Here is a 70,871-nt window from a genome sequence, read left to right as displayed (position 1 = left end):
GGGATCCCACTGTTTAATATGCAGGAAGCCAGAAACCATAGACCGTGCTTTTTTACGCTATTGGGAAGGAGTATATTTTTGGGATGTATTGCAAAGAACGCTAATGAAAGATTTTCCGCTATACCCGCATATATGGCATTCGGTACTTATTCATAGAAAGTGAGAATGGGGTACCATTTGATTTAATTATGCTCATGGGCCTCCACTGTATATGACGCTCAAGAATGGCGGGTTACCATAGCGATAAAGATGCACGGCCTGCCAGAATTTATTTTCAAATCGTGCAATAGCGTGACCTTCAAGAATGCTGCAGTAGAGATCACGCTCTAAAACTTGAAGACAACTCTGCTTCACACACGGTGATAGGATCATAAAACGGAGCGGCCCTACGCTGACCTACGTCGCTACAGGGCTGCACTGTTCGAGGAACACGTAGGTCATCGCCTCCTCTAGAGGTCTAGAGGAGGCATTGCGTAGGTACATAGAGCGCCGAGGAAGAGCTCTCGAGCTAACGTGCTTCCACTGACAATGCTTTTCAACTTTCCAGCCAGTAAACTGCCTGCCACGTAGCTGTGTATAGTCACGTGATAATAATATAATTGGTTCACAGGAAGGGAAAGCCGCAGTATCTGTCACACTTGTTTCTGTGGACACCTGAACCGCGCCGTAAGGAAGGAAGGTGGGAGCGAAAGTGGAAAGAGAGAAAGAGGAGCCGTAGTGGAAGGCTGAGGACTAATTTCGACCATCTGGGGATCTTTAACGTGCACTGACATCGCACAGCACACGGACGCCTCTCCGTGATAAGATTATGAACCATGTGGCCCTTTAAGTGGGAGGATGTTCCCTTTTAATGCGCTAGCGTTATAACACCCATCATCGAAAAAAGCACTAGTGAAGCACCAGTGAAGCCTAGGTGGCGAGGTTACACAACGGTTAAAAGAAAATCCCCAGTCCCCTTTCGAAGAGAGGTAGAAGTGAGTTAGGTACGAGGACAGAATTCTGCCAATCAGAGCCGAGGTGCGGAGGAGTGCGGCATGTCGCACGTACGTTGATTGACGGACTGCGTCACGCCACGAACTCTGAACCAGGCAGGGGCTAGTGTATTCAGGAACACCATTTAGGCAGAAAGTCTAATGTGCCCCATGAATCGCGCATTTAACCATGTGCGGGTATTTTTACAACGACAGCTGTAGCTTCATTACGCCATGCACATCAGGAGGCGGACAGGACGTCATCACTTTCCAATTCGTTCCCGGGGTTTGGCAATATCACCAGTGAATCGCATATTACTGGGGTATTTTCCGCCAACCCTTGGCTCTAACTGTTCTCTATCCAGGGATCCGAAAATTCTCATAAGCAGGTGGTGAATAGCATTGGAGATTGTGTCTCCTGGCCGAACGCCTTTCTTATTTGTAATTTGTTACTTTACGCGGGACAATTATTGTTTGTCTTCCGGTACTTTCACAAATCTCTCTACACCTTGCTATTTCAATGTTTGTATAACTGAGGTTTTGACTCAATGGAATGCTTTGTCGTAATATGAGGCTATATATAGGGGTTGGATGCATATTCTACGCGTTTCTCCATCACCCGGATAATCATGCATATCTGTCTAGTCATCTTGGCAACGTCGTCACAAATTCCCTGAAAGAAGCCTGACTTTGCGGCTTAACCACCGAAAACTTTTCCGAGAGCACTGCGTTCCTCCAAGGGACAGTTGGAAACACCAAGTGGACACTTACCTCGCGGCAGAACCTGGATAATCCGGCGTCGACGGCTGGTCGCTGCCGGGCTCCCGAGCCTCTTCGGCTGTCGAGTGGTCCGATTTACGATCGAGGCTGGGTCCTCCGTAGCTGTGACCCTCAGAAGAATCATAGCCATGCGGTCCCGCTTCAGGGAAGGAAACGCTCCGCTCCTCGTTCTCAAGGTCTTTGGTCCGCTGATCCCCACGGGCATTTGACCTGGCTGTCCCAGTGTCCCTACTGAGTCTGGGGCTGCCGCGGTGTATTGGCGAAGGAGCTTGAGCCTATAAGTTTCAGCAGGTCGTGTTACTGTCCACGCGACCATATAGGACAAGTCGCAGTATAGCACGCGGAAAAGAGTGCGTAATGTGGAGCTTTTCCCCGCTTCTGAATCGGAGCACTTGTGAACGAAGCTTAGTCGCTGAGTTGGAAGGGAACGAGACAGCTGACGGTCTATAGTTCGAGGTAACGCGGCCGAGCAGATCAAAATACAATATCTTCCGGCAACTCACTATTTCAACCAATGTCAGCTGTCTACAATATTAGGCTCCATCACCAACGCCTCATACGCCAGTTCTTATACCATGCACCAACATTATGCACAGGAAGCCCGCGACTGCAGACAACTTTGACGTTTTCCCCAACCTGCATAATTATATATTTCCAAAACGCTACGGACCCCGTTGATGGTGCGACGGTAGCCCTACCGCCGTTCATGTTACACGGAGTGTGCAAAGGAAGCAATCGCATACACACAAAAGAACACTTAAAACGAAGGAGCCGTGGGAGGCCTCTGTCCGGAACTGGCCTGATGACCCAGCGCAGGCTCAAGAACAGCAGCACTGGCCACAGGGATTCTGCACTGAGTACTCTACCCGCCACCATGTCTTCGACACCTCCTTATTCAAAACAAATATATGTTTCTAATACTAATATTGAGGGAAAACCACTGAGGACTATAGATATACCATGACCACCTTATTGATGGTCATCAAGCTAAAGCGAAGCCTAACTGCGTGACGTACTCCGCTCTAGGAATTGAGATACCTACCATCAAACAATCTTACCAGTTATAACCTAAATGTTGAATGCAAAACTCTTGTCAACGTTGTGTCAAGCTACAATTTCAAAAACTTCTCGAATGGTATGAAAATTGATCCTAGGTGCGATGGATTACGTCCATCCCCTCAGGTCGTCCTCAGTCGTTGTTGAAGGCCACCGCCTATGCCCTTACTGCGACCCGGACTTCATAGTTAGAGCTGGTCAGCGGGGTATCCCACTTTAGTGAGCCTAAAATGCTAGACTTCAAATGATAGGTCTGCGGAACAGTCTCCGGCTACATATTCAGAAATCGGGTTTGCATTCGTCTTAGCTGATGTGATGCATTCTTACTGCTGTTATGGGATAGTATTGGTTTGTAGTTAACTCCATCTAATATCTTCAGTTTTGGTACGACTCAGTTTGGAACACGGTCGTAGCCTTTAGCTAGATAATTTATAGTATTGAGCGATTTCTTGGTATCTCAGTTCCCTCAAGTGCCCCGGGCTTCTTTGCTCCCTTGCCTTGTCAGATGGAAGGAAGGATGCACTAGGTGCGATCCTCCTGTGAGGGTACAGACCTCAACCTGCGACCATCATCATCCTACGGCTACCCCAGGCAAGGCCTCCCGCACCATAAGGTTTGGGGTTTTTTTTTTTTTTTCGGGAGCGGGCTTTTCCCAGCCAAGGGGCTCATGCAATCCGGCCTGTTCCCACCGGGGCGGGGTCGCAGTGCATATGCACCACGTCCGCACCACCCCAGTGGGTCGAAGCCTGACGCGAGCAAGTCTTCTAATATCTCACTTCGAGTGTTCCGTTTTCTTCTTTGAAGATCACCATGGGGTGTCCCCATTCTTCAAAAAACTTATTTCTCCCTAAGTGGCGTCTCTCTCTCTCTAGGCGGAACCATAGTTCTTTTCTGATTTTGGCCTTCACTTCATGGAGGCTCGGAGTTTTGTTCGAGTAGGCCGCTTTGCAGCGGGCCAACCACACCTGATAGTTGACCTCTGCCAGTGTCAAAACAAACTGTTTGCGCCCTTCCTTTGGAAGTGGGTTGAAGTAGCGCACGGTGGGGTATGGGATCCCGGGGAGGCCGGACATATCTCTCAGACGCTCTAGGAGTGCTGCGGGAATTAGGCAGTCAAGAAAGATGTGCTCCGCTGTCTCTCGGGCAAAGCAGAAGGAACACAGGTCAATCATTCCTGACGTCGCAGGGACGAAGGCACGCCTTCTGATAGGTAAGATGCCTCTTGTGAACCTCCACATCAGGGAGGTTCGGCGTGCATCGAGGAAGTGGGCGGTTATGTACTGCCAACTGGGTCTTTCTGCACATAGCATGTAGCTTGATAGGCGGGCAGGGAGCGGAGGGGTGATCATATTGATAATATCTTTCAGGTGCATGGTTCGTGGGTCAACGTCAGACGAGTTTTCTTTCAGGTACTCTAAGTCTCTGGCTGCGGTTCGGTAAAATGATAGGCGGGGTGTTGTGGTGTAGGGCCTTCTCAGTGAATGTTCGCAGCCGTGTCGACAGATAGTACGAAGCTATCGTTTTTTTTAGCAGCATGTCGCATTCGACGGCTCTGAATGTCCATTTGATGTGCAGAGCCCTTGCGAGAATATCCAGATCGGGCAGCCCCAGGCCACCTTTGAATCTGGGCAGGCAGACAATGGCTCGTTTTGCCTTATCGGGGGCTCCCTGCCACAAAAAGCGGTATATGTGTTTCTGGAGCTGTTTTTTCTTGTCTGGGGGGATGTCAAGAATACTGGCCACAAAGCTGAGGGTAGAAATCAGCATTGTCTTGATGATGGTGGCCTGCGCAGTCAGGGGACATTTTAGAGCACCAAGGTTGTGGGTTTCGATGCTTAGTTGCTCTTCAGCCCTATTCCAATTTCTAGGCGCTGGCCCAGCCGAATCGAAGAAATATCCGAGGATTCGTGTCTCGCGAGTAACAGAGATCGATTGGATAGTGGTAGGGGAGGGGGTCGCGTTCAAGGCCATAACAGTGGATTTCTTGTGATTGAGACGAGCTCCACTCGCTTGGCAGTACTCCGTAGTTAATTCAAGTATAGTCTCTCCAGCGATGTTGTGTCTGGCACCACCACAGAAACGTCATCCGCGTAGGCGAACACTGGAGTGCAGGGAGGGCCGGCTGGCAAAGGTGTTTTGTGGATGCCGCCATCTCTAACAATCTTTTGCAGGAGGGGTTCAATCGCTATGACATAGAGCAACGGGGAGAGGGGGCAACCTTGACGGACACCCCTTTCCACGGGGAATGGCATTGAGATGCGCCCCTGTACAATGACTGCTGCTTGTGGTGCGGCATAAAGCGCCTTGCACATATTTATGTATTGTACGGGAATGCGCGCGAGCTCAAGTGTCCTAAACAGGTACTCGTGACTCAGGCGGTCGAATGCCTTCTCTTGGTCCAGGGAGCAAAGAAAGCCATTGAGGCTGTGCGATTCCATCCATGTCAAAAGGTCTCTCAGAGCCATGCCATGGAGTTCTACCGAGCGGCCTGGAACACAGCAAGCCTGTTGCGGGCCTACTATTGACGATAGAGCAGGCGTCAGGCGTAAGGAGAGACATTTGGCAATTACCTTGTAGTCCGTATTTATAAGGGTTATTGGCCTCCAAGCTTTAAGGTCGCTGCTCCTGGAAATGTCCTTGCACAGGAGTGTGATGAGGCCTTCGTTCATACGTCATCCGCGTAGGCGAACACTGGAGTGCAGGGAGGGCCGGCTGGCAAAGGCGTCGTTTGCTAAGTTGGTGAAAGCGGTCTTTAGCGACGGCCAAAACTTTACGTAAAAAGCTGGCGGGAGTCCATCCATACCCGGGCTTCTGTTTGGCTTCATCTGTTTTAGGGCTGTGTGTAGTTATTCAGACGACAGCCATGTGTCGTCTAGGTTAGGTGCGTCAGTTGCTACCTCCAGCTGGAACGATGTGGGGGTGCAGGGCTCAGCAGCATAAAGTTCGATGTAGAAATCGCGTGCTAAACTCAATACCTGCTCAGGGTTCTAACAATATGGCCGGTGAGTGGATCTTCGACTGCAGAGAGGGTTTCGTTCTTTCTGGCAAGGCGACGGCGTAGCAGATGACGCGAACACCATGCCTCGGTTTCCCATCGTTCAGCGCGTGCTGTTGCGCGAAGTCTGTCCCAGCGCCGATTTAGAAGACGATGGAACTCCTTACGCAGGGTGGCCAACGCCGCGGGGATGCTTGGTCCCTGAGAAAATGGGGCCGATAGCGCGATGATGGCATCCGAGACTATTCGGATTTCTTCTCTCTCTTCCCGCGCCATCTTCTTCCCGCACTCTTGGAGGCAAATCTTGATGGAGGTTTTCATATTATCCCAGCTTTGTGCATCCATGTTAGGGGAGACATAACGCTTTATAACTTTGACGACTTCCTGCTGGACACGCTCGTCATCCAGAAGTCGCGTAATTAATTTCCAGCAACCCTTTTCTCGTGGAGAAATAGCCGCACACAAGCGCGTGATAAGCAGCTTGTGATCACTTAGGGCATTGGGGAATACCCACACAGAGTGCAGGGAATCAGCTACGCTAGCAGAGACATAGACGCGGTCAATACGGCTTTCGAGACCACGGCCAGACCAGGTCATGCCGGCGCGACCAGGTTGGAGTGCGCGCCAAGCATCGGTTAAGTCTAACTCCTCCACCAGATCACGCAAGGCCTGTGCGCCATTGTGGTCTCGTCTAAGCCGCCGCGGTGTACCCCGAAGAGAGCGGCGGTCTTCTTTGAAGAGGGCACAGTTAAAATCGCCCAATAACACTATTTTGGCTGGGCCAATAAATCTCTCTTCTAGCCCCTCAAAAAATTCTCGCTGTCCAAAACGGCATGGGGCATATACATTAATGATGCGCATGCCATTGTTAAGGTCAATCGAGACAAAGCGTCCTGCGTTGTCCCTATCATGGCGTAGGACTGACAGGCCGGCGTCTCTTAGGAAGATGAGCGCAACTCCCCCTGAACCCTTCCTTCCGAAACTCCAATAGGATTTTGTGCTGAAACGGAGGTCAAAATTTTCAATTTGTTCTTGCCGGTGAATATAAGTTTCTTGAAGTGCGAGGATGTCGATCTTTTTGGCGCGGGCTATGTCTATTGTTTCAGCTTGTTTCGCTGCTTTAGTAAAGCCGCGAATGTTTAGCGTTGCGAGAACGAAGGAAAAGGCCAGGATGTAGCTAAAGGAAGGAAAGGGGGGAAAGCGCGACCACCTCATGAGGAGGGAGCGGTGTCATGAGCAGTGGGAGAAGCGGAAGGTGACTCCGCTGTGGAATCGGCGTCGTAGATGTCCGAGATGTCCGAGTAGCAATCACAATTCGTTGTGCTGCAAATGTGACAGCGATGTTGGCTCGGCATTTCTGTTTCAGTGTCAGAGCTGCTCTCGCTTATTGGTGGAGGGTTTTTCAGAAACGCACGCTTCGTCAACGGCGCGGCGGCGGAAGATTCCGATGATGTTGATGGCGCTGATTTTTTGGTTTTCTTCTTTTTGGGACTGCGCTTGCGTTTGGGGCGCACTGTGGTCGTATCCATGTCCTTCTCTTCATCTTCTTCAGTTTCAACCGATCGGTCTTTTTTTGCGGCAGCGACGCCAGCTGCACACTCTTGTTCCTCTACCGTGGCGGCCACTGAAGGCACCTGGCAGTGTCCAGTTTCAGTTTTCTTTTCAGGGTTCTGTTCGGGCGCTGTAGAGGGTGCGGCAATGTCCGTAACCGCTTTCCCGGCAGCGGACGTTGGGGGCACCTCATGGTCTTCATAGACAACTTCTGCTTGTTTTTCCTCTAAATCTTCAGATGGCGCGGCCGCAGCCGTCGCCTCCATGCTATCTTCCTCGGTGACGGCGTTTGTAGACGCATCACCCTTCGTCTCGGTATCTTTCGGGTTCTCAGGAGTTGCCAGCACAAGTGCTGGTGCGGGCTGCTCCCAATAATCGGCTGGCTGTTCATTCACGTCTTCATTCCCTAACACAGACGCAAATGTCCTCTTCTTACATGTCTTTACAGCGTGGTCCTCACCACACTTAGGGCACACGGCATTACACACTTCATGCCCATACGCGCCGCAACGCTCGCACTGTGGCGTGTTGCAGCTCGCGCCCATGTGGCCTTCATATCCGCACTTGCGGCATACCCTCTTGACTCCTTCATACTCGCACTGGATGGTTGTATCAATCACATCCAGGAAGTTCGGAATCTCAGACTTCATCTCTATCTTTATCCGTCGGATCCCCGTGGTGACGAACGGGAAACCGGGGACGGTCTAGCGAGCAACGCTGACAATTTTTCCATAGGCAACCTGCAATGGAGTTTGCTGAGACATGTGGCGCTACCTGGCGGCCGACGGGAGCTAATACTGAGTCGGCGCAGAAGCTGACGCCGTATATGTTGCGGCCGCTGTGTTCCTTCTGCGTTCGCGTTTTGTTATCCCAGTGAGTGTGATTTACTCATTTAGTGACTTCAGTGGTCTCGTGCGATGCTTCGACTACTACGGATGTGAACAAGAATAAAAATAAGCGCAAGGGCGGCGAGAAAGACTACCACAATCACGAAGGAGACCTAAGCGTACCGCTTGCTGGGAGAATGATGAGAGAAGGAATTATTGGCTGCGAGAGAGTAATGTAACTGAAATTTGTTTTGTTATGGGGCCATTGGCGTACAGACGCCAAAAAGCTGAAATAAGACGATTGCCCGTGAGCGGAGGAAACGGTATAAACTTCTGACTCGGGGAGTCGCACGCTGGTTGGGGCACACTATTCATTACGCGCTGTAAAATTTGGCGTGTACTGGTATATGCTGTGCAAGATCGAGTGGCATACGTCCCGAAAATCAACAAAGCCGTGCAGCCGCAGCATCGTATTCCAGCCGCATTACAACGGAGGCGAAATAAAAAAAAAAAAAAAAATGTTCGTGGATCTGTGAACCGGATTTCTAATGCGGTGTCTATTCGGAACCACAAAGCCAAAATATCTTCAAAACTTCCAATTACAGATTTCAATAAGCATATTTATCTGTAAATTAGTTCTTAAGGTGCTGAAAAAGTTGAAGTGGCGGAGTGTATAGAGGCCCGTGATACAGTCGCTGAGAATGGAACTTCATTCTATTGTTCCGCGCCAAATATTTCTTTCACCGACTGCTCAAGCTACTCAAGAGTCTCTTGTCTCAGACGATAGAATATTTCATCATTAGTAACAACAGTAAAAAATTCTAACTCTTAACGACCTCCGTTACGAAAGCTTTGCCGTTGAGTGCCAGCATTTCCCGCCGGCTTTCCCCAAGCTTGAGGTACGGAGATACAAAATGCATGCCAGTTATTGTTGTTGTTAAGGGCTTTATTTTTCCAACGGTGTAGGAGGCCCCCTACTCCCCGCCCCCGGCACGCACAGTTTTCGTTGATGACGCACGCTACAACCGCACAGTGCTTGCAATCGCCACGACATCCGTAGCGGGTACCGCACCATGCCTCCTGTAACTTCCGCGGCCCTGTCGAAAGGTGCACCACGAACAAAAGTGTTCGTCATGGTATTAAACTTTAAAGCAAAACCGCGAGGAAATTATTATGCTGCTGTAATCAAACAGCAAGAACAAAAAAAAAAAAAGAAGAAACGGCGATCAATCTCTTCTCAGGTTCTCTCTGCACTTTCAATGTTTGGGTATGAGGTGTGAACGCAATAGGTGAATGAAAAGCTACGTTTACAACATTTTTCATTCATTTAATTATTTCTTAATTCATCATCACATATCCGACTAATGCCCTGAGAGAATAAATTTCGTTAAAAAAAATTCCGTCTACTCACGCGACATTCAAAGCTGTGCGCGCGGGTGTTCCGTCGCGAGCTGCGCGCACTTCGCGGTGACGTCGACACCGTTCACGTTTTAAACATGAGCATTCTCGAACAGGCGGTGTCCTTTCGTCAGTATTGGTTTTCGGAAGTAGCTCTCAAGACATTCGATTGCCTTAAAACTGCAGAAAATGAGAGCCGAGATGCTTCTAGCCGTACAACGCGAACGCAACCCGACCGCGCCAGCCTACTCAGATTACTCGGCGCCGCCGTTGGCGGCGCTGAACGCTGCGCTCCACTAGCGCCGCCTGGCCACTGCAGGTTGCCTATAGGGCTGAAGTGCATTTGCCAACTCTACGTCATGGTGCTCCGATGAGTAGCCAAAGACGCGCACCAGCTTCCACCGCAGTTCCCTTAACATCTACGACGGGATCCTTCAGGAATCTCTCAACAGCAGCCCTAGTCTTCAGGAAAATCTCGAACTTCCCGCCTGTGAAATCTTGAACGCCACCAAGTTCCGTTTTCGAAAAGCGTTTCACTAGGATCTTCGTCAGTTCTAGCGTTGTGGTGCCTTGCGGCACACGGCCGAAAAACGTAAAAGGCTTCAGCCGCTTGGCTCCTGGCATTGCAAGAACGCGCCGGCGAGCGCCGGACGCGCAAGTGTCCTCTCAGCGACGCGAGGCAAGAATGGCGGCGTGGACGCACAATAATCAAATCACAGGGCCAGCTGGCCAAATCACCCCTTTAGGTAACGTATCCGTCCTTGCGTCGCCTTCCTTATCGCGCAGCACGAGCGTTGTTGTCCTTGCACATCATTCACGCTGGCGGCCACGCACTAATAAAGACCTTTGTCACGTTACTGCCACGCACTAATAATTAATAATTTTTAAATAATCCTTCAAACGTGCGTTACATGTTCGGTAAGGTTTTATTAAGTGCAAAAGGGCACACATGGAGATGATGGGGCTGATCACATTTTTTTTTAGCAGCTTTTATATTACGATAAATAACCTATTTCATGCAAACTAGGATCATTTCGTTCACACTTAAGCTATATCCTATTTATTTTGCTTCTTGCGTACTAATCAATTCGAGCCACCTCAACCGCTGCTTACCGAGAATTCGGATTCCGATACCAACAAAATGGCCGAAGGAGGGGTGCCAAACTCAAGAGCTGCCGTTCCAAGGCCGTCAAGATCATCGTCCGGGCCAGAAGGAAGCCCTCCCTGGACACCTGTAGATCCGCCTACATCAGTTCGCGGTATACTTTCACATTTGGTAAGCAGCGCGGCCGACGTGGCACATGTGGGCCTGTTCAGTTTATGCGAAGCTTCTTCAGCATCGCTGTGAACTGGCCCCGGACCACCATTCTGATCCTGTTAAATAGAAGGCAAGGAGTGCGCTGCACGCCTCAAGAGAGGCGAAGAAGCCCTTTTTAAACCAGAGGCGCTTTCTTCTCCCGCAGACTCCATCCTATTTGCAGGAACGCCTACATGGGCGGGTAGGTAAGAACTCGGCCTCTTTGATGTGTCGTTGATGGCCACTTCGCCAGTCGGCTCCTTCGTGGTAAGCTTACCGGGGCGTGGTTAGGAGAAATGGGACAGGAGTTGTCCGCACCGCGGTGCTTCTTTGGGAAAGGACAGCAGCACCTTTCGCGCTCTCTTCTTCCTTGAACGATGAGTGCCTGTCGTATACCCGTAGCCTTAGAAACAAGCCATGTCGGGAACAAGTAGTAGCCACGCAAAACCTTCCAGCATCTTCTTCTTCTTCTTCCTTGATATTTGGCACATACCCACGAAGGGGGATTGGCCAGGGTTCAGTGTGGGCTGCCAAATGTCCGACACAAACTGAATTAGTGCATTAAAGTAATTGACATCTAAACAAAAACATAAGATTTAAGATCACAAAATTGATTGAAAGAAAAATACGAAGCAAAAATTTGGAAGTTGTTAGGGCGCCGAGATGGCAAACCATGTTCTTCTTCTTCAATGGTATTCGGTTTACCTGTGCGGACCGTCCCGTTACCAACATATACGACGGATTCCTTATTTGAGTACAACACGCTCCTGAGGTGCACATATGGTTTGACATGAGTTCTTGAATTAAATTGGAAATCGCTGTCTGTTTCAGGTATGATCGGTTTTCTGTGACAGAAATTTACTAATCAGTGATCATTACATATGCATGCATGATGCATTCGAGCTGAGTTTATTACGTTCGTAGTACAAAGTAATAAAACTATGTTTTCTAATTGTTCTCTACCAACACACTGAAAGGTCAGTATAAAGCTCACGCAAAGTTTCATGAGGGAAAGAGAGTAGAAGAGGAGGAAGACAAAACATCTTTATTTATTTAGTCAGCGGGTGGGGGGACCCTCAGTCCAGGGTCCCGTTGGCCGTGGCTGTAGTAACAGCGCGGCGAGCCAGCTATTGCTGGCGCTCCGCTCTTCTTCATTCACTCTCTTAAAGTAGGCTAGGTTTAGCGTTTTTGATAATTAAAACAACGAAGGAGCGACGTTATCAGCTTTCTTTTTTTTTTTTTTTTTTCGTCTGAGAGGATTTGAAAAGGGTGCACTCGAGGCATGTTACCTGACCTGACCTATGTTGACATTTCATGACATGGTCATCATCCGCTGTCCACCTGGTAAAAAAGGGAAGCCTCAGTACCAATCCAATCCAAAAAATGAAAATCTAAATAACTGTGAGAATAAATTGATCTAAAAAGCAGTTAAAATCTGACATTGTCAGTTCCACGTGGTGTTCCACGTACACTGTAAGCGACCGCTTCGAGAAACGCCTTAACTCCATAACCTTCCTGGCAGTTTGCGCGCGATCCGCAGAACAGCGATGATGATAATGAGCATATACAGGTGGAAGAGGTGAAAGTTTCTCCACCGCGCACACACACTAGGAAGGAAAGAAAAACTTTATTTGGCTGTTATGTTTTTCCCTTACGGCGCGGGTCAGGTGTCCACAGCGCGTGTGACAGATGCTGCGCCTTCCCCTTCCTGTGAACCAATTATTATTATTATTATTATTATTATTATTATTATTAAAGTTAAGTTCTCAGTAGAAAAAAGAATTGTCGCAGGTTTACCTAAGCTAGCCTAGATGCAATGAATGCGCGCTAGCACATCACGTTTTAGTTCGCTTTCGGTTTCAGGATAGGGTTTCAAGGTCAGGCTTTAGTCAAAACATTGGCGAAATCGGTGTCTGAAGAACTTAGTGGTAGCGCAGCCGCAGAGGCGCGATGCCAAGGCCATGCGCCACTGCCGCTCGACACTGCGTTCCGTACGCGATTCGAACACCACGTATTACCGAGTATCGCGATCACCACCCGATTTTTCAGCTGTTAATACGAAAGCCTCATATGCCTCACGAGAAGCAACAGCCGTCGCCGGAAGTTGTGCGCAAAATGCTTCCGCAGAATGTGTCCCCCGAAGTCTTGGTCCTCAAAGGCCATGTGGCATTTCTCTTTCCACTTTCACTTTTGCATTCCTCGCTTCCCTAACGGCGCGGTTCAGGTGTCCACAGAAACAAGTGTGACAGATATTGCGCCTTTCACTTCCTGTGAACCAATTATTATTTATTATTATATTATGAAGGCATGTTGCCTCATCAGGTACAATCTTTGGTAGTGTAACGCTAAGTGATATAGCGCAATACTCAGCAATATAACGTTATAACAAGCCGTGTTATCATGACTGATCATGTGATGTTATGTCATGAGACACAAAAATAAAGGTGAAAAATGGTTTATGTAGCATCATGCACCATATGTAGCCACATGCTAATCATGTGACGTCATGAATAAGTCATAAGTACCACGTCGTTAGGATGACAGTGTCATGTTATTGAGGATGACTTATGTCACACTGCAGTCGTGAAAAAGTGCCACGTGATTCTGGATGACTTTAAAAAGGTCAGTACGTTACACCGGAGTCACGTGATTCGGAATGACTTGCAAAATGTGATGAGGTCCACTGGAGTCACGTGACAGTGCCACATAATTTTCAGTATGACTGACAAAGTGGTGACAATATATACCATAGTTATGTGACAAAGAGTATCATGTGATTTAAGACGGCTTGCAAGAAGTATTGACCTTACATCGGAGTCACGCGAAAGTGTCACGGGATTCAAAATGACTTATAACACCATAGTCACGTGACAAAGTATCGTGCAATTCAGGATTACAAAATGACAACTCTGGGGTCCCGTGACGCAGAAGTCGGGCGTGATTCATGATGACTTCAAAAAGTGATGATATAACAATGGAGTCGCGCGATTAAGGTCAGCAGCAGCATTAAATGTTAATGCTTTCACATTTCACCACTGAAGCTAATTCAGTGCCCTCGAAAATGTTTAATCTTCTTTGCAATTATTTGTATTTAAATACAGGTTAACTTAATGTGATATTTGTATTTCACCTGCGCTTTAAAATAATTCACTAATGAAATTTTAATTGCTTGTTGCAAGTTTTACCGTTTTACGTCTGATGATGTAGCCATGTACCTTCCACAGCAAAACAAAGGGCTACGTGACTGACCCAAAGATATATCATGATTTTGCTGTAAAAGATTGCTCGCCCTAGATCCATGCTCTGCACACAATACGGGTTAGTGCGAGGAGAGATGTGTCAGTCCTGTCCATTGTATATTTTTCAAAATTATAGTTTCAACCTCTGAAATCGTGAACGTTTCTATTTTATATTGCAGAAGTTAAACATATAAAAATATAAATAAGTTTAGAATTTAAAGCTTAAAATTTGAAATGAATAATAAATCAAATTTGCATAAATTGAGAGGTCAACATTTTCTGAAAATTTTTATTCAAAATGTACTAATGCAAAATCACCAAAAAACAGCTGCTGCTGGTCACCTGAAACCTGGTTTAGTGAAAAGCGCTTAATTTGCAGGCACTTCTGAAGAATTTTTACTGCGCATTTGCAAGAAGTGAATGATGAAGTAACCGTGATCATAGTGCCGTGATGCACAAGATTCATAACAATGGTGGACAACAGCAGTAGGTCGTGGACAGCAGATTCACAGATTCAGTCGTGATATATGTATACTAAACGAAAAACAAGCAAACAAGACGACAAAGCACACATTTGAGTTCATTGCAGTCTGCATTATTTTCTTAAGCTTCCATACATTTTGCTTAGTTAAATATCACTAGCTTTCGTGAGATAAGCATCGAACAAATAACCCAACCACCGTATGTTGTCCTCTCGCCTCCGTCCTGTTGCTTCCGCGGTTTTACTTTACTATGTCCCATCAACTGGCCTACAGCCAAGCTCTTTTAAATTAAATTCGTATTCGGTCATTTGATGCAGTGTGAGAGCTGTTGACAAAGCGTCATCATCATCATCATCATCAGCCTGATTATACCCACTGCAGGGCGAAGGCCTCTCCCATATTTCTCCACTTAACCCGGTTCTGTGCTAGCTGCATCCACTTGACCCCTGCGAACTTCTTAATCTCATCCGCCCACCTAACTTTCTGCCTCCCCCTGCTACGCTTTCCTTCCCTTGGAATCCAGTTTGTTACCCTAAGCGACCATCAGTTATCCTCTCTTCGCACTACATGTCCTGCCCATGTCCATTTCTTCTTCTTAATTTCCACTAGAATGTCGGTAACTTGAGTTATTTCTCTGACCCACTCTGCACGCTTTCTATCTCGTAATGTTACCCCTACCATTTTTCGTTCCATAGCCCTCTGGGTTGTCCTCAACTTAAGTAGAACTCTCTTGGTTAGCCTCCACGTTTCAGCCCCATAGGTGAGTACAGGCAAGATGCAACTGTTGTATACTTTCCTCTTGAGCGATACCGGTAAGCTGCTAGTCATAATCTGCGAGTGCTTGCCAAATGCGCTCCATCCCAATCTTATTCTTCTTGATATTTCCTTTTCATGGTCCGGATCTGCGGTTACTATCTGTCCTAAGTAGACATATTCGCCTACTATTTCCAGTATTTCGCTACCTAATGTAAACTGCTGTCCCTTCCCGAGACTGTTGAACATTACCTTAGTCTTCTGCATATTGATTTTCAAGCCTACCTTTCTACTTTTTCTGTCTAGGTAATAACGGTTAATGCTTTCGACAACTTTCACCCAGTCCATTATGGCGGACGCTGGCAATTTATTATTATTCAAGCCCCTGGTAAAAGTCAATATCACTACCTTAGAAGAAAACAAAATTATTCACTCTGCCGACATCTGACCTGTACTTAGGCGTTCCTATAATATTCAGATGAATTCGCGTTCATCTGCGTTTCCTGTTATCTTGGAAAACACCTGGGCGATCTTTTTGCCATAATTTATTTGCCCCCCTTGCAGGTCATTGCAAAACAAAGCAACAACCCCAAAATTTGCTTGGAAAACGATGCGGAATCGGACCATAAGGCTACGAACTTCAAGAACAATATGTTGCGCGGTAAGTGAAATATGCCACAGTTTATTGTAACATACTGATGATGAATAATGTGGGCATGAGGGAATATTCACAGCACTGCTCAATCTTCGGCCTTCTCGGGTGGCGGTCCGCACGGCTGCAGCATTTTCTCCATGATGTTGAAGCGGACGCGGGCCTTGGTCTCGTTCTCAACGACCGCGAAGTAGTTGAGGACGTCGAAGTGGCCCAGGTACGAAGCGTAGCTGTCGCGGTGCTGATTCACCAGCCACTCGTATCGGGCCGTGTCCGCGTGGCCCGTGCCGATATACTTTGACTGCAGGTGCTCCAGCTGGCTGTGGATGTTGTACCGGTCGCCCATCTTTGCTTCTCGCGCTCCTGCTGCTGACCACGAGTTTGGCACAAGTTCTGAAGGCAGCCAACGGCACACAACACTAGCCTAGCGAAGGTCACGGCGGTATGAACAGGGCAGTATAAAACGCACGAATACGCCGCAATGAACGAAACGCAGATGACTCAGATCAATCAAACCACGAAAACTGCTACCGCCGCGCTGTTCACCGCTTTCACGCTTTCATCCGACTCAGTGCATGCGATGATAATGATGATGAAAATAATATAAAAGCATTTTTTATAACGCTGATCTAAATATTTGTACATGCACAATTTCATTGAGCAAACATTATTTCACTTGATAATTATGTTAATAATCCACAATAAAACTAAATCTTTGTAGTCGAGCATCAGCCATGGTAGAAGCATCAGCTGCATTACAGTGGAGAAGCTGCATCGCCGCATCGCCCACAGCATTCATAGCAACAGTTACTAAGAACGCTGCATGGCCGCCCTGGACGGTTCGTATGGCATACCATGTTCGCGCTCACCGAAATGCTCAAGATAGAATTGATTAACCGACCGCTGGAGTTCTGAGGAGTAACGTTAAGGCAAGGCACCGAAATCAGCCGGTCGACAAATGCGGCTATGGGTTGCTGCTGCGCAGTCGGCTGCCCGAATCACAGCGGTAAAGGAACGCGTACCTTCAAGCTGCCTGATGACCCTGCGCGGCGCAGGATCTGGTGGCTGCGCGTCAACCGCGCTCACTGGGTGCCCGGTCCAAGATCACTATAACCAGAACTGTGCGAGGTACGCCTACGCCACTGCCTAGTGTAGGGAGAGCCCGGAGACAGGCTAGTTAACACTTTCGTTTTCGGGAGATGCGAGGCAGCTTGTAGTGGAGGGCCATCCGTAGCGTAGGACTCGTCGCATCACGTACTAAGGGAAATGCTCGCAATATTTCGGCCCTACGACAACTGTAGTGATGTGCACTGAGCACCATAGTGCAGTTAAATAAGGTATTGAAATAAGCAGTGGTCTTTGATTGTCAACTGTGCGACGTAGTTTTTGTTCAAATGCAAAAAAAAAAAAAAAAAATGTTTCGTTTGTCGAATTCCGCAAACACGGTGGTTCCTTTGTGATGCTGGGATACACAGTGTTGGGCTGCGTTCACTCTGCTGTAGTTCTCCTGTGTTGGCAGTCACTCAGCAGGTGACAAACATGTCAGTGCACATGACTGCCCATCATTTTGCTTCGAAATCTTATTTTGAAGGTAACGAAAGGGTAAAGTGGTGGATTTATTGCAGGTTCTTTTTTTTTTTTTTTGTTCGACACTCACCCGTTTTATTAGTTATTTATGCACCTATCTCCCCCATGGATACTGTGGTTGGTTACATACTTTTCCTTCATCATCTTCCATTGATATGCATGCAACAGACAATTGACTAGTGCTAATTCTTACTGCAATAGGACCAAGGTTTGCTTGAGTTATGCAGAATAGTTTGGAATAAGGGAAGCCATTTTGATGCTTGGTATTGATGGGACAAAAGCAGCATCAGAAGCAAATTTAGTGAATTTTAAAGCTTTCATGAGGAGACATTGTTCTTTTCACAGCAATATTTACTCTGCTTCAGTGATCAAAGGTTCACGCTTGTGTTATTCTGTGTGAGTGGCCAGTGCTTTGTTATGCTGTGTTTCGCACTAGGGAGAGTGTTCAAATGGTTCTGCCTAAATCTCTTGCATTCCAGCCAGGGCAGTGAATGAAGAATTCATTACAGCAAGAGTTTATGGAGTTTTTGCGTGCCGTTTCTAACATGGCATATCTTGCTCCATTGTTACTAAGCAACTTAGTTCGGCGGTTAGGCGGGATGTATGCCACAGTGGAATGAAGGCCCAGCTTGTGTCTTGCAAACAGCAGGAGCAGGTGTCTATGTGTGAAGCTGGTTTGTGCTGTTTTGTGCATTGTGTAATGTGCTTGGAGCAAGGCAGTTGCTTACATCTGTTTTATGGTTTGTACCTCTCCCATTTGTCTGCAAAATCAATGTCCTCTTGACTGTTATTTACAACTCCCTCTCCCCCATCCTCACTGTGCTTGGGCAGATGTACAGGCAGATGCAACCAAGCAGCTTGATGCATTATATGCCAGTCGATTGCTATGCCATACAAGCCTGCCTTTTAATAAGTTAGCTGAGCACACTAGAGGTTTTTAACTCCTCTCAAGTGCAGAATTTGCATTTGTGGTAGTTTCTGATGGAATTGGACTCAATGCAGATGGAAAGATAACCGTGTCACAAATATAAAAATGATTCAGTCAGGTTTTGACACTGGAACTTTGCACATATTCTCGTTGTTGTTGCAGGCACACTTTGAGCCATCTCAGTTTGAGCAGCATAGAGCAAATGGGTGGAAAAAACTATGACGACCGCTGTTCCTACTCTGTTCCCTCACAATATGCCACTGAAGCAACCGACAAAACAGATGGGCTCTTTTCTGCTGGCGTTCTTCAAAAAAAACTAAATTGTTTAAATTTGACATGACACTTTAACACTAGAACTAAATATTGAAGCTCCATGTGATGTTGAATGTTGTAGACAAAATATTCCTACTCAAACTTTGAAGTTGTGCAAGTAAGCTTTGGTGTGGTGCTCTTTGAGCAAGTATGATGGTGTGGAAAATGCTCACCAAAAAAACAGTTGGCTCTGCTCTTTTACATTCAGGAGCCGAGCACAAGGCGACGGTAGAAAAAGCGGCCACCATTCTTGCCTCACAATGAGGTACCTAAAGAGAAACGCGGCAAGGCGAGTGCCGCTTCGCCCATGTTGCTCAAGCAACTTGGCCCAGTTTCTTGTAATCTTGTAAAAGCATCTCTAACCAGCTTGGAGTCTGTTTTAAGAGAGGCATTGTCATTTTTATTTGTGCGTTTTTAATTGTGCCCAGATAACTTTCGTTGTTTAGGTAAACATAAGCTGAACAGTTGGTGGTATCGGAGAATTCTGCCGTTAAAGCTTTTCTCATAGAGAGTGCTGTATAACCTAATGAGAACTTTGTTCTGATACCAGCACACAACCATTTCACTTGTTCTGCTATCCTTAAATGCGATGCAACTGCATGACTCTGCAGCGTTACACTGAAATGCCACTTGTTGCATCCACAGAAACAAGCTGCCATGATCACAGCATTTTCGGATATTCTTTGCAAACAAAAAGACTAAGTTTCAAAAAATCAAACTTTATTCTTGGCCTGCCCACGGGCAGTTGGAAATTCCTTTATTACAAATGCTGCAATGTCACATGTCAGTCGTGACCACCAGTGAGCACTACTTGGCAGTTAGCGTTGATAGGTACGCATCGTATGCGGCCTTCTTGTAGCGCAGTGCAGCTTCCAGGGGGTCTGGGCTGGCCAAGATTCCGCGGCCCACAATGATGATGTCGGCACCACGCTCAGTCACTGCCATTGCAGGGTCACAGTACTGCTGGCCCAGGTTGTCTCCGGCGACATCTAGCCGCACACCTGCACACCAGCAACAATAATGCGTGGCCTTTTTGCAACAGCTATTAAAAGCAGGCTTCCTAGTACTGCAGCAAGGTTGGTGTAATGCGGAGAGGAAATGAGGAGCAAAGGAGAGTGGAGCCACGCTACGAATTCGTAGCATCATTATTTGTACGCAGCAGTGCACCACTGAGCAGAGACTGTGCAACTATGCTACGTGGAAAATTGCGCATTCACCACTGCAGCCAAGCATTCATTGAGTGTCACGTTACACATGCCTTGTGACCAGAAGGTTTTAGTGTGCAGCTCTCAGAAACCTATTCATTGGTTGAGTGGCATTAGCCTCAGTGGGTGGCTGGCACAGCAAACAAGGAGCATAGTGCAGAGGGAGGTGAAGGAGGAGCGTATGGAAAAAGTGAGAGGTGAGGATACGGTGAGAGTGGCGGACTCTGGCAGCAGCTACTTCCGCAAAGGTAGCAAGCCACTCCGACCAAGCAGAGGCACGCCACTGAAACCGAGGGCCAAGCGCTGTCACCATTCAGTAGAGCATGTTCCATATGCCTATACAGTCGAACCCGGATATATCGAACTCGAAGGGGATCGCGAAATAGTTCGATATATCGATAATTCAATATACAGAAATCGGCTTGTGACGGTACTTACGATGCGAAAAAACGATACCGTATTTATCGCGCAATCAACCCACTCGCATAATGAACCCACCCTTTACTTTTGCACCCGAGAATTTGAAAAAAAAAAAAAAAAATGCGTTAAGGCCAGCTCGCTCACATGCAAGCGACTGAGCGATCTCAGCGACCAGTGGCAGCGACAGAGTGAAAATTTTCAAACTTGTTGCAATATCGCCGCTCGAGCCACCGCGGCAGCTCAAAACAAGGTTTCTGTGTCGCCGCGGCGGCAGAAATCACGAGCGTTTTCGTTTGCATGTCGATGGCGCGCGTCAGTCCGTTTCGGTTGTCTCATCCACAGCTCATTGGCAGCGTGCCAAGATGCTGCGCAGCGATAACGTCAGGGCGCGTTTATCTTTTGATAGCTCCTGTGGTGGCGGGGAGCAAACTTGGCAGAGTGCCCGTGATGGCTTGATTGCGCAAGCCTGGTTCGATTTATCACGCCGCGCTTGGGGCGGGCGTCATGATCGCAGCAGCTGACCGCGTGCTTTTGCTGATTCATACATGCAAGGATAACCGATAAAAAAAAAAAAAAATAGAATAAGCATCCCCGCAAAAAAAAAAAAAAAAAAAACACCCTGCCGCTTCTTAACGTCCGCAGCCGCCATATCTTACGCTACAACGCGCGTACAGCACAACGATAAGAAAGGATCTCTCTCGCAAAGAAAAAAAGAAAGAAAAAGAAAAGAATTGCCGCTTCTTAAAATCCGCAGGCGCCAAAGGTATAGGTCCGCCGCGGCGCCGCACGCAGAGGATTCGCAACACACGCTGGAGAAAGCGTCCGACGTCTGTCTGAAAACGGGCTGAACTGGCTTGGCGCATGCGTTGCGCGTGCTGAAGGAGAGAGATAGCTCAGCAAAAGAATGGGCACACCCACGCACATGGCTTGCAAATGTCATGTGTTGGCGCGCGGGAAACGACAACTGCAGATGCGTGCGCCTTTGGCGAATGGGCGCGGCGCTGCCCAGACCAGCCGTCGCCGAACTGTCCCCTCTCATTCCTTCCACACGTGGCTTGAAAACGTCACGCGGCAAACGGCCAAGGGTAATGCGATCGTCTTTGGGGAAGGCACACTTCCAGTGAGTGGTGCGGAGTTCGATATATCGAACGACCGGTGAAATTGAGTTCGATATATGACGCGGCTTTCCTATACTTTTACATGGGATTTTCAAGGGGATATTTCGTGAGTTCGATATAACCAAAATTCGATATATCCGGGTTCGATATAACCGAGTTCGACTGTAGTTGAAATACCTCAAGAGCTACACTCAAATTTCAAATTAGCGAGTATCGCAATCTTCCGCCAATTATTTAGGCAGGCTCACAGAGTACAGAAGATGTCATGCTAGATGACTCCCATAGACATTGTGATGTTGGGCACACGAAGGCTGGCACAAGAAACTGGGTTGGTATGCCATGGTAAAATTACTTAAGGCACTGGAACCTGATGGCTACTGAATAAAGGCAGCATAGCACAGAGAAGAAAGTGACAGTGCGATATTTCCTCCTCCTCTTTCTCTTCCAGTATTGTTATCAGGCCATGCTGACATGATGCATATCTGTCCGTTATGCCGTCTAAAAAAATGCATCAGTTGTGCAGTCTATTCGCACTGGATCATGGGGAGTATGCATTACGTCTGCTCTCACAATTTTTCCTTTTCATGAATTGTGTATCAACAGGGTCACTTCTGAGCAGCTGGACATAATACCTACAAAAAATCTTGTGCTTTCACGGCGAATCACAACAAGATTACTTGAAAAGAAAGCCAACAGTCATTAAAACCGAGCAAGGCATAGGAGAAGGTCTTCTCTTTAAACCTCTAGTGTTGATCAATGAGAAAGTAATATAGCGTAATCATTTTTCGCCAGAAAAACAAACTGACTCAACAGTGAACAAAAAAAAAAGTCTCCAATGGGATCCAAATTCACACCCTCTCTATGTCGTGTATGGCGCCCTAATAACTGAGCTAGGGCGATGGCTGTCCAATCTTTTACTCTTGAGCATATCTCTTGCTCGTAACCCAGCCTTGGGGGAGTTCACACACACCGCCTTTGTCCATAGCGATGGACACTGAATTTATTGCATTAGTATCATGAGTTTTGCGTGCAACATGATCTAACAGTGTGGGCCAGCAGCTGTCAGAGAACTCCTTATGCTACCTATGGCATTAAGACTGTCACAATCAAAGCCATCTTCAAGCTACACAGCAGATAGGGAAATGAAGGGCAAAGATAGCCTGTCATTACGGTACAGCTATATAACCTGCCACACTGTACTGTGGAAAGATGTAAAGAGTGATAGCTGCAAATTTTAGAACGCAGTTCATATACACCATTCAGCGGTCGAGCTGCGTCGCCACTGGTGTAATCGAGTGAGAGAGTCGCGAGCCAAAGAGAATTTCTCAGAAGAGATAGAAGAGCCATGGGCATTCCAATACTCGCCGATTGGACACACGAGGCGGCTCGCCTCACTAAGACCGGCACTCTCTCTCTTTCGTTTTGTTAAAAAAAGAAGGAAAGAGCTATGGTCAAATTTCACGTTACAGAATGTCGTACTCAACCTTTGAATTTTTTGTGTACATTTATGGGCACAGCAAACTGGAAAAATATATTGATACTGAGAAACTGAATTTCTGTTTGGGTCTGAGAAGGATATGGTTAAAGTCAACAAAACTCTGTTTACACATCAGCAGCTTCACTTTGTTATGTTTCACAAATGCAGCAAGTAGACAAGCTTGAATGACTGATGCTGGTTCTGCTTGCCCCAGGATTTGAGGAATGCTCATACGCTGCCTCTTACTCCTTCCCAGCTGGCCACACAAAGCAAGACACAGGTGAGAACAGGATATCAGGTCTGGCAGAAAATAGCAGCTGATGTCTTTGTTAGGATACCAAGCCAAGAATCTGCAATCCACCGAGCTCTGGCTGTCTCATAACAGCAGCTAGCAAGTTTGCTCTCCACAGGAAGTGGTGTCGGGGTGGTGTGAGCATCACGCACTAACCTGGAGGCAAGGTCCACACTGTGAAGGATTGTATTAAACGCAGCAGCTTTAGCCCAGTACAAGCGGGACAACTAATTGCACTGACTCCTCACCTGGCGTCATGTGAATGTGCCCTGGGTTGTGGGAGATCCGTGATTGGCAGACAAAGCCCAGCACATAGTCCGGGAAGTCCTCGGCCATCTTGACCGTGGCTGCACAAACAAATTGAGGCATGCACACGCTTTCAACTGACTTTGCACTTTTCTGTCACAGCAGCAAAGGCGAGCTTCCTATACATTACACTTTTTCACACGCACTTAATTTGACAAATGAATTGCAAACCTTCAATTACTACACCATGTGGCAAATGCTGATAATGTCAGAAAATGATTTCACATGTCAGTGCACCCCCATATAAGGCACGTTGTTTGACTCTGCTAGAGTGAGGGTTTGCACGTTTCTAACATTGCTGAAAGGAGACTGCTGAAAAGGACACCGAGGAGAGCTCTATCCATTACGGTTATCAGTAAATAAAATTGATCCTTGATTGAATTACTGGTTGGTAATGATTATTTTCATTCACATGCCGTGCATCGCATTATGCTGTAAACAACAACAGATACCACTATTCTGGGTTTAAACAAACTTTTCTTTGAGATATTAGACACCAATCCCCCCCCCCCAAAGGTGTTGCCATTTTCCTCACTTCTTTGTGTCAAACAAATGCGGTTAACCTACACAGTGGTGCAGCTAACAACAGGCTTCTTGTTGAAGCTTTTGTTGCAGAAAATAATTGCCTTTCATCGTTGCAGCAAAATTATGGCTTTTGGAGTCAGCTAGTTAAAAGTTTCACTGTATACATAGTAAAAAAGAGCGCTCAGTAGTCACGGAAAACTCTGGCAGGATTGTATCAGTGAGGTTCTGCTGTGTTGTTGAGGTGTTGCTAAGCGCCTATATACAGTGACTTTCATGCAAGCCATGCCCAGCCGCTGTGCAGCAATGTTGGGAAGTGGTTCACTCACCATCGGTGTAGCTCTTGCTCGTGAGTGCATTGGCCGAGCTCATCTCGGCAATCAGCACACATGCCTGTTCTGGTCGGCTGGCCTGCACACACAACAGCCACGACATGAGTGCTCGGCAACTGTGGCGCAGTCTGTATTTGCAAAGCGTGCTGCGCAACGTGGTCTTCAGTGTTAACGCTCAGGTTGGGTAATCTGAAATCAACCAATCAATCAATCATGGATATTTTATTCACCACAAAGAAGTGAAAGGAGGCTGAGAGAAAAGCCGTGTCTGCGGCTGGGGAAGTCCTCGGCCCCCTTAAGGCGTGTACAGCAGCAGGGTGAAACGAAAGTGGGCACACAACAGTTACAGGTGTTAAAAAAGATGAATGAAGGAGGAAAAAAAAAAAAATAATAAATAAAAAAAATAAAAAAAAATAAATAAAAAAAGGTAACATAATGCACATCAGAAAATGGACTCAGAGAGCCCATTGCCAAGCAGTGCGCTAAGATCAGGTGGTGATAATGATAACCAACGCAGGAGAGGACTTTCCAGCACCCAGGTCGCCTGGCCTTGGTTGCAGACGTCATGGAGACCACAATTGGACCAAGAGATGGCAACATACGCTTATCTTCACTTTCATTTCTGACCCCTGATCTCTGTCCAGTTGAGCTATGGAAACAGCGAAATTTTGGGTGCAAATTGAATTCTAATATTAAAGGCGATGTGAATCGAAAAGAACAGTTTTGGAATAATACAATGTTAAATTACCAGTGAAATTGTTCGTGAGCCATGGCCAGACAAAAAAAGCAAATTTATTGGAGTGCGCAACTAACAAATTTATTTTAAGACACCCCGTTTTTTCAGAGCAAAGCAAATAAGAACAATCCATATGTCTAACGAGGATCCACAAAGGTAGTCACAGACAGGAGCCATTACGGCTGTCATGGCATAATATTAAAGGTAGAGTATAAGTGTGCACAATATACATATAGTATATATATTTTTTTGTCCACTGTAGCTTAAGATGCACAGTTTTAAGGTTATGGTGAAAACAGAACGGTCAAAGCAATCACCATGAAACAACTGCAGCAGCACACATGAGCTGGAACTTTACCCCCTTACACTATCCTCCACAAGCTGGGTTTTAATCCAAGCGTATCCATATGGTAATCTAAAATTGAAGGATGCCTACCAGTCGGGCCAACTCACAGCCAGTTGTCTACTGCATCGTGGCTGGAGATGCAGTAAGCACACCGCGGCCACTAACGGTTGCTCTGTATGGCCATGAGCACATTACTGCTTGTTTTTTTTTGCTGCATGCTCGCAGTCACTTCTTAAGAAAAGAGCAAGCCCAGTTGTATGACTAGCTGAAGATACTGCCGTTTAGAAATATCGCAGTGTTTTTCTGACAATCGAGATACAAACTAGAAATTTGCAACTTCTGAATATCGAAGAGGTTTGCAAATTAAACTCACTATTTGAACTGTTTGCAAATAGTTCAAAAAGCACAAATGCAGTGCAGATTGAATCAAATTGCAACTACTATTATTTCAAACATTTGCACACCCCTCATTTTTAGCTATTGACAACAGCTTGAGAAAAAAAAAAGGCAATTTGATACTGCAGCAATACATGTCAAATTTCCCCCATTCAGACACTGACCTGAGTACCAATGCACAATTTGACCACTGCTCTTTCCATCATAGACAGCAGAGTGCCCATTTGTCTGCCCCTGTATGACGACTGCCTAGGTCTGCAGTAGCCGGCTCAGCTTTGTGGTCACGAGATACGAAACATTCTTCATATTAATAGCTAGAAATGCAGTGTAGCACATTGCCAATGCAATGTTTCTGCTACCCAACAACACTGAATGCTACAATGCTACATCACCTCATGGCATCCTTACTGACCTGCTTCAATGCAGTCAGGATGCCCGGTCCTGGCAGCGAGTGCACGGTCACCATGTCGGTCCACTGGCGCATTAAGAAAAGTCCACCCGTGTACTGTGCTTGCGCCGTTTGCCCAATGTCTGCAAACTTCCTGCGCCACAACAAAGCACACGAAGCTTCAGGAAAGGGAAACACACAGAAGGAAAGCCCGGCCATAATCCTTTCTATCCTGAGCCGGATGCAGCCCAAGCATATGAAAGATCACAGAGCTTCTGTCTCCTCCATAAGAAACGAAGGCAGCTGTGACTACAAAAAAAAAAAAGGCATGTTTCATGGTCCTATGAACCCAAGCCTGTCTGGAAAATTGTTCTGTTGATTAACAGCCGAATCCAACTTTTTTCTTTTGTCTGTGATGTACAGCACCAATGCCATTTACACGAAAAAGTCCCATTTATAGCTACTGAGGTGAGAAAGAGTAATGAAACCTTCCTGTGCTCTGCTTTCAACATGCGTGCTCTACTTTTTAGGTGGTGTAAGCAGAGGCACCTTAGTTCATATTTTGAAACTAGTTTTGCAACCTGAGCCCCTGTAAAAAGAGAAGCCCTACTTTGAAAGTTTCTCCATGCCACTTTTCGTGCCACTAAGTGGCACGGAGGTGGTTGGCACAGCACAACCACCTTGTCATGACGGTGCACCATCAAGACGAGGCCATGGACCGGACTGTTAAAGCCACATTATTGCACAGGACACCTTCCCGCATTTGCATTTCTTTGCCACTGTGTGAACAAATGATACACAACAAGTAGTCACTTGCTAGAAATCTGTTTCCCAGAGAAAAACATGTGGCGCTTCAGTGATGTGACAGCACTAGCAGCTCTCAGAGTTGCTCTGGTGTGGCCTGGAGGCACAATTTGTTAGCCCCGCCCACTTCCTCACTTTCTTACACCAGTCGGTAGGCTGAATGCAGCTGCCGCCTACTCCACACCATTCAGTCCTACTATTCCCCACGGTAACAGCATGCTATAACACGATTGCAAACTGTTGACTCACACATACCTGTCCTCTAAGATCAGGAAGTCATGCTTGTTAGCAAGCTCCCGTAGCCGCGTCATGTCGTCCTGGCTGAAGTCTGTCAGTATGTCAACGTGTGTCTTGAAAACGCAGATGTGAGGGCCCAGCTGGTCAGCCAGCTATGCAGTTCAAGAAACAAAAAGAATGCACACTCAGACGTGATGCAATAATGTCGTACACTAGAGACTCATTAATGAAAACTTGAGGAAGTTATCAGAAGCACACCTTAATATATGATCCAAGACTAAATGTGATCTGCTTTACAGATATCTGACCGTTCCTCTATGTAAAGTAGCTGAAAGCATGGTGACCATTTGGGCTAGAAAGAAGCGCTGTCCCGTGTGCTTCTTTTCTTGTGTTTTGGTGTCTTTCGCTGGTTCAATATGTTAGCTGAAAGCGTTAGCACAATATCAGGTAGCGTGAAAGACACTGACATGTGTGCCCAATCCGCAGACTCCGGCCAGTCGTACATTTGAAAAACGTTATCAATAATAGAGTAAAATCATGTAAATCAGGACCTCAAGGGGGACTGGTAAAAGAGTGAATTATCCAAAGATCAAATCTTCGTACGTACACACACACACAAAAAATTCCAACTGTTTCGCACTGCAGCAATCTAATTTATGAAAAAAATTGGCATGCCAGTCAGCTTTGTGAGTGGAAGCGTACAGCATGCCCACTGTCGGGATTTCCAAAGCAGCACTGCTCCATTAGCAGTAGCAGTGGGCCCTCTTCACAAGCAGTGGCATCCATATAACAGCAGAATCTTATTGGTATGATTCCGCTTGATACGTCTCTTCTTCATCACAGCTGACGCTTAATAGCAGCATAGCATTTTGGCACGGCTAACAACATGGTAGTATGGATTATAATGTTGCAAAAATGTATGAAAAAAATTGCGTGGTTTTGAATTTCACTCCGAGGCAGCAAAAAAGTTTTAGCGGGAGGTGATGATAATAGTATGCGCAGTAACAGTAAAGCTTGTGACCAATGGTTCAATAGATACTGCATTTACTCACCTAGTGAACCCACCGAGCCCAAGTTTATCGTGAATTTACTGTTTTTTAGATTTTTGTAGTGTATCCCTCAGTTTTGCGTCGTCATTGTTACAGTCCACAACAGCACTGACCTTGGCAGCACCTCAGATGCTGCGTGCTGATAACATAACATCTCGTCGTGTTTACGCGTTGAGGAGATCTCCTGCGGAGATGACACTCTCAAGAAAGGTGGCAGAGTGCCAAGTCTCAGATGCTCTTTGCGACTTGTGCGGAGGATGCTACGCTAAGCAATGGAAATGAAACTCGATTTTACAAATTTCAGAGAAGCTTTCTTCTGAAGATTGAGAAACAAAGAGTCCGGAGCAAAGTGACACATTGCTTTAAAGTGCTGTAATAAAAGTAAGTTCTGTGCCAAGTATGTTTCATTCATGATATTTAGAGCCTGTTTGAATAATAGTACTTTTAGGTAATCCACTTGAATTTTCAATGCCCACGAGAATCGTGTCAACAAGATTGCACTGGCTACACCACAAAGCAAGCATCTGACGAGCATGCATATGAGAATTGAAAACTGTTTTTTGAGGAGAAGAAGGGTGCAGGAACAGCCTTTGAGGTTGAGGTGTTGTGGACACCTCAATATCACCATGAAAAGAGAAATGAAGGAAGTGAAAGAAGAAGAAGAAAAAGGAGGGTGACACAGTGGATCACCCAGTGTGATTCCAATCACCTTTTATGTGCACTGACACTGCAACAGTCCAGAGGCATCTTTTTCTACGCATTCAAGGTGTACAGGACAATGAAGACGGAAAAGAGAGGAATGCACATTTACGCTGAAATAGCGAAATGTCTCTTAAAGAAAAATGATAAACAGCAACGAGCCAACCAGTGTCCTGAACAGTATGCAAATGTACTTGGTCAGCTGGTTTGCAGCCAACAGCCACTCTTACAGAGGGCTGACAGTGCGGCTTAGAAAATGAAACAATGCGGTGACAGGCAACGCCCCAAACAGAATAATTTGCCTCATCTGGCACCTAACCGCTTTCCACAAGATAAGCACTTGAAAGTTAGAAAGAAAACGAGGGCATAAGCTATGTATAATGAGAAATGCAGCAGCCATGCACCTGCACAATGTATCTAAAGTTTTAAAACCACATAAAAAGTCAGGACAACAAAAAAGTACACGGAGGCTAACAGGCTATCTTGCGCCTTCTACACAGAAGAAACCAAAGGTCCTCGTATCAAATTCATAGGATACAAGCCTTCTCTACAATTACCAACCATGATGGCTGCTAGAAGTGGCAAGAGAGGCTTAAACGTACACATGCACACTTCTTAACTGGAGCAATGAGCTGAGGCAACTTTTCGATTATTAAGATTTGATACCATGCAGATCTGTCTCATCCACTAGGCTTCCTCTCAACAAGAGTCCACCATAGCTTCATCGTGTAGCCCAGTATTCCAGGCTGCACAGAGCAAATAGATGCCCTGTCCCAGTGGTGACCCAAGTTGCAAGAGTGTGTTTAGTGGGGACATACAATATTTGTTTTTGACTAAAATGAATTGTGTGGAGGTTTTTTGATTGAGCTGATGTTTGGCTGGCAACAAAAGGTGCATTCTTTCAGGAAAGATAGAAAAAGAAAAACAGATTTCAAACTGAAACATTTTTATCTTCTCGTCCTTCTACGCAAAAGCTCGCAAAGTCTATGTTGAAAAGGACTCCACGACGACCAGTTGGAAATAAATGGTGACATGGCCTAGACGCAGAAAAATAACGCAGTGACGTCATTGTGAATTTCTTGTGAAAATGCGCAACGTTGTACTTTTTCCACCAATTCTGTCTTACGAAAGCTCTGTCAGCGAAAGTAGCCTGGTTCTGATTGGAAAGCTGTAATCTATCAATAATGACTGGCCAACTTCATTTCACCTTCAAAGTTTTTATATTTTTTCTGGCATCTAAGCAAACCACCCTGGACCTGCATTCCACTCAAGCGTGTCAATAATGACTGGCCAACTTCATTTCACCTTCAAAGTTTTTATATTTTTTCTGGCATCTAAGCAAACCACCCTGGACCTGCATTCCACTCAAGCGTGCAGGCTTTTATCACTGTACCTGCAGCATCTTTTCAGTACACGTGACGTCCACAGCCACGGCAAGGTTGGTCTGCTTCTGGTCCATCAGCCCCAGAAGACGCTTGGCCAGCAGGCACTGGGCCACCTGGCTACGGTAGGCGTACGTCTCCTGTTCAGACGAGAGAGAGCACGAGTGTGAGATGCCACTCGGTGGCCTGAGCCTGCCTACCACAGGCATCCTTTGCATCGCATCCGATGACTTCACAATAAAGTAGTTCAGCGCAGATAACTGGTGGTGCTGAAATACCATTGCTTGCACGCACACTAGCACTGCCATTGACAATTTTGCCATAGACAAGAAATGTGCCCCTGAAAGGTGGTGCTCCCACTGCCATCAGTGTGTCGGACACAACCATAAAGTGACCTTTTGTATTGTAATGATTTTGCAAGAAAGAAAATTCAATAACTTAATTTTCTCCTTACTAAGCACAGGAAACTATCCAAACATTACACGTGCAAATTCCCACACAGTATATAATCTACGAAGACAAGCTGCCCTGTAGACATATTGAAATGACGTAGGAAGCACTAGATGTGGGTAGCACACGATCAATGATGACACTAATAAATTGGTAGCCCAACGATATGGGGCTGAATTGCAGCCGTGCTTTGATGCTGACCAGCCTGCAGCATGGCAATGTCAACTGCGACATATAGCAGCACACAGAGGAGAAAGAAAGTGTGATGCGGCCAGCTGACTCGAGCAACAATAATGAGCGACAGCTATGACAATGGGCACATTGACAAGGCTTGGTCAGACCATGTCTGCTAGGAGGCCGACCCCTGCGAAGAGGTTGGTGGCAGGCATCGGGTGTAACAGCCAGTGGTGCCCTGGACTGGGGGCGCCAACCGCTCGTCAGCCTCGGTTGAAGAGGCGAAGAAAAAGATCCCTGAGCAGCTAATAATAAAGTTCACTCACTCATTAGGAACAGGGGTGAAGCTTTCTCTACATTGAACAAAGTGGTACACGCCTGCTTTACAAGCCTTTTACGCTATGAAAGGTATGCGCTAAACGAGGCATTCACAATAACCCACTAGGTTATAAGTGGCCACCCAGTGCAGATTTAATGAACACTGAGTTGGAGACCTCATACAGCAAAACACAGCTTGATTAAGCATGTCTTAACAACGTTTCTCTGTACTCTATTTTGCAGGCACATTTGAGTTAGTACTGACACACTATTCAAGACTATATATAACCTAATTTTTCATGTTGCAAAGGCGTTTAACTTAAACTCAATTTTCTGTAGCCACAACTGCCTTCAGCCCTGTCTTACCAACCTTGGTGATAGAAGGCAGCAGGAGGGAGGGCACCAGGGGCGCCTTGACTGTCTCCACAAAAGAAGTCACTTCGGTGGCCACGTTCGCCGTTAGCCGGTTCTTTGCCACCAGCTTTTCCATGATGTCAGTGATGCGGAAGATGCTGCATCATCATTCACAGTTACTTTCAGGGGTTGTGAACAGGGCACTGCCTATGTGGCCAGACCAGTTCAAGACACAAAAACAATTCATCAAAGCTTTCACGCCTCCTTGATAACCGCAGACGTTTGATCTTGTCCACTCAGCAAGGTCTAATACAAGCAGCAAAGATTCGCTGCGCTGCTTTTGTCAGATTATGTCGCCTTTCCTTGACGCTGCATTTCAATGTAGACCAAATGCAAGAACACCGAGGTCTCGGCACACATAAAAGAACTTGAGGCTGGTTGTTGGAATCTAACCAGAGCCCTTTACGATGGCACATTTGCTAGCTCATATTTATGCTTCAGCATGAAAAAACCCAGCAATCAATAATAATAATTTATATACTTCTATGCAGCACGTATACCTCCTGTGCAATGCACATTGCAATTCAAGACAAACAGAATTTATTACCTACTAAAAAATAAAACGGCTGGCAACACTTTTAACACACTGAGGGAAGGAGCCTTACAAGGGCACTAAATGGGAAAAGAAGCAAGATGGTGCATTAGACTGCACTAGACTGGTAGCGAAGTTGTTCAAGGATGCTGCTACCATTTCTTTCCGTACTACAAAGGTCATCCCATTGCTGAAGAATGAAACTGCAAAAACTCCACAACCTCTTCCTGCATTTAAAACTGCATGCAAAGGAGGAAAGTTCAGGCTACTGCGACGATGTAGTACATCCTATGTCCTTGGTGAATAGAACAAGGCGAGCGAAAACAAAACTGCTTGAGCTACTCATCAGATGAGTTCTATCAACAGATGGCATCATCGCATAAGTTGCAGGACAAGAGCAACAACTTGCACACAAACTAAACAGTGGCCGACTAGCTGGTGCAGCACCACATCCAACCACATAGAACTTTTGTGTCGCATTTCGACTAGCTATGTCAGCATTTGACAGCCCACCACCCCCTTCCTTCCTCTGAGCTTAGCCTATTACTGTTTTTAGCGCACTACAAGCTGCACATCGTGTATATCTATCCTCCCTCCATATTGGCCGCCATCTATTCAAAACACGCCAGCCCTACTGTTCGGCAAGTGTGCGAATGAGCTGGAGAGTCTCTGCTAGACTTGGACTTCTGAAGTTACTGGATATGATGGCTTGGTGCAGTCTCAGTAGGCAGCAAGTCAGGCTAGTAGCAGTTAGTTTGCTGCAGTGCTTCTGTACCATTTAAACATGCATCCTCCATCAATACAGTGTTGTATGAGAATTCTGTGAACAAAAACCATGACCGGAAAATAATGCATGTAGCCAAGCACAGTTTACATAATTTTCTTTGTACACTAGCTACTGCATGTTTCTGGCCTTGAGGTAGCAACATTCTGCCTCACTGAAACTTTGGTCAGCAAAAATTACATACATCTGCTATCATGAAGTGTGAATACATTGAAGTGCTGATAAAGTGTTAAAAAAAATGTTAAAAATGTCATTAGATGTGTTTTTTGCCCTACTACAAGGCTAACATGCACAAACAAGCCGAATTGACCGACATACACCTCTCATTTTTGAAAAATGAACACCCACAGCTCCTCCCACACAGAGGCTTGGGCTGCAGCCTGCAGCAACTGGTCACAAGCACGGTGACGGCGGAACTCAGGTAACAGACATGGCTATATTTAAGCCAGTGTAACGGCCATTCTTTTGAAGAACACAGAAAGCATGCACTATGCTGTATTGCAGTCATGGCCATCCTATCAATAAACTTTGTAGTCATGGACAGTTTTTGATGCTTGTAACCTCCTGAGCACCTTGCAGACAAAGGTGCTGCGATCGTGGAGTATGTACTACAGTCAACGACCAAAAGTTCAGACACCTGATTTTTCGGACTTTTTTGCGGCACTGCAACCTGCTCCATACAACTAATGTGTACGAGCTCCTAAAATTTCGGAACCATCGAAGCTGATTGCTCGATTTTTCGGACTCCATTCGCATTCACCGCGGCACTGCTGCCAATAGCTAAGCCTCTATATAACATGTATTGTACAACGTCATTAAACCAGGCTTCAAGGGAGTCAAACATGCGATTATATAAAGCAAATCTTAAGCTAGAAATACAGGGCCCTTCATGCAGTATGATGCAGTAACTGCACATATGGCCCCGCTGTGTTTTGGGAATGCTTCACTGCACGGCACGTGGCTATGTGGTGAAGCATACTCACAATGTGGCAGTTCAGCGAACTCGCAGAGGCAGGTTTGCCAGCGATGTGCTGATGGCAGGTACAGCAATCGAATGTCGGTTGCCGCCCGCTGTCTCTGTAAGCCTTGTGCAAGGAGACCGTCAAGCATCAAAGCGAGCTACTGACTTCGTGCGAGCACTGAACTCTCGCTACACGCAGGCACTTTTGCGTTTCACTTCCAATGAAATGCGGCCACAGCAGCTGGGATTCCATCCTGTAGCACTGCGCAACGGCAGTGGACACTGCCACTTTTTCAGTCAGATCACAGCTAGTGCAGTCTACTTCTGCAATGTACCAAATGTGCAACTGAAGTGACGAGTACGTGCTAGCAGGTGCTGGTTTCACCGGTGACCAACTCTAATCGGCCGTGCATGCTACAAGCTTCAATGAATAATGTTTCACTACCCCTTAAGGACACAAAGCAAGAGAATGAGCACTCTTGACCGCTTTACCTGTGCAGGTTGATGTTCCACTTGAGCAGGTTCTCTCGACCCCCTTGTTCACGGTCGAGGAACACCACTGCATCTGTCACCACCAGCTCGGCTGTGGAGAGTGCCTACAAGAGACCCCCAACCATGAGTATTTGACATTACGCTCGCATGCACGCCCCAAAATGTTCTTTCAATGAAATTGAATAATGAACCAGCCAATAGGTCCAGAGAAGCTGCTAAACAGATATTTCCCCTTTACAAATATTCTTTAATTTCTTTTTTCACAAGGCAAGGGCCATATTTATACTGTACAACAGTAGTTGTACTGCCTTTGGAAAAGCTAACCAGGTTACCCTTACCAGTTGTTGCTGTAGTATATTAGTTTTGGTTCTCTTTCCATGCGTATGATGATTACTGTACTGTGCGTATGTATTTCAGATTTGAATGCAACTGTCTCGTGACTGACTGTTATATGTAGAGGTGTTTCTTAGAATAAACGGTTGTTCTCCATCTTCAATTACGAGCCTCGGCTATGTTTCTTCAGGGTGCGTAACAAGCCCCATGCTGCAGTTGCCTTACCAGGAGACTTATTAAATAAGCATTCAGAGAAGACAGCCACGATGAAGGCTGCTGACCACTGCAGTCAGTGTCTGTCGACACGCCGTTTTTCACACGGTTATGACAACCTCGTGACTTTTGGCAAGTACTGTAGTGCAAAAAAATTTCTATTTTCACCTACAACACTTCACAATTCGTGACGAAGCTCAAGTCCAATGCTGTCCAAATAAAGATCGGACCACAGACAAACATTTTGATATCAGTATCTTCGTCACTTTCACTCTCAGTTAATTCATTTGCTTTTTTTTTTTAACAACACAAAACAGGCAATTTTAGAGCAGTGTGTGTATAAAAATTTTTTTCACCCTAAATTTAAACATTTTTTTTCATTGCAGCACCTCAGAGTATAGCAAGTACAATTCCAAATTGTGAGAAATTTGCACAAAAACTGACAATCTTATTAAAAAACGGTGGCGGTTTAAGCATAGCTTGAACCTAGCCATCCGAGTGAAAGCAAGGTTGTACACAGTTTGACAAGGGGGACATTGAAGCTACGTTTCAAGAGTAGATGCGATAGCTCCTTTATAACGCCATTCTTTTATTCCATTATTTTTTTTTTACATCAGTTTAAGCTGGTTTTCTTGCAAAGCAAGGCACTGTGTCTTCAAGCAAGGTCCCTCGAACCCAGCGAAGCAAAATCTGAAGTTGCGCCCTGAGTAGTAAAGCTTACGCTCTAATGCATTTACCATAAAATACCGATCAAGCGCCCCCACCCATGCCAGCACCCCCTTAAACTTCACTGCTAATTACACATTTCCGCACCGTACCGAAAAAGCAACAGCACTGCACGGCACCTCCCGCTCACGCACTTCACACGGGTAGCGCTGCCAGCCCCATCCAGTCCAAGAATTCAATCCGATCTCAACTCTCAAAGAGATCACAAACAAAAATGGCACCTGCACGGCGCCGGTTAGTCCAGATATGTGCATGCCCAAAGGCTGACTGCTGGCATCGGATGACCACCGTGAGCAAGACGTACGATGCAAGCGACCAGAGAAGCAGATGGTAGCAGTGCAGTTAGAACACAGCGTGGCGGCTTGCTAATGTCTCTGCGCACTTCTAAGTCCAATCGGCCTGATCAGAGATGAAAAAAATTGAATCCATGTGCACTGCACTAAAATTTTTTTCTGGTATTAAAAATTTGTCGCCACTATCTTCAGTTTCGGTGCCGTTTCCAAAAAGCTCCCCCCCCCCCCCCCCCCTATTTTCCTGGTGATTTCGGCGCACGAGACGGAGGGCCCTTGCTCGGTATTTTGTGGTAGTCAGAAACTGAAACACAAAGGAAACTAGAACATACATCTGGCCAGTTACTACATCAGAAACAAGTATTCAAAATAAAATAAAAATTCATGCTTAAGTTCTGTCAGCAAAAAAAAAAATTAACTGCTTGCACACATGCCTTGGAGTACTATGCAGTGCAGTGCCAAATTTGATCCAGGGCTGCTTTGAGCGAACTTAGTCCACTACACGACTTTTAAATAGCTCAAAATACGCTTGGTACCTTCAAAAGGACCCTGAAAGTGGAGGATGTCCTTAGCTAATGGAAGACAAAAGTTACATGTGGGTGCCATGTTGATATACTTGGCTGGGTAGATCAATCATCTCTGTCTGAATTAAAACGAGACAAATGGGTGTCATGCTTTCCCACAAAGCTGGAGCTTGCACCTAGAAAGTCGAGCACCGACACCATGAAATCACGAGAACACAGGTTTTCTACAACTGCTCCATGCTGACAATTTCGTACAGAGTTTAAAAATATTTCCTCTGAAAGCTGATGAAAAAAACCCATCAACTCTGCAATTGAAGTACAGTCCTTTTGCTATATACTGAGATATGTTCCTTGTCTAGAAGTGGACCGGATTTCTCAGATTGGAGCACTCTGCACAATCCTTCAAGGGTGGAAGAACGGGCTAGTTGGTAAATCATCTTGGAAAGCAAACTCGTTCCCTTCCTGTGTCTTTGTTTTGAAGTGCGCTAGTTTGCTTTCCAAGACAATCCTTCAAACTGATCAATTAAAATAGGTGTGGTATACAAAGAGTTAAAGGCATGAGTTAATTCATTTAACAGCATGTGTTCGCACAATAAACTACGCAGTTGCTTTTCCATGCTTTTTGCACCTGTTTCAGGCAATTTTGAATTTTTTGCTAGTAGCCTCCTCAAATTTAATCTCTATGTCAACACTGAGAATCACCAACATGTACTTTAATATTAATTAACAAGAGCTGCTGTGATTATGCCCAAGACTCTGGCTTTTTCCAACAAGCTGCTCGTAAGTATGTCTTAACGAGAAGACTGAATGTACCTGAGCAATCTCAATAATACTGGAACCACTGCTGACAATGTCTTCAATGATGATGCACTTCTGACCAGGCTGGAAGTTTCCCTCGATGGGACGCTTGGTGCCGTATGCTTTGGTCTCTTTGCGAACCATCACCATTGGTCGTTCTGTCGACATTGACACACACTGCACAAAAGAGGAGGGGCAAGGGGAGACAAAAAACACAAGAGTCTGCTAGTTCACCTTTAGGTGGCTGTGGCCTATACTTACTATTTATAACGCAAAGAAATCACGAAAAATAGAATAAAAACGCTTCCATACCTTTCTTGTCCCTACAACTCATACCCCAACATAGCCTCTGCACTAGACCTCGAAGAAAACATTTGTGTCAAGTCACACATTTTTTTTTTTTTATTTTCGAGATAAATTCTGTGAATCAGCTAAGAAAAATAGTACTAGTAGATTAGTGGCTACCATGTAAAGGTAGTATGTTTCATTTTAACTTTTTTTAAGTGCAGCTCTTGGCAATCTTGCTTGTATTAACACAGTGAACAATGTATCAGGCCAGCTAAGCATATCCAGATAAAGGCAAGTACCGTTCTATTCTGCTGACATTTCAACACTGTGATACATGCTATGGAGTCTTAAATGTCTTTTCATAACACTCCTACATTACTGTAATCTCATACGGGGTACATCAACATCCATTAACCCTTTTACATCCTTTTACATGTTAAATGGCCTTTTTCGTTTCAGACTACGTGTCAGTAAATTTTCAAGTTTGCAGGATGCCTCTATAGCACATCATGTGCTACTGTTTCGTGGTTTACTGCAATCATTATTCGTGATTACTCCATCCTTCTTCCTGAGCCTGTAGCAACATATGTTTGCCTCTCCACATCATTCTAACTGCTGCTACTGTGCCATTGTTAACAGAAGCTAGTCAAGACTGCCCAAGCGTTTTCCTCATTATTATCTATTTTGTACTTTTATGCAGGTCCATTTAATAAATCTGTATATCTTATTCCTCGCAACATTCCCATCTGAAGCCAGTCAGCTACGAGGGCAAATAAACAATGAAGTTTTTTGTCAATTTCTTATTAATGGGCTGAGTTTATTTTAAGAGCGAGCGCGCCATGAGCACTCCAAAAAGAAACTCACCGTGGCGATCGGAAGCGCCGTGTATGGAACCCCGCACAGAAGATCACCCTGTATATTGTCTTCTTTGATCTTGGCGACAACAGCATCAGCGATGTCATGCTGAAATGTATGAATTATTATTCAGTTCGCATTTCAGCCACGGCTTCAGCCACGTACCGAACAAGTTAGCTCGAAACGCACTTACGAGGAGTTTAGGGTGGCTCACGGAGACTCGAAGGTCTACGTAAAACGGCGAAGTGATGCCACTCTTCAGGGTGAACGAGCCGAACTTTATTGCCCCAGCATCCACTAGGTCACATGCCAAGCTGTCTGCCATGATCGAAGAGAACCAACACGTGAGCGGGCCAAAGGATGCTTCTCGACGCTAGCACGGCTCAGTCTGGGCGTCGGCCGAGAAGCGGAATAGGTAGAACAAAGATTCCGGGCGATGAGCTGAGTCTAATTGCGTCTGTCTGGATATCCGCTGGGATACGAACCAAGTACGAACCTCAGATAGCCCGCGCACAAGGCCGCAGAACCGCCGGTGCTGCCGGCGAATACGCGCGTTCACGTGGTGGACGTGCGGCGGACGTCGACGGAGCGAAGCAAGGAAAAGTTGCCATAGCAACGCTACAGCTTCTTTTAATCGTAATGATGATGTTTAAAGCTCGCATTCAAGGCTCCGAGGCCGGTCGCATCCAAGTAGAAGTCCGTCGCCGTTGGTTTGCGTTTGGTTTGGGCACCTTGGCACTTTGGGTTGTATCCTCTGTGTTTCAAGGTTTCAAGGCTCTGGCATGATCTAGCACGGAGTCGCAATTTCAGCTTTCAGCTGGCTGCTGCTTTTCGTACAGTGGTCACCAGAATAGGAGGATCATCGGCGGGTCATCAGCCTTCGACATAAATTCCTACAGAGGCCAAGGTTGCAGAGGCCATCAACCTCACATGCGGGAGAGGAAGCTAACGTTTGACAGCTAGGTGCACCGTTTGTTAAGCAGGTGTGCGATAAACAAGTGTGTTTGTGATCAGCGGGTATGTGGAATCTGGCAGCGACAGCGTTACGTGGTTGGTCGCCACGGTGCAGCTTGTCTATCGGCACGCTGTCTGCATCCCGTCGGCGAACCCAGTTACTCATGCGGACCACATGCGGCAGGCTGGACAGGTCTCTCGCAGCTGCAGCTTGCGCCGCTCAACACACATCGGCAGCATCGAACAGCAAGTACGCTTAACTCCCCTTCAGATGGGATAGCCCTTTATCATTGCAACACCTCGTAAGAACGCTAGTATGACAGCGCATAAGGATATGCCGTTTGAACAACGCACTGGAGCGATTGACTGGCAATACATCATCGGGCATACTGTTTTCCTCATTTGCTCTCTGCTAGCAAACGAAAAGCAAACGGAGACAAACGTTCTACTGATTTCACAGTGATGTGTTGTGACTGGCGTCCAGAGAATATTGTAGCCTACTGCATGCACGTATGCATGCGTTGCGAAATGCTTTGGTTGGGAAAGGGCCCCACATGCAGGTGGTTTTCTCCGACAGCTGCTGTAGCACAAACAAACGCAAGAGCAAAGGGGCGCCGTCCGCTAGAAACCTTTCCTTGTTCCTGAAAGCGTGCTTTCTAAATAAGAAAACAAACGCCCACTTGTGCTAGCTGCTGTGCCAGCCGCCTCCTGTAGTGTGTCGATCGTCTTCCCCGCAGTCCAGACAGCATGGCGAGCGAGCGGCGACCGAGGCTGCCTCGGGTGTGCTCGGCTAACGACCTGCGTGTGCGTGAGGCGCGGGAAGACCTCACGAAGACCATGCTGGGCATGGACTTCGGCGAGCCAGCGCTGGCCGAGGCGATGGCAGCCCTCCGCAAGGCGGTTGAGTACAACCTGCGTGGCGGCAAACGTGTTCGACTGCTGGCCGTGGTACAGACGTACGAGCTGCTGGCCGAGGAGGATGACGTCCCACACTTGCATCTGGCCTGCCTGGTTGGCTGGTGCGTCGAACTGGTAGGACACACAGCGTGCATAGCTGCCCCGGAATCTGGTTTCCTGCATACACGTCTTCAGGATTATAACACAATTCAGAACGACGACAATCAGAAGTCATGAGAAAGTACTGGTTTTGGGTTGTGTATGCTGTAACATTGAAGTCATTTAGCGTGCTGAGCACATATGTTGCAACTTCTCTGACAGGGTACACATGAGCATGCAACAGTCACAAGCAATTTCAACCAATAATCTCTTCATTTTGTCTTTTCTATCCTCTTGGAATATAGACAGGAGTCAGTAGCTTGCGGTACATTCACTGCATACTACGCAAGGTATAAAAATTAAGCTCATCTCTAGAAATGAACTATCGCTATATCATTGTAACTAGTCCAGCTTGGCATTTCTATGTGAGCCAAATAGTTGTGAACCTGTTGTGCTGAGTGCTGGTAGGAACTAACAGAAACACAAGCACTAGCTGGCATTTTCAATTCAGAGAATGTCTTGTAGGCAACATCTTAACATTTGTGCAACACTATGTTCTTATGCTTGTGTGCGCATTCATGTGTGTATTTCGAGCATTGCTTTGTTGGCTTGTGGTACAGATTTTAAATTAAAAGTTCACTAGACATTAAGCCCATTACTGCTAACTTGGTTACATTTAAATGATGTGTAACCTGCCTGGAGGCTTAAACTGTGGAATTCATAGTTCTAGGCCAAGAATTGCACAAAAGAAGCATTTATTCACCCATCTCATTATTCTGCTCCCTGAAAAACGATGTGATGAGTTGAATCATGTTGAACATGCAGTGCAGTTGATAGTCATGTCTGCCGTTGCAATGAGCAAAAGCTAGGAGTTCTTGTATACAAAGTTGTCCTGATGACCACTTTTCCCTTTGCACAAATGCTACGTTGTGTTTTTTCTACTTGCATTAATTGTCTTTCGCTTACTCGCTCACTGAACAAGCCTGATGACCTTGGCTGGAGGAAACGACTCCGAGCTAAATATAGGCTCTGCAGGGAGAAAGGAGGGTAGTGCTCGCACAGGCACCTGGCTTTCCTGCTTCGTGAGGCTACGCTTCATAGCTTGTAATGGTTTGTTTTTTGTAGAACTGAACTCACCAGACTGTAATGACCTCGAGTAGTTTATTTTAGGGGTAAAAACTGAAAAACAAAGAACAGTAGGACATTCTGCTTTGTCTCACTGATTAATTATTAGGTCATTGCTATTGCATATAATTCAAACATCTGCCCCCTTTACTTGCTATGGGTAATAGCCTGGATTTCTCTAAATACAAGTCATCTGTGTTGTTGAATACGAGTAATCAGTTTGTGCGGGGTTACTTTTACTGCTTTTAAACATACATGCGAAATAACCATGTTTAGTAGGCCATCAATTTATTGTTAGCTCTTGTATAAAACTACTTTGGACATCATATGGGTGTACAAATGTTTAAATGTTAGACACAAATCAAATATGGCGGTTATTAAAAAAAAATTATGTAGATATTGAATCTTTTCATTCCAGAAAGAGAGAGAGAGAGACAAGCATTACTATTCCTGCCATTACTATTTCTCAAAAATTAAAGAAAACTAGAATAACTTAGCATGGTACAAAACAAACCATGTTGGGCATATAAATCTATACTGCTTTGATTAGGTGGCATAAATCTCTGAAATGACAGCAAAAACTAGCATGGTCCTATGGTAAAAGCTCATTATTTAGGATTTAAGGAGCCTGAACAAAATTAGTTAACCATTCGAAGATTATATTAAATACCCCTCCTCTGTTCCTTTGAAGAGAAAAAGCAACTGCTTCACAATACAGTGAAGCAGTGAGAGGAGGCTCCATTGCACAAGCAGCTTCAGCATGCTTGGAGAAAAACTCGCCAGACGTAGACAAGGGGAACGCCCGTTGGCACCACAAAGAGACAAAAAAAAAATGTCCAGCCGTGGCACGCGGCTGGTTTTAGACAGCTGGCAAATAAGGATGACAAATTGCTCCATAAATTTTATTTCGCTTGCTGAAGCAAGAAGCAGCAAATCCAGCTGAGATATGGCCAGCTGGAGGGCAGAATACACACGTGTGCGCGCGCGCGCGCGCGCGCGCGCACACGCACACACACACACACACACACACACACACACACACACACACACACACACACACACACACACACACACACACACACACACACACACACACACACACACACACACACACACACACACACACACACACACACACACACACACACACACACACACACACACACACACACACACACACACACACACACACACACACACACACACACACACACACACACACACACACACACACACACACACACACACACACACACACACACACACACACACACACACACACACACACACACACACACACACACACACACACACACACACACACACACACACACACACACACACACACACACACACACACACACACACACACACACACACACACACACACACACACACACACACACACACACACACACACACACACACACACACACACACACACACACACACACACACACACACACACACACACACACACACACACACACACACACACACACTCTGGGTCATTTTTAACTGTTATTCCAAACTCTGCGAGAGGTACGTTAGTACAGGTGGATTGTACAGGTGCAGACATAAGTAAACGGAGCACTCTTTTTCGTTCAGATTAAAATCGCGCCTTCTGCATTAGAGATAAGAAAATAATATTTGTCCAAATGAAAAGGCACTAGCGTCTACTACCGGTTTGCACATACTACAGTTGTGCATTTTTGTGCAAATTTTAGGAGCAAGTACCATGCTCCATTCATTTTTGTCCGCACTTGTACAGCAAGGTGGACGTTGTATACATACATGATAAAGCTCTGTAATTAAGTAATTAATTATCTAATGAACTTTTCACAAGCCTTATTAACTAAGTTTATTAGTTGATCAAATTAAAAAATAGCAAATGACATTCATTAGTAAATTTTATTTAATTATTTGCTTAGTTACCGAGCTCTATCACGTACATAATGTTCACCTTGTTGTGCAGTCAACCTGCACAGATGTATCTTTCGCAGGGTTTAAAATGACGACCTATGAACAGCGAAAAAACATCCAGTACAAGTATGCACATACATGTATGTACGTATCTGCATATATGTACCGGGCGTCGTTTTTTTTTAACTATTTACAGATCATTATTTTGAACAATTCCAGAGATATATGGTGCAGTCTGTGTAGGTGAATTGTGCAGCAAAGTGCGCATTATGTGCCTAATAGAGCACAGTGATTAAACGATTAATGAAGTAAAATTAAATAAACATTTTACTTTTGATTTTAGCGGCCAACAGTATATTGGGATATTGAAGGCCATTAACATAAAAGCTGACTCCTGTTTTTTTTTTTTTTTTAATTTAGTGGCAATGCAGTTCAAAATATTTAACATTAAAGACATGCGATTCTTAACTCATAAACTTGGCTTCCTGCGATTTCTCATACAGGAGGTATGGAAACTATCCACCTATTTTATGTTATAGAAGCATTTAATGTTATTTCTGTGACAATACTACATCCAATGATGGCCTTTTAAAAATGTGCATAGTTGGAAGCCAACTTCACGAGCTAATAAAGCATACTTTTGATGTTACATATTTTGAAATGCATTGCCGATAAAGAAAACCGGGCTCAGCTTGTATGTTGACAGACTATAATTTTTCAATATAATGTTGACCCTTAAAATAAAAAGTAAAAAAGGTGATTGGTGATTAGTTCATTTTAGTTAGCTAATCATCTCATCCCCGAGGTCTGTCATGTACATAATGTTTGCCTTGCTGCACAATCCACCTGCAAAAATCACATCGACGTGATTTCACTCTATCTGCTAACAGTTCAAAAAAGCACCCAGTATATAATAAGTTCAGGATTCTTGTATTGTTTCACCAACTTGACTCAATCTGTCCACCTTAGAGACTTCCATGCAGAAACCTGTAAGAATTCTTTCCTGCATGTCACAGTTGACCCAAACGAGATTGCAGAGGTCTCGCTAGGAGACGTGAAGGAGACAGGATGGGTGCTGTGGGTGTGGGTGTTAAGTGTGAAACGCTTCTTTGAAAGATCAAACCATGCATAAACTGCATGCTCTTCTTAATGATTGTTCAACATTAGTCGTTGGTCACACTGGTTTCTCGAAGTCTGGCATGTGGGGGCCGGCATGAGGAATTTCGCATTAGTCAACAGCCGGACACAACTCCAGAATGAAGCGTCAAATGCACCTCAAAGGAAGCCTTTCAGCCAAGGCGTCGACCAGCTTTCGTGACATCATGGATAAATAAATACTTTAGACTTGCTAGTATGGCATCACAAGGTATGGCATCACAAGGTATGGCACATAAAAGAAAAATCACGATTTAATATTAGCCACAGCATCATTGAAAATCAGTTTTTGGGGCCTCGTTAGAGGGTCACCTAATACTTTGTACTTAAGCTGTATCCAACTATAGTAACACTAGCAGCATCTGAGTGCGATTGCTCCACGAGAGAAACGATGGAGAGAAGGAACAGGGAGGGTGCCCCTGTGCTATTTTCCTCATGCTTGGAAGTGATACCTTATTCCATGGGGGAAATTTTCACATGTCATGGTTGTTTATGAGTTGGCGGTCGAAAGCTTTTGAATATTAGGAAATTTTGAAGTCAAGAGTTTGACGGAAGCCCGTCCGGTCGGGATGGGACAAGGTCGGTGTCATTTATTTTTCGTCATTAGGAAATTTTCAGATATCTATATTATTGCGAAAGCAATACTATGCCAGGTTTCAGCCCATCGCGTAGTCCGTGGCCGCAGTCACGAATGACCTTGAACAGCCACGAAGAACGCTCGGTCACGCACAGCTAATGCATTCGCTCCATATTGCGTTCAGCAGTGTTGAATCCTTTTTGGTGTTTGATATGAACATATTCTATTCATGTTCAAAATTCTAAATGTTTACACACTCTTAGAGATTATCAGCAGTCAGGTTACATTCTCTGCAAAGCTTTGGCATTCATTTCCCTGTAGTCCGGATGTCAGAATTAAGTAGGGCAGTGCTATAAAGGGTGTAGCAATTTTCTAAGGATGAAAATATCTGCACATGTGTTAACTGTACTGACTAATGTGAACATAATTTGAGTCGTCAACATTCATTCTGCAGAACACCCGTTATCACATAAATTGCCCGGCATTAACATGTGAATCCACGATGGTGAGGATGCAAAATAAAAAAAGAGGAATTCCCCTCTACCTTCAGGAAAAGGAGGGAGGCAGTGGCTGGCGTGAGGGAGGGAGGGAGGGATACGGCGGTAGCCAATCACTCGAGGAATGGGTAGGATGGCGAGGGGGGTATGATGTATCATATTGTGATTGATAGGCAGAGCAGCTGCTCTGCCTAGGGGGTGGCTGTTGATGCTGATTCATATTCTGCTGCACGAAGAGCGTCGATTGTTTTTTAATTTTCTGTCCCACACGTGTGTATTACATTGAACAGAGATTAGGACTGTCACAGATGTGTGAAGTTGCATTGTGGGTAGAGCAAATGGGCATGCATGTTCCAAACATTCCATTCAAATTTGTGCCTTGTAGCAGTACTAGGTAACACGTCTGAGGCTGTATGTTTATTTGAGTGCATTTTTAGTGCAAAATCGCTCATACGGACGCCAAAGCCAAGCAAGAATCTTGCCAATGATCATTCTACCCGGCTCCCCCCAGATTGTGACGTCACAGTTCACATGTCCCGGTGTGGGTAAATCAAACAATGTTTTCACGCAGTATCAGCAGTCTGACCTGGTTAAACCGTAGATAATTTTTCACTTTGGCAGCAGAGCAAGTAACGAGTTTGCTTTTAAATGCATCATATCTTGCACTACTCCTGTTGTCAAAGCTTTCACCAGAAGTGGCGTGCTAAACAACTCCACCACCATGCTGTCTTGCAGCTGCAGTGCTACTTTCTGGTCCTGGATGACATCATGGATGGCTCAACGATGCGCCGCGGACAACCGTGTTGGCACACGCTGCCCGACGTCGGACTGCGGGCCGTCAATGACGCACTATTCCTTGACAAGGCTCTGGGCTGGGTGCTAAGACAGCGTCTTCGTTTGCTGCCCTGCTACTTGCCCCTGCTGGAGCTATTCCACGAGGGTGACCTTCGCACTGTGCTTGGGCAGACACTGGACATGGTGGCTGCCGCTGCTGATGGCGCGGGAGAGAATGCGGTCGATCGCTACTGGGCAACGGTCACATTCAAGACAGCCTTCTACTCATTTGCACTGCCTATTCGTGCTGGTATGCTGCTGGTAAGTTCTCTTCACATTTTGTCACTTACTACCCTTCCGTGGTGGGGCAGTGGTTAGGGCGCTCGACTACTGTGCCCAAGGATGCGGGGTAGAATCCTGGCTGCGGCAGCCGCTTTTCAAAAGAGACAAAAATTAAGGCGCTCGTCTGCTGTGCTATGTCATTGCATGTTAATGAACCCAAGGAGGTCAAAATTTCCATAGTCCCCACTATGGCGCCTCTCATAGCCCGAGTCGTTTTGGGACGTTCCCCGTAAACCAAACCAAACCAAGTTTTTTTGTCACTTAATGCTTCAGATCAGAGACAGAGAAATGCAGAATGCCTGTTTTTTGACAAGTGCAGTGATTAAAGTTCTGCACCAAATTCAGCTCATTGCCCTGCATTGTGCCTGAATGCCATATCTTGGGTGGAAATTAATGCAAACCCTTGTCAGGTGAGGACTGAAAGTTGAGAAGAAAAAGAAAACGCATCTAAAATGAGGTTTTTGTTGTCAGCAGTCATTTTGATCAAGCCTTCGACTTTGTTGTCTGGTTAACTTCAATTACCTGCCCTATGCATTTGTGCCTTTCTCCGAGGGCTGTGTTGCATGCGTGTTCTTGCAAATAACTTGTACCTTTGCCTGTATTTACCGATTTATTTCTATTCAAGCTGTACGCTGTGTGTCTGAAGGTATACTGTCTGTGCTGCAAACTTAGAAAAAAAAAAAAAAGACAATATGGAGGACACTTAAGCTCGACTCTTAAGGGTATGTCAGGATAGCGTAGGCAACCACCTGACGTATAAAGCCCCATTTTAACCGAGATTATGAGTTTGCCTGCGTGGTCTAAGAGTATTGGGCCTGACTTGGGCCAGTGTCACTGGAAGGTTGATTCTTATTCGACATTCCCAATTCAAATGAGCGACCTGAATTGGCAGGTCCTCCCAACTTTTTGATATCATGTGGTCACATTAAGTCACACAAAACTTATTGAACAATCAGTTCTTGGCCGTGCCAACTGCCAGTTACTACCTGCAAGTACCATTCCCATAATGTTTCGCTTATAACGCCAGCACCGACACGGGACTTCGCGACTAACGGTACCTTTAACACTGTCACGTTAAAATGCACTAATGTTGACTTGCTTGTCACCGCAGAGGCATGCATTTCTGAAGAAACGCGGAGGAAGATTTCCAAAGGTTGTGAGAACAAGCATAGGATGAGCTGATTTGATTGGCTGCTGACTCTGTCATATGTGTCATAGACCTTACATAATTTCTAACAGAGGACTTCTTTGCATCCAAGCAAAGCTTCCCCACCAGACAGAGAACTTCAACTTGTTGTTCTCTCAACATACAGTGAAAGAGAGGATTCTGCATTCTTTCGCAGGCCGGCATCGAGGACAACGGGCTGCACAAGCAGGCACAGGAGGTGGCCCTTGCACTCGGACGCATCTTTCAGGTGCGTGACGACTACATAGACTGCTTTGGCACCGTCGAGGACATTGGAAAAGTGGGCACCGACATCGTAGATCGCAAGTACTCCTGGCTGCTTGTGACGGCCCTTCAGCTAGCCTCACCCAAACAGGCTGAGGTCATACAGGTATGCACCATATCAGAAGACTCTATTACCTTCACCGCACTTCCCTCATTTGCAAGCCAAGCAGTGCCTTTCAGTTTCTGTGCTACCGTATGTACAGTACGGTCCACTGTTAAAGGGAACATGACACCAGGTGGCTGCAGCGCTTTGCAAAACTCGCATGCGCAGTAACCACCGCCAGCTGTTCTTCCCCATCTGCACATAGTGCCGCCAATTCTCCTCAGTTGCCAGTGGCAGCGCATTGCGAAGTGTGTAGACCATGTGATCGTACGTTCCCTTTAACAGTGGATCGTACTGTACTCAAGTGGGGAGGGAGTCCTTTTCAAGAGGTGCCAGCCACGGTGCCTGCAGGCGTTCATATCGTCACTCCAGAAATGGGGAGTGAATGCACTCAGTTCTTTGCGGAGTCCTAGGCAGGAGAGAATTTCCTGGCCGAACTGCACAGGGTTTTCCTAATCAAAGAACAAAATGCTTGTTCCTAATGTGTCCCCCTTAACTCAAGGCAGTAGGTGGCACTAAAGCAGCAACAACACTGGTTCTCCTTTGTGCTGTCTGGTGCTAATTACTTGTTAATTGCTCACGCAGTTAAGAACATTACTGCTTGCTGTGTTTATGTGAAAAAGCTGAATTGCAGGAAAAATAAAAATAGTCGAAATTTGCGGAGCCCTCCACAGTGCCCTCAGAGCCCACGTCGCTCTGGGACGTTAAACCCTATTAACCAAACTAAACCGCACTCACTGCAAGGAGGAGTTGGCCAGTCATACATTATGTATGCCCAAGATGCTTATTTACATTTGGCTGAACATTTTGACTTCCCCATGGTTTTGCAGTTGTGCAAGGGGTTGATGATCGTAGCAAATCTGCCACTTGGTCATAAAAGTTTGCAGTAGTCATCACATTTAACGAAGTTGGTACTGAATTCGTGTTCTTTCACTCTTAAGATGACGATTCACTTGATTTTAAGGAGAGATAAGGGCGTGAAAACTTTTTATACTAGCATGCAAGTGCAAAATAGAATGTTGAGTTCCAGTACCTCATCAGGAACAGAAGATATGACAAAATAGTGGCCATTTCTTATGGGCCATTATGGTAATTTCTCATTAATAAAGACCTCTTTTAGGAAGATGCACTCAGTTAAAAAAGATTTACCACAGATGCTTAAGCTAAAGAAATTCATATAACATGATTTTCTTGATCATAAATAAAAACCACAGCCGGAAAGAAACAAGTATGTAGCAGTAATTAGCCAAAATTTAGCCTAATTGCTAACATATCACAATTAAGGAAAACAAAAAGGAAAGCTTTAGGTTGTGCAGTGGCATGTTCCTAAAAGAGGTGTTTTTTAACGAGGCACCACCATAATGGCCCGTAAGAAATTACCTAATTAAGATAGTTATTTTGCCATTTCTCCTCCTAGAGTTGAGAAATTTCAGATCCAAATGCATATTTGAAATCGGCATTCTATTCTGCACTTGCATGCTAAATTTTAATGAGATATTTTGAAAAATGAAACAAGTCCCTTGTACCCCAGTAAAGTGCAGCGTTGGTACAGCAAGACTCCATTCACTTTAAATTGGCCCTATCTGGGAACACTTCACTAGCTCCCTTGAAAAGGGAAAGTGGTAAAACTTAAGCACACTGGCAAGAGCAGCAGTTCATGTCAAGTCTCGAAATCAACCAGGCAAGACTTTTTGTACTGAGGAAAAAAAAAACAAACAAAACAGGTCAACCCACACACAAGTAACATAATAAAAATATGTGCGGGAAATAGTGAGAATGACCCGCCAGCTGAAAGCAAACGCACCCATGCCATAAACAGTGCCGTCTTCCTTGCAGGCACATGTGGGTCGTGGTGTCCCTGGTGGCAGCAACGAGGCTGCAGTGAAGGCTGTGTACAGAGAACTGGATCTCCCAGGCCGCTATGCAGCCTATCGCGAGCGTGCCCTCAACGAGCTGAATGCCCAAATCGAACACCTGCCTCCAAAGCTGGCCGAAGTGTTTCGTCTCCAAAGGGATGCACTACTTAGACTAGACTCTTAGGTGCCATGCTCTTCTCCTGCCCACTCAGTTTTGTAAGATTTGCAAGATTAACGAACAATGGACCTTATATATGTGCTCTGGAAGTACCGATTAAAAAAACTAACTCACATTTATGTGCTTACACCTGCCTTTGGTTTTGGGTATTTTTCTTTCAGGCGAGTGCTGAATCTTGCAGCATGCTCTCTGTACTTGAACCTGTATTTCAGGCTGGTTATGATGACAGGTCACACCACTTACTGGCAGGTAGTGCGGCATTGCAGTTTTACTGTTTTGTGCATTTCACATTCGACTGCTGTGGTCAGTTAAAACTTGTGTACGGAGTAATGCCACACACAGTTCCTATCCACCATGGAGGATTCCCCTAAGTATCTGGCCAACACTTTTCCCACTTCGCTATTCGCTCTCACCCTACCATCTGTTCTGCTGACTGTCCTGGTTAGCTCAGTTGGTAGAGCAACTGCCCCGGAAAGGCGGTGGTTCCGGGTTCGCTCCCCGGAGCAGGACGAATTTTTCTTTAACTACAAAGTTTCTGAGGAAGCTGGATAGCTTTTCTTTCTAGCCGTATGTCTGCACTTGGGTAGGTGTCAATGAGTAATTACTCCCTTATTACAAATCTACTCCACCTTGGGGGATTCCCCTAAATATTTGGCACAGCCTCTGTAACAGAAATTAAGGTGTTCCTAGTTATCTAAATAAAGAACCATCAGACCAAACTATAAGTTCAAGATCTGCGATTTGTTTGGTACAATAAAATATTGAAAGCTGATTCTGTTCACTATTCAGCAGCGTAATATACTTGCAGCATGCCATGCCCTACTATACTATGCGTGAATGCTACAAAATCCCTGACCAGTTCATATGAAAGCATTCATGAAGACGAGGAATGAGACAAAGACAAACGCAACATTCCGCATAGCAGCCTTGAGCACTACTATAATGCCTAGAATAGATTGCAGGCACTATAGTAGTGCTCTAGGCTACAGTCGTGGCTTGAATGCTTTACATCATTCTTAGTGGTGTGGGAGTGCGGCCGTAACATAGCTTCTTGGTTGCAGATTCAGCTGTACACACCGTGAACAGTTTGCGATGGCCCCAAATATGCTGTGCGCAGGAAGTTTGGCACAGCCCGCATGTCACGCAGCCATAGATACAGTAGAGTCTCATTAATATGATCTCGTAAATTCGAATAATTAGAACTAGAAACGCGGCCCGGTTAGCATCCGTACAAGTCTATGCCGTTGGACGCTCGTTAATTCACACATGGGTAGGCTCGCTCCAGTTAATTTGAACAGGCGATCACGTCGAGGTACAACCCGCACAGACACCAATCATCAAAAGAGACTTGCGGCGGCTGAAAAATGTCAGTGCACGTTAAAGAACCCCAGGTGGTCGAAACTTCCAAAGCCCTCCACTATGGCATCTCTCATAGCCAGAGTTGCTCTGGGACAAATCTCGCAAACCAAACCAAGTCCCCTTGGCCACTAACAGGCCTTCGTGAATGCCTTTCCCATGCTTCTGCACAGATTTTTTTTCATTTCGGCGATACCTCTTGCCAACCCCTATGGTTCATATCACCAAGGTTTCACTGTATAAAATTTGTAGAAACCTCAGGACAGGTAGGGCACAATTTAAGCAGCGAGGATGCTAATAGGAGAGACCATTGCTTAAGTTTCAGCTCTGTTTCTCAAGGTTTCAAAACTCCAAATATCAAATGCCAGTTAGGCTGGCTTCCCCACACAGCACTACCTGCATGCCATGTTGCAGGCGTCTTGCATGAAAAATGGGTACTAGAACGAAAGCTAAACATTGTTTTACTACCTCCGCATCAGCTGATGCAAGCACAGGATGGATACCGGAAGTCTATAACAGACTATGCCACCAGTTCTGGGGCACTGTCAACAAGCGCTAACCGTCTGGTTACCTAATGTTGAAGTTGCTGCTGGAAAGCGTGAGATAAAGAGCAAACTATGGTGCAAACACACGTGCCATCACAGCTAGGTGCTTAACAGTTCGGTATGCCTGTTTTATGGCAAACTACATTTAATATATAAATTAAGAATTGCAAAAATAGTTTCGATATATAGTAGTATTACAGTAACCAGCATTCATTGTTGAGGCTCGACTGTACACGTGAGGTATCACGTTACAATGACATCCTGTGCAATAAAATGCAGAAAATAGCTCACCACAAGCAAATTACACAAGTGTTTTAATGACAGCATATAAAAAATACCTGCTCGTTGCTTTCAAAGTAGCAGCAGGCTTTGCAAGTGCCTCACACTGGACACGGCTCACATGAAAGGGCAAATGTGCTGTTGGCGATTGTTCGAGCTATACAAGGCACTGGTCAGTGAAGCTCCGCAGAGTTTCTTTGTGCCACAAAAATTTGGTCCTTTCAATGGCCTCAGAATGTTTACAGCTGCAATTACTATGATCACCGGTCAAAATATGTGGACTAGATTAAAGCTTGCGTAGTACCTAGATTTCAAAAACAATGCAAGACAATGGATTCTAAGATTAATTTCGGAAAACTCGAAACAGTATGAAATTTGCCATAAAATTTCAGTTTCTTTAAACGCTGGCTTCGTAAGCCACTATCTCCAGATAAAACTGATGTGTTAATGAATATACACTGCATATGAGGCCTCTAAGATTGGTCATGTGATAAGCAAATAATGAAAATTCAAATAACTTCACCAGAAAATGCCTTAAATCTAGCGACAAAGACAAACAGCCCGATGGTTTAGCATGTGATGTAATGTAAGACAAAGAACAACTCCTCTTAAGCACTGTAATGGACCAACACTCGCAATATCACAGCTAGGACACAAGTGAACATGGAAGAATTTTCAATGGTGTGACCGGGCCTTTCTTGCTTTGATTTTAAACTATGTTGCTGTCTACAATGACTAGAATATAAACAAAAACTGCTTGGCCAGAAACCGGTACATGTTGAGTTCACACGGCCACGGCATTTCTTTCGACCAAGTCTGCTCTCTAGCACTGCGGCATTAGCAAAAATACAACATGGCAATGCACACAACGGATAGACAGCTGTCGAGCAATGTAACAGGAAAAAAAAAGACAGGGGTATGCTTGATAGACAGATGGAACAGGCCACAGGTCCAAATATTTCGCGTCACTTAATGAAGCCTAACAAAATAACTAGTTATCAGGTTCAACCACAGCTAACTCGGAACATATCCAGCAGCACTGCAAAAAAGGGAGAAAAGAAAGCAGGATCTCGAAGCCCTATCAGCCCATGGCGTGACGCCTGGTGTGCTCGGCAGCCAGCTGATTGAACATGTCTCGCTGGTACTTGAACTGGTCGGCCTGAAAAGAGGGTGGGTGTTAATAAAGAAAGTTAAGAATATGACTGTCGAACTTCAACCAGGGTGTCTAGCAAACCACTGTTTTCAAAAATCCCAGACTTTTCCAGGTTTTCCCTGATTATTTCAAGTCAAATTCCCTGACAAGTGAAGAGACTAAAAAATGTAGCTGCTGACGATAATGTGCATAGACAACTCGCAACAAAAAGCTATTTACTAATCATATTCTGCAATTTACAATAGTGAAAAGGCTGTCATCGGTGTCAATGACTTAAGAACTTTGTCAAAAGCTTACAGAAAATTAAATGCGCACTGATGCCAGCTAAATCCCTAGATTTTAAAAACTAATCTAAGGGACTTTAGTGTCAGCCTCAGAGCACATGAGCCACCCACCCCGCAAAAAAGCCGAGCCAATTTAATCAAGTATGAGCACCGCTCGCTGATCGCTTTCTGGCTTTTTTTGTCGCGTACTGCTCTCACGCTGCGCTTCCGCATATTTTATTCAGCACCCACCTCACATGCGTATTGATTCTTCTATTGTGACAGCTCAGCCATGTGTTAGCGTCAAAGGAATATATCACGCCTCACATTGCAATAGTGGCTGCAAGCTGGCGACACAGCACACGCACATAAGAAAAGAAAAATCTGTGCGAATAACGTATTTGCTGTGCGCCAGCTTAAAATGAAAATGCACTGCAGAATATATCGTGTCATTCTCCCTGACTTGGCGAAATTTTTAATGGTTCGCCTGACATTTCAGATTTTTCCAGGTGCATAAAATTTCCCCGACAATTCCCGGTTGCTAGACACCCTGCTCGACCCACAGCAGTGAAAGGAAAGGAGCGTGCATCCAACACTAGCCCAGTTAAGTCACCACCCAGCACATATTATGATAATGTGCGTTACAGAAATGAAATGCTAAAGTTACAGGGGACAACCAAATTCTAAGCCTAACAAAAAAATAACAGCTTCTGCAGCAAAAAAATGCATTTTCGTCTTTCAAGCCATGCACCTCACATGTTACTTTCCAAGCTGCATTACTCAGCCATTTTTTACCTATTACTGGGCATACAACAAAATCCTTATCTCTAGCACCAACTGAGGGGATGGGTTGCCCAAATTTTTAGGCAGGGACCAATGAGTCCGTTTGCACAGGTTTTGCAGCAGCAGACTTTGCTAGCTTCAAAAATCCATCGGAGTTTTGCTCAGAGCATGGCCCAGATTGATGGCCCTTCACCAGCAGCATAGGCTGGCAGGTTGTGTTTCACACTGACAAGTGAAATTCAGTTCTAGTTTCAGTTTCAAATCACCTTTGCAGCAGTGAGACACACTGATGTCACTTCCACACATTGCATACAATATTTGCACGATGCTACGAAGCGCTGAAATTGAGAAATATAAAGCCGCTAAAACTTCTGAAAATACACTTTACTGGGTGTTGACAGCTCCATAACTTCAAGCACACGAGAATTCCAACTTTAAACTCTGCATCGCACAAAGCACGCGGCCTAGCCAACCATAAACATATGCACAAGCAGCTGTAATCAAAAACACGAAATGCAACCAGGCTTAGGTACTCTGGCCTTGGCTTGACTTGATTTTCTTCGGCTGCAAAGGCTAATGATGCTGATGGTACTAGTGTGGACGTTGACAGTGATGCTGACGATTACAATTCAGATGCAGGTTGCGTGGTGCCAGTTTTGCAAAAACCATTGTTGCTCGGGCATAGGGGTAAGGCAGTGGTCATTCAATGGGAAAGTTCAGTGAAACATCGGATGTCTCCTTGGAGTATCAGAGGGGTTGGCATGTATGGCACTGGTAAAGATTCCACCAACTCACAACTGCAGTTGCCGAAATGCGTTAGCCGACAACCATCAGAGGTTCCCATGTTTTATCAAGGCTATTCTTACTCTCCCCTTTGTCAGCTGCTACTTTCTCCATTATTTTCCCCCATGGTCACCTTGGTAGCGTGAATAACCCGCCGGCACCCCTGCACTAAAACAGTTTCCGACTACTCCATGCCATGGGAGGATCCAACAATATACGCAACCACCGCCACTACTAAGACACCTGCCCACCCGCATAAGTTACAAATGCGCTCACCAGTTCTGGCACCAGAGGATCATCTGGGTTGGGCTGTGCAAGCAGGGTTTGCAGTGACATCAGGACGACCTTCAGGTTCAGGGATGGACGCCAGCGACCCTGCACCACACCACAAGGCATCACACAATGCAACAGCCGTTTCGCGATGTACTTGCTCACTTATTCCATTCTCACGGCAGCAGGCAAACAAACAAACAAGCACATTCTCACAACTCAACACACCACAGGGTGGGCGGGCCAACACACGAGATGCTGCCGAATTTGCATTTTCAATTTGGAGAAAGGATGGTGCTAGTCACTCTACACTGCTACTTCTGCAGCCATCCAGACACCCGACATGACAGAAAAAGCAAGACACAAACATGCAGCAAGCTAACTGGCTATTAAAGGGATTGAGCAGCGGATTTTAACTACCCAACTCATTTTCTCAGCGCAACAAAGAGCTTTCCGTCTAAAGTGGCCGCTTTTGTGATGACTTTGCTGGAATAACGGCCAAAGATTTTATTTAGAATTGTCCGATCAGTGCAGGTGCCCATTTTTATGCAATCAGATGCTGGAAACCATGACCAGCAAGCACAATGGCGACAGGATCGTACGCCCGGCGGAGGTCAGCTTCGTATATGCATGAATCGCTTGGTGACGTCATGACATGCCGTGGCGGTACATCGCGCGCCCCTTGTCGACCACAACCAGCATTTCATTGAAATATCAAAGTTGACCGGCGTTCTACAATTCGTTTACAGGAAATTAAACGCGCAGTATCTGTCACTCGCGAAATCTTGCTATCTCACGATAGACAAGGGGAATTATGAAGAGCGATTTGCGATCCGGGCCGTGGCGCGGTTGGTAAAGCTTTGGGCTGGGGATCCAAGGATCGATTCCCAGTGGATACAAGGTTAATTTATTTTGAACTCTCGCTCTCGAAAGCATGACACCTCTGCCGACGACCTTCTGTCGACGACGATGAGGCATTAAATGCTTTCGCCTTAAAAAAAAAAGGAAATAAAAATCACAGTACCATGTCTACATCAGGCCACTAGCCTTAGATGATGTTGGAAAGAGATGTGCACTAATCATATTAGCTGCAATAGCACAAAACAAACCTTATATTATTTGATGAGTAATAACACCGAGTACAATGAGTAACAGTATGGCAAAATGCAGTACCCCCACTGAAGTACAGCAAAAATGTTTGGTGCAGACAAGTTGCACGTAGTGGTCTATGTTTACTAAACAATATGCACCATTTGTTCGAAACAAAACAAAGAAAATTTGGCTCTCCTACCCACTTCAGCCAAATCCACATTAACAGCCTGACACAACATGTATGTGATTTAGAAACCAAACACTGATCTCTTTGCAACAAAATTTAATTTCATTTATTTGTGAACGTGAAATTAAAATCATGCAAAACAAAGCACCATCTGCAAGACAAGCTGGGTGAAGAGTAAAGAATCAATCCGTTCCTCTGTGCCAAATAAATACTATCAATGATGAAGAACGGTGTAACTGAGGGGTTTTAATTTAAGCCATGTGATGTGAGTGCATTAAAGACCCGCTCAAACTAAACTTAGCTTGCACCAATAGGCTTTTGTGTTCTAATGAAAGCGGATATTTTCACAGAAAACAAAGCCTTCACAGGCCAGGAAATTAAATACAGGCATCACTGTGTACGCAAAGTTTAGTAACGAATCTCTGAGGCCAAGCTAAACTACCATTCACTTTATAACTGTGAGTAGAGTCCTTTTTTGGTATTGAGTTTAAATTGAGTGGAGGGAAGAGCATGGGGCACTAGTAAATGCTATGTTCTTAGCAACAAATTTCTCTCTAGCGAACATAAGAAAAAAAAAAAAGTGATGTAATCCAGTGTTGCAAAGAACAAAACGACGAGGTAGGACGGAGACAAGAAAGTGGATGACAGTCGTCCTGTCCACTTCTCGTCTGTCATAATTGTCCCCAGTGTCCTTTAGTGCACCAGGATTTCCGCACACAGGCATACTTATTTGTGTTTAGTTTGTGAACAACTGAATATGGAAGCCTTCAATGATTAGCCTAGCGCATACCTTGGGCGGCATCTGGAGTACATCCAGGCAGATGCGACCTGTGGAATCCACGTTAGGATGGTACACCGGTGTCTTGAACACTGCGACAGGGGCCTCAAATGGGTACCTGCATAGTGTAGACATCATAGAGAGTAGCAATACGGGTTTACTGGAAAGACACGACTACAAATAAAAATGAAGTGATTTACTACTGCTAATGGCTTGTAGGGTTTCAACACCCAAAGAAACTCGAGCTATCAGGAACACCGTAGTGGAAGGCTCCGGAACCATGTGAGGTTCCATACCGTGTGCTGACATTGCATGGTACATGGTCACCATCTAATAGTTTCTCATGGGTGTCCTGTAGGTTGTTTTTCCTTCTCGACTTTACATCAGAACCCTCACGATTACAACAATGTTCGATTGTTAGGTATATGCCTCAGCACATGTGCGCAATTGCTGCCAGCATGTGTAAAAGAATTACTTAAGACTGGCGCTCATTCTGTCCATTTCACTGTCTCCACTCGCGCATTACGCTATTCCTATTATTAGCCGTCACCATGAAATGCACCTCCAACAGTCTCTGTGCATCAGATCATGCTGTTGACACTGTGTGCCACAGAGCACTGTCAATGGCTTCAGTGGAAGCAGTCGAGTGAATGCCAAAGGTATAGTTTCCAGTCACAGTTGTCAAACTGAATCACCACTGTGTAACCATGAAAGCATGAGAGGTGCAAATCTAGAAGATGCTACAGCAACTCATGCCTTCATAAATGACCAGGAAAACTGACATTTACAGCTGTAGGCATGCAGTGTGCAAAAAAATTTTTTTTTTTTTTTTTTTATGCTCAGCAGTTTAAAAGTGCAGTGAATTAAAGCGCGATACCATTCGCCAATACCACACCTACTGAGCCACCAACGTTTCGTGACGTCCGTGGCTTTGAGGAAAGTTCAGAATTATCTTGAGAAAGCTAGCTCACTGAGTTCAAACACGACGCTGTTTTCTTGGCAGAGAGCTAAAGGCGCAGAAGGTATTTGGGCTTCTTCGATGACATTTCTTCGTTCATGCCCTTACAGACAAGGTTCCATTAGAGGCCTAGAAAAGCATGCAAAGCACGATTAAAGTATAAATATGGGCGATTAAATTGCACCCGCAAAATTTGAAATGACAGCGCCATAACCGGCACATCGTACCTTTCAGGTATGCGGATGTTGAGCTTGAAGGTTCCCCCTTCGTACGGTGTTCCGCTAATCCCGGCGATGGCTGCAATGATCGAAACCGAAGCTGACATCACATAGATGCTGCGGAAAAGCGGACTCTGAGACCCTCACACGCTAACATACAAAGAGGCTCCTCCCTATCCTGTCATTTTCTTGCTCTGAAGTTTCACTGAAGACACTTACCTGCTTCGAAGCTGTCCAACATATCGGCGACAGGGTTACACACGATGCCAGGCGGCAGCTGTGAGTTCAACATGTCAAGTTCTTTCATGAGACGGGTGTTACGAAGCATCGCCATTGCTTTATACTGCACGGAGTTTGATCTGAAAACCTCGCCTTTTTTCTTTACAAATAGTCCTCGCCCAAACAAGACTGCGCTCAATCGGAGTCTCGGACCCCTCACATGCGAGCTGAAAACTTGCTACTATTGCCAGACCATAGGTTATGGCCAGACACAACAAAGACACCGACCATTCAACGCGTTCTATTCGGAAGTTCGTGTGTTCGTGGTTCGCGGCTGCCCAGCATTCAGGCGCGCGCGGCTCAGATGTCATTGGCCAATTCACTGTGACGTCTCATCGGGTCACTCTACGTCGTCACGGAATCGTGTGCACTTTGTTTTTGAACTGATCGTGCGGCGCGCGCTTCAAAGACTTAAGCCTGATTTGTAACTGAAATCCTTAGCTATGCCTCAACGAAGTACGTCCACTAGATCGTTCCTTTTTGTATGCAGTACTTATGACAACTGCTATACATACGTTGGATTTAAGTCTAAAAAAATGACCCGAAAGCGACCTGAGAGTTCGAAACTGCGCGACTGCGCTGCCAAAATCGCCCTAATTGTTGTCCGGTAAGTATGGATGGTATGGACGCCTGCGATTAATTTTTTTTTTTTAACTTCTTGTGTCCGAGGACGCTCTACAGTCATGAATGATCGAAAAAACGTCCCAAGCTTGTGTTTCGCAATACAAAACAAACTGTTCCGCGCACCAACAGAAATGAGTGTGTTGGGTGCATTGTTCTTTGGTTAGGCCTGAGGGACGCGCCTTCTTTTCCTGTGCGCATTTCATTCGAGTGTTACGTGATCTCTTTAGCAAAGAGCCCATTACCTCGCTCACCGGCACATCGTACCAGTTCCTCGAAAGCACCAACAAGCATCTGTGTCTGCTGCAACCCTCCGCTTCCTTCAAGTCGGCGTTCCGGAGGCCTTAGGCCTAGCGTTTTTCACCCGAGGCAGTGACGCCACAAACTTACTTCATTTCGTTCCACAGGAGTGTGTGTTTAAACTCCGGCGGCAGTGCAATCCATTCGTTGGCAACTTATATAAATGGCCCATTTTCTCCGCACTTTGATGGTGTTACCAGTATTATCTGGCAACTTTTTTTGATAAAGTAGTTCATGAGGACTAGTATCCTCACGTCATACTGGACCTGTTAACGTGCATAAAATACTACTTGCAGTTCCAGTTCAATTCTCAGCCCCCAGTTATGAGGCTAAAGCAAAACAACCTTTTTGATACCTATCGACATATTGTTGGGTATATATTATGAGTTTGCATAGTTTTCAGTAGTCGTCACTCCTGACCTGAAGCCATCTGACTGATGGAAACAACGGAACTGGATGTCGCAACCACTTCCGGCGTTTCCACCAGTCTGATGACTCGAGGGCAGCAGGAACGACACTTCTGAAAACAACGTAAACTTGGAATATGGACCTCTACAAAGGCCAGTCCACTTATATCACGTTCAGAGTTTCATTCACCTGTCATGCCTGCTTTCAGTGCCATATGCAAACACTGTGTGCGCATTCAACAGAAGTTTCATTCTCCAAGTCGCCAAAAAGGTTCAAAATTCCAGCCACACAAGTGCAGTTTCTTTTTCCTGACACGCTGAAAAACTTAGGAGATGCGATCCAAGATGCAAGATTCGGTGGTCTTTTCTCAAAAGTTGTGTGATACCATTGACCGCCATGCTTTTAAGACATCTAAATAAGCTTAGCGCAGCTTATCATGGCTTCAGCAAGCGGAAAGATGCCACATAGTGCAGGCAACTGAACTCCGCTATACCTGCAAAAAATAGTGCAAAAAAGTGCTCAGCACATCTACCCATTCGTCACAGTTAAGTTCCTACCAATCACCCCTGTGTGCTCTGCCTCAAAACTCGCTTGCAGTGGAGTGGAGGCCCAAGGTAGTGAGGTGATTACTTTCACAAGTGTGCCATCCTTTATAAGCCAACCACATAGGACTGCAAGCCATTGCTTCACATTCATAGCTTCCATTTCACTGCAAATAAGTTACGAGATGCAATATAGGTCAAGTAAACTTATTGTACCTCCATGTCAAAAGCAGACTTTTCCAAAGTTTCCAATTTGCAATGCTCGTCGGTCATTAAAAAAACGTGTAAGGAACCATAGACACTGCACTATTTCATTTGAGCAAATGTAACAGGGCTGGCTTTGCAAATTTAAAACAGGTGTAAAATAGGCTGTTTTAGGAAAGTTATTGCATGCAGCAAGTTTTCAGTGTATCAAACGGAGAAGGTAGCTGTAGTATGTGCAATCTAAGCTTGCAACAAGCTGGTAAAGAGCTCTACATTTAACAACAGCCAAGCAACCTTGTACGCTTCTATTTTGCTGTCATTTTGTGTGGAATACTAAAAACCACAACTGCCATTGTTTGCTTTCCAGTGTCCAATGAGAAAGACCTGAATAAAATGTAAATGCAGGAATGTGGCTAAAATAGACAGAACCAAGCACAGAAGACAGTGTCACAGCACACCGGAGCTTTTATAGCACTTTTGCCTTTTGATAAAGTAAAAAAAAAAACGCATTTAGCGCGACTTTTGCACCACTATTTAGGAACAAGCAGCTAACGAGCTAACTAGAATTATTGCCTTGTTGGTGCTTCCAAGCAAGTCTGCTGGTCACTAAAACTTCCAGTCTGAGCCATACCCTTGGAGGGCATGTCTGTCTGGAGGCAGAACCTATAAAAAGGCAAGGTCGATAAGCACACATTCACGACTTAAACCTGGCAAGTGATGGTTGCCGCTCGTCAGCTGACCTGCTCGAAATGAAAACTGAATGGTAGTTAGCCCAACCAGACGCACCGGCTCAAATTTGAGGCAGTGCACCTTCCCGACCGAGGAGACTGTTCAGGTAAGTCGGTGGTGTGCAAACAGCTAAGCTCTTTTTTATCTCAGCTTCTTGACACGCACACATACACATGCACCCCCACCCCGCAGAGAGGCCTGCCCTCGGGGGAGGGGAGGAACACGCCCCGAGACACACCGCAAGTCTGTACAGCGGCTGCGCCACAAAGGCCCAGGGACTAGAGTGTCGGCACATGTACCCTCCCACACAGTCGAGAGTCCGGCGCACCGCCACGCACACCACGGTAGTCACACTGGCGTCACGTCGATGGCCGCCGCCTCTGGGGGGGTGTTGTCCCGCCAGCTCGTATTCGCTGCGAGCGCCGCGTTGTGTGCTTGGCCTCGCGGCAGCGCTGGCAGGTGAACTCATCGGGAATGTTGGTGCGCCGAATCTTCGCACAGGACAGGTGGATCCAGGTGAGGCACTCGGAACACTCAATCATGGGCCGCCCGGCAAAAGGCTTCAGGCAGAAGCACGTGATCAGGTCATACGAGTCATCATCCGCCAATGCTGCCGGAACGTCGGACATGGGGCCCCCTCCTGCAAAGGACAAGAGGGGCGTGGATTGCACCAAGACATCGCACCACTCGCCGCTACTTCGCCTTGTCAACCCTGGTGGCAGAAGCCACAGTGACTTCAACAAAACCAGGTAACTGAAGTTGAGACGTTTTCAGCCGGTAGCTTGAGAGCTATGAGTATGCGTAAAAAAAAAAAAGCCGACGGACTGGCTGTCACATTGTCCCACCTATGCACTCTCCTCTTGTACCTCTCAGGCCAATGTCACTCACAGCTCATGTGAAAACAGCAGCTCTATCTTGTGGACTGTGCTTGTGCCCAGAAGGCACAGTCATTGTACAACGCTCCTGTAAGGTATATATGGCACCTTGCGCGTGTGTTTATGTAATTATTGTTCGAGCTTCACCAAAGTTAAGGTTTAAGAGTCGACAAGGCGCAACGCAACAAAAGTGACATTCCGACAATTGGTGCAGCAAAAGAAATTGGTGTTTGTTTATATGCGGCTTCCTTGTATGTGACTATTGTGAACAAGCACTGTTTCCAAAGACCATGTGTTGTTTCCTTTGCACTGCCAAGCACACCTCATGTGCTCTATGCAAGTTGGTGTGCTGTCTGTACATGCCTCACTTGAAACAGCGACAGTGTGACCTGTGTCCTCACTGAATAATGAAACAATGTGCACGAGTAGTCTTCCTCGAAATGAAATCTTGTTTGCAGAAATGTACAGCCTTTGTCAGAAGTGTAGAACCCTGGCAGCCTGCTTTTGAGCCGTGTAGTGGCGCTGATTTAGCATTAGTGGAGGTCCTTTTCATTGGAGGGGGTAGGACAAATAAGCTTCGTACCATGAAGAGATCCGGGAGCAGACTCCCTGAGCTCTATACTTTTGTCAGAGACTGTACTCTACCATGCGGCCTGCGTGTCAGCGCTGCACCCAATTCACCCAACTCGTGGCACGGGTGTGCGGCTTTATTGTGTGTGCAGTGTCTGCCGCCGCTCCCAACTATGGGAAGTAATTGCATTGCTCTGCAAAACTAAACTGAATAATGACGCTGCTAGGACTCCTATGATGCAGCCATCTCTGTGTAGGGAAGATGACAGATGTTGGTACACAGATCTGCCAGGACTCCTATGATGCAGCCATCTCTGTGTAGGGAAGATAGACAGATGTTGGTACACAGATCACAGAAGATACAACATGTTTCACAGAACACAGCAGCACATGGAATACCGCAGCATAGTTAAGACATTGTAGTTCCCTGCTAGCTCTCATTGACAGTCAGCAACATCACAAGCTCGTGAATTGGATGCAGCCTAGCTGGGCTACAATGGCTACAACGCATTTAGCAGTAGATTGCTCTGGGTTTGTTTTGATCACTTGGAGTACACTTAAATCTCAGCGCAAAGGCGTTTTTGTGGCTGTTCAAATGCTACGTTACCAATGTGGAAAACATTAACTGGAAGAACCTGAACTCTCACAGAAAAGCTCGCAGTACACCTTGAACAAGAAAAAAAAAAAAAAAATTAATATCGGGTGAAGAGTGCATTAGTGGAAAAAAGTTTTGCTGAGTAGCTGCAGAAGTGCAGTGCTGGAATAACAATAGATACCAGATAGATTCCCCTCTATGAGTGTCGTCAGAGCCTGTTACTGACTGCATGTTATTGAGCGTTCAAGTAAAACCAATTGTAGGGCTAGTTTGTGCATTTGAACTAAAAAGAAAGCTTCCACAGGGCTAACAAAGATGTTTACTGAGTGTTTGGGGCATGACAACATCCCAGAAGGAAATCAAAGATTCTGCAAACACTGCAGACATAGTGCACCTGAGGAGTTGAAATGATGTGAGCTGGGCGCTTTGGTGGATGGAAAGTGGAAACGACATTTAAAAAGTGAACAGGAAGGTTTGGTAAACAACCAGAGTTGCATAAAGTTTTCGGAACCCCTTTCAATTATGGAAACACAAGTAAATAAGGCACTAAAGACAGGGAGGTGTGGGGGTCAGTCAATATATACTATGAGGCCGGATCATGAGAGTTCAAAAAATATATCAGTTCACTCTACCCATTCATAACACAACCGTGAAGGAGGTGTGCTGCTGGTCCCTCTAAGTCACGCAACCTAAGACAGCAGGCTTGTTTCAACCTATAGCGACAAGGTTTTGCTGCTCTTGTCCTTACTAACAAAACAATTCAATAGTAGGTACTGGATGTGCAGTGATGCTAGGCAGGTTAATGCTTAAGCAGCATAAGCCTGTCATTCAAAGCGAAGACCGAAGCGGACATCTCTTGCTTCGTGTATGCCAAGACACATTCTTGCACTGCCAATGTACCGCTCACGTTGGGCAGCATGGAATCAGGTAACACAAGATTGCAGATGCTCCCTTATGCGGGAACAACATCAGCACAGAGGCATTTTGCATTCAGAAGAAGCTGCAGTAGAGAGTTCTTGCGTTGAGCAGGATCAACATCCTCACTAAAAAGCATCCTCTCAGGCCAAGCATTCTTGTCAACTTCAGAATGGTATCCTGAATTGACAGAATGTGTACAGCTGATATCTTGTGTCCAAGAATAGCTCCAAGTCTCCACACATCCCTTTTCACAGGCCTCTGAAGGACAGAGCCTAGCCTTTTCTCCCCCCGATTCAAGAACCGTTCAGAAATTGCAGACATCAGCTGATTGTCACAGAATAGGGTTGTGATTCACAGCACGTTCTCAATCAGGAGCAGCTTCTGCAACTTTTTGTTTAAATCGTGGATATGATTGAGACTTGTCTACCCTCGAAACAAAACCTACACCGAACAGTGGGTTCACGTTTCACAACATAGTGCCACGTCTGGACGGCTCGGCGTCTGAAAGTGCATACGCTAAAATCATATTGACTGGAACTTGTACGTCGTAACGTTGCCCTTTTCGATGACCGAGGCTCCAATCTCCGGTAAAAGCTTACAACAACCGACAAAGGCCAGAGCTCGTGTACGGCTTCGCAACGTTGGCACCGGCCACTACTGCGTTCTCGCAGCCAGTGATTACTATCACTGTAACGTTTATTTGCTACCTGTTTTAGCACAAATAGAGTTGGAAGCGGTTTATGCTGACGTTCGGCGGCAGTCAAGCGGCAGTCCGCTCTCAGACGCCCAGGCTTGGTCAAGCGCCTACGTCGAGGGAGCGTCGACAGCTAAACCCTACCAACTCGTCACCGAAAGGCATGATGCAGCAATCAGCACGTCTAGTTAACGTGAAACCACATCCGACATTGAGACTTCTCAAGCCGAGGACACTGAACACAAGCATCGGGCCCTAATATACCGGTGGTTGACACCACGGTTCAGGGCTAGTGCCTCAGACACACCGTGGCAGAAAGCCGGTAAGCTCGAGTTCGATCACAAGGCATTCGGCGTCCCACAAGTTTGGAGAATGAAACACCGAACCCACCTTGTTCGCCGTCTTCTTGCTTGACGCTGTCGACACTGTCCGCCGAGCTGTCTGAAGGGCTGGCCGCCTTCTCTCGCAGTTCTTCCTGCTTGATGCTCTCGTAGTTCTCGTACTCGAGGATGAACTTGCAAAAGGAGATGAAATCCTCCGAGGTCCGCTGGCGTTTTCGCGGGGGTTCGCCATCCGCCTGCATAAGCGAAACGCGAGAGAGCCCTTCACAACACGAAGCCAGCAGCGATGGTGGCCGAGAGCACGATCGCGTTGGCTAGCTACGCTATACATGGCGCCGCCGAGAACGTCAACGACGCGTTTAGGCCCGCGAACGTCCGCTGGGCCCGCCAAAGGCGTCCCAGACTCCGAGCTGCACTCACCGTTGTCGAAGTGAAGCATTCGCTCCTGAAGACCAGTGTCTTGGTTCCTGCGAGACGAGACAGAGGAATCGGGGTCATCGTGACAGCAGTCAAAGACGTCCCAGCCGTTCGCCGCTGGACACAACACTCCGACGCAGCCCACAACGACTGCCGGGGCTCGGCAGTCGGTTTCGTGCGGTCCGGAGAACCCCTAAACACTGTCAACCCATCGGCGGGGACGCAGTGGAAAGTGCCCTCAACACTTTCCGAGTTGGAGGGACGACTGCTTCGCAGCAGTTTGCCAACCAACGTCGGCGCACCTACCATTCACGTCTCCTTCCATGCTCGTCAGATGCGTGCTGGTCAGGAACGATCATTACATTCTCGCCGACGGCTTCGACGAAACCAAAGAAAACTTTTCGAACCTCCAGTACTACGCTATGGCTGGGAACGATGATCACTCGGCTGCTGTGCGGCCAGACAACTTCCCGGCATTCCTCGTTGCTCGGGCTGCGCTCACCAGCGCCTCTCCGCCTGAGGGGAGGGAGGGAGGATGAGGACTGGCCACTTCTGGCTGCCGCCCCCTCCCTTCAGGAGCGCAATGGGATCGTCCAGATTCCGTGAGGATATCGGATCTCGCTCGTCCCATGCGTACGCATACGATGTTTACTTTATTTCGCGCACCCTTCCGGAGCAGTTTGGTGCTCCTGTTGCACGCTGTCTCACGTGCTGTGTTTGAAGCAGCCTTCCTACCTTTTCCCTGAACCTGTTGCTACGCCGTACGTGGACGAGGAAAAAGGCCACGAGCTGGCTCTGCGCGGGCTGTCTACGACTGATTATGAAAAAACTTCGATTCCTTCTTGTAAGGCACCGCTGCGGGCTTTTAGCGGGGTAACCCCCTCCATTTTTTTTTTTCTTTTTCACTCCTTTATGTCGCTTCGTTACCCACCCACACTAATGCTAAATGACTCACCAAATTTGTGTTGCCGTGGCCACCCCCACTCCACTAGTTTCGAGGCGCCTTTTAGCCCCCGATCACCACCCATTTGCGGCGGGATTCAACTTTCACTGATTTCAGACACAACACAGGCATTTAGAATGATTTGCAGACTCTCTTTATTGTCACTAAAACAGACTGTACATTGTATTGTCATATGGAATAAATACATACATTGATGAATTGCCTTTGCTAGAGTATTTTTAAGCAGGCTCTATAACAGCATATACCATAAGAACGATGCCGCGCAATGCAAAGCCCCCTTCTTCCTCCATAATGATAAAAAAAAAAAGCGCTCTAAAAAACTCAAACATCGGGACACAACAGGACTAGAACTTTACTCGAGGAGGGGCAAAAAGGCATCAGAGCATCTGTTCACTAAGTGATCAGGCCGCTAAGCCGCTACCACAAGCTAAACTGATCAAACTTGGCACAGCCGACCCCCATGGGTTCTGTGAACACTTGTGGCTGACACCACTGTAGATGAGAAGCACGACCCCGTCACAGGCACAACAGTAAGCATACACTGCCGTCAATGCACTAGCCCTGGGCAATGCCCATTCAACCAAGACTGGTTCGCCGACAAATTGTGGCACTTGTCTTGTGGGAGTCGTTCCCCAGCTACGTTGCATTATCTGTGCAATATAATGATGAGCTGTCTGAGTGATAGTGTCCGCTGGTAAACTCTGGCGAAACAGTTACTGCCATTAAGTTTTATAAACGTGCTACAGCAACTAACTGCAGCATAACTTTAGCAACCACGTGCATCAACATAAAAAGCTGTAGCTGCTCAATGTCACATAACTTTGCACACAATTTTACACAAAATGGCACAACAACAAGTTGATGATCAAAGGTATTCAGCTAGTTGCAGTCAGACAAGCTTTAACTTACAGCAAGAAATCGGTACCAGCGAATTGGTAAGATGATGCCGACATCAAGACGATGATGGAAAATGATTCCCACAAGACAGGAGGCTGCAGGAAATGACAACACAACTTCGACATTCCAATTTCAACAGATGAAAAGTGCTCCTTCTCAACGGGGTCTTGCAAAAATGTACACCCTTCCCTAGCAAGCATCCACTATTTTTATACAGCAGCAAAGCAACTAATGAAACACTTCAATGAATGCAATGACAGCCAGAACACTGAGGAACACATCTGGTGTCATGTTAGTTGTTCGACGTGGCATATGTTCATCAAAAACAAACAGGTGTCAACTCGGCTGGAGTTCACCCAGAACTGAGACAATAACCCCTATCTCTGAGGACAGGTTCTTCATTTTTTTTCTCAGTAGTAAGTATCAACACGGAAATGATGTAGCCTGAAGACACTACAGACATGCATGTGTCCAGAAGGGGCATGCCAATTCAACACGCCAGCACTTCCCACTACTCTCCTTACAGCGTTCTCAAGTCAGCACAGATGAGATAACTGACATCTGTTCCTCCACACAGGCATCAGTTTCAGGTTCTAACACCTCTCATAATAATACTGGAAGAGCTACACATTCTCCATTTCAAAATGCCACGTGGTGGCACTGGTATAGAACGCAATGCCGAGCAGTTCAGCATTATGCTCGCATGGTTCCCAAGTAGCACTTACATATGCCAGTCTTTGAGCCAAATGTTGCTCCTTATGCTTCAATCCAATTGGCAAATTCTCAGTCATGCAAATGAGAGTGGGACACATTAGATGCGTCAGGTGGCTCTGTGGCAAGTGCTGGTGAGATGACATCCGTTTGATTTGCCTGCACAGGGAAAACTGCTTGAAAATCATTTAATAACCACACCAACATAGTGTGCACCGAGCCCGTCTCTGTCTTTGAATGCATGGGTGAAGTATAGTGAAGTGGGTTAGTCAGAGTGAACATCCCCAGCCTGACGTATCATGCCAAATGTTCTGGCGTGGCCAGTACGGGGTAATAGTTAATTTAAGGACAGTCCTGCACAAGCTTCTGCATTTGGCATGCAAGGCAATGGCACTGAGCTCGTGTGTCATTGCCATATTCCCTTACACCAGGCATGTCAGTTTAAAAAGCAGCACCACAATTCAATGTGGTCAAAGAGAACAGGAGAACTCTGCCATCATATGCATCAAAAGCGCCGTCATGTGGTGCCATTAGCAAACACACCCCATCCACGTCTTTATACACACTCAAGATGGGCACTCTGTTCAACAATGCAAGTTCTACCATCGTGGTAGCCATAGATGTGTGAGCGCAGTGAGGGTGACACTAGGCAGCATTGAAATAGCTCCACAATGTTGCCTCTCTGTTCAAAACTAACTTCGCACAGCAGTGCTGCGTTATCAGCAGCAAAACCTTTAGTGCTTGCAATGACAACAACAGCCATGGCAGTCTGGGCCCACTCGGTCAGTGCGCAAAGAAAATGATGGCAGAAAGGAGGACTTCTTGCTAGTAACATGGAGTGAAATAACCTACACTATGTTTCTCTTTGTAATGTTGTGCTGCAAACATAATTATGTTTGCAAAAAATCGCCCATCCGAAACGCATACAATTTGTAGCAGCTAACTGTTGAGGACTGCTGTGTCAAAGGGCACTCTGATGAAATAAATAACAAAAGTAAGTATCCAGATAAGCAACTACACGGCACGTAAGGGTAAAAACTACATGCTTTGTATTCAATGCCAGCGAGACTTTTTAAACATAAATAGAACTAAGTAACACATTTTAAAACCTGCTTGTGCGTAAAGAGTTATCCCCCTTCAATAAAACAGCAATTCAAAAGAAAGACAACTCGGTAAAAAAAAACAAATCAAGTAACTAGCCATCTAAAAGTATCACTATAAAACACTGATTTTTGCTGCCTACAGCACCAGCAACTCATGATTACTGTAGCTGACAGCAGGAAAGAATAAAGCACTTGTCTGGCATTCATAAACAGCTAACCCAACGGTATTGGAAGCAGACCCACTTTCGAAGGACAGGACAAAAATGAGACAAAAATAACAACTATCACACCAATAAAAAGAAGATAGCTTGTGCTGCAACAAGCTTTGAGTCCGCGTCCATGTCTATCTGGAGCAGCACACAACTGACCGCTATCACGCAGTACCTAGGCGCACCGATTTTCATGTAACAAATTAGGTA

General features: G+C 45.8%; 5 protein-coding genes across 5 annotated transcripts; 1 reads left to right on the top strand and 4 right to left on the bottom strand.

Moving 5' to 3' along the window:
- Nucleotides 1-15,557: 15,557 nt before the first annotated feature.
- On the bottom strand, nucleotides 15,558-16,577 carry LOC146170726 (splicing factor 3B subunit 5). The gene has a single exon (XM_084586819.1). It carries the CDS (start codon nucleotides 16,345-16,347, stop codon nucleotides 16,090-16,092), a length of 258 nt encoding a protein of 85 aa, XP_084442945.1. The 5' UTR covers nucleotides 16,348-16,577; the 3' UTR covers nucleotides 15,558-16,089.
- Nucleotides 16,578-19,548: 2,971 nt separating this feature from the next.
- On the bottom strand, nucleotides 19,549-39,262 carry LOC146170725 (uridine 5'-monophosphate synthase-like). The gene is made up of 11 exons (XM_084586821.1): nucleotides 38,883-39,262; nucleotides 38,699-38,797; nucleotides 37,562-37,723; nucleotides 34,663-34,766; nucleotides 31,850-31,991; nucleotides 30,549-30,677; nucleotides 27,426-27,559; nucleotides 26,391-26,520; nucleotides 24,498-24,579; nucleotides 23,589-23,687; nucleotides 19,549-19,829 (listed from the first exon to the last, which is right to left on the bottom strand). The coding sequence occupies exons 1-11, from the start codon at nucleotides 39,012-39,014 to the stop codon at nucleotides 19,636-19,638; spliced, it is 1,407 nt and encodes a 468-aa protein (XP_084442947.1). The 5' UTR covers nucleotides 39,015-39,262; the 3' UTR covers nucleotides 19,549-19,635.
- Nucleotides 39,263-39,342: 80 nt separating this feature from the next.
- Nucleotides 39,343-50,770, top strand: LOC146170724 (farnesyl pyrophosphate synthase-like). Its single transcript, XM_084586822.1, has 5 exons — nucleotides 39,343-39,893; nucleotides 40,381-40,675; nucleotides 46,652-47,011; nucleotides 48,376-48,588; nucleotides 50,422-50,770. Exons 1-5 carry the CDS (start codon nucleotides 39,709-39,711, stop codon nucleotides 50,623-50,625), a joined length of 1,257 nt encoding a protein of 418 aa, XP_084442948.1. The 5' UTR covers nucleotides 39,343-39,708; the 3' UTR covers nucleotides 50,626-50,770.
- A 1,643-nt stretch (nucleotides 50,771-52,413) lies between these two features.
- On the bottom strand, nucleotides 52,414-59,866 carry LOC146170723 (ubiquitin-conjugating enzyme E2 T-like). Its single transcript, XM_084586818.1, has 5 exons — nucleotides 59,504-59,866; nucleotides 59,294-59,363; nucleotides 58,121-58,226; nucleotides 56,058-56,156; nucleotides 52,414-53,958 (listed from the first exon to the last, which is right to left on the bottom strand). Exons 1-5 carry the CDS (start codon nucleotides 59,616-59,618, stop codon nucleotides 53,881-53,883), a joined length of 468 nt encoding a protein of 155 aa, XP_084442944.1. The 5' UTR covers nucleotides 59,619-59,866; the 3' UTR covers nucleotides 52,414-53,880.
- Nucleotides 59,867-62,478: 2,612 nt separating this feature from the next.
- LOC146170722 (PHD finger protein 23-like) lies at nucleotides 62,479-67,279 on the bottom strand. The gene is made up of 4 exons (XM_084586817.1): nucleotides 67,084-67,279; nucleotides 66,781-66,827; nucleotides 66,410-66,596; nucleotides 62,479-63,007 (listed from the first exon to the last, which is right to left on the bottom strand). Exons 1-4 carry the CDS (start codon nucleotides 67,100-67,102, stop codon nucleotides 62,727-62,729), a joined length of 534 nt encoding a protein of 177 aa, XP_084442943.1. The 5' UTR covers nucleotides 67,103-67,279; the 3' UTR covers nucleotides 62,479-62,726.
- Between the last annotated feature and the right edge of the window lie 3,592 nt (nucleotides 67,280-70,871).

This window comes from Amblyomma maculatum, unplaced genomic scaffold (assembly GCF_055883805.1).
Source record: "Amblyomma maculatum isolate TAMU_Amacu unplaced genomic scaffold, ASM5588380v1 scaffold_62, whole genome shotgun sequence".
Classification (NCBI taxonomy): Eukaryota; Metazoa; Arthropoda; class Arachnida; order Ixodida; family Ixodidae; genus Amblyomma; species Amblyomma maculatum.
This window is presented reverse-complemented; position numbering and strand designations above follow the sequence as displayed.

Excerpts from the sequence above, each read along its gene's own strand:
- LOC146170722 (XM_084586817.1), bottom strand. Across the intron at positions 66,597-66,780 it reads AATGCTTCACTTCGACAACG|GCGGATGGCGAACCCCCGCG; the intron begins GTGAGTGCAGCT and ends TCGCTTATGCAG. Across the intron at positions 63,008-66,409 it reads GCAAGAAGACGGCGAACAAG|GAGGGGGCCCCATGTCCGAC; the intron begins GTGGGTTCGGTG and ends TGTCCTTTGCAG.
- LOC146170726 (XM_084586819.1), bottom strand. The coding sequence starts at position 16,347 with ATGGGCGACCGGTACAACATCCACAGCCAGCTGGAGCACCTGCAGTCA.
- LOC146170725 (XM_084586821.1), bottom strand. The coding sequence starts at position 39,014 with ATGGCAGACAGCTTGGCATGTGACCTAGTGGATGCTGGGGCAATAAAG. Across the intron at positions 38,798-38,882 it reads TGAGCCACCCTAAACTCCTC|CATGACATCGCTGATGCTGT; the intron begins GTAAGTGCGTTT and ends CATACATTTCAG. Across the intron at positions 27,560-30,548 it reads GTACTGAAAAGATGCTGCAG|CTGGCTGACCAGCTGGGCCC; the intron begins GTACAGTGATAA and ends TGAACTGCATAG.
- LOC146170723 (XM_084586818.1), bottom strand. The coding sequence starts at position 59,618 with ATGGCGATGCTTCGTAACACCCGTCTCATGAAAGAACTTGACATGTTG. Across the intron at positions 59,364-59,503 it reads GTTGGACAGCTTCGAAGCAG|CCATCGCCGGGATTAGCGGA; the intron begins GTAAGTGTCTTC and ends CGATCATTGCAG. Across the intron at positions 58,227-59,293 it reads AACATCCGCATACCTGAAAG|GTACCCATTTGAGGCCCCTG; the intron begins GTACGATGTGCC and ends TACACTATGCAG.
- LOC146170724 (XM_084586822.1), top strand. The coding sequence starts at position 39,709 with ATGTGGAATCTGGCAGCGACAGCGTTACGTGGTTGGTCGCCACGGTGC. Across the intron at positions 40,676-46,651 it reads TTGGCTGGTGCGTCGAACTG|CTGCAGTGCTACTTTCTGGT; the intron begins GTAGGACACACA and ends GCTGTCTTGCAG. Across the intron at positions 47,012-48,375 it reads TTCGTGCTGGTATGCTGCTG|GCCGGCATCGAGGACAACGG; the intron begins GTAAGTTCTCTT and ends ATTCTTTCGCAG.